At 31.9% G+C, this 72,089-nt stretch overlaps 2 protein-coding genes across 4 annotated transcripts; one reads left to right on the top strand and one right to left on the bottom strand.

Moving 5' to 3' along the window:
* The first annotated feature begins 16,963 nt into the window (after positions 1 to 16,963).
* Positions 16,964 to 26,605, top strand: LOC127708549 (uncharacterized). The gene is made up of 2 exons (XM_052213456.1): positions 16,964 to 20,239; positions 26,148 to 26,605. Exons 1-2 carry the CDS (start codon positions 19,847 to 19,849, stop codon positions 26,460 to 26,462), a joined length of 708 nt encoding a protein of 235 aa, XP_052069416.1. The 5' UTR covers positions 16,964 to 19,846; the 3' UTR covers positions 26,463 to 26,605.
* A 6,701-nt stretch (positions 26,606 to 33,306) lies between these two features.
* LOC127708543 (acetylcholinesterase-like) lies at positions 33,307 to 53,804 on the bottom strand. 3 transcript variants are annotated; one of them, XM_052213446.1, is made up of 3 exons: positions 53,642 to 53,804; positions 35,666 to 37,224; positions 33,307 to 33,954 (listed from the first exon to the last, which is right to left on the bottom strand). In XM_052213446.1, exons 1-3 carry the CDS (start codon positions 53,642 to 53,644, stop codon positions 33,771 to 33,773), a joined length of 1,746 nt encoding a protein of 581 aa, XP_052069406.1. In that variant the 5' UTR covers positions 53,645 to 53,804; the 3' UTR covers positions 33,307 to 33,770. The 3 variants fall into 3 exon arrangements, with proteins under 3 accessions (XP_052069406.1, XP_052069408.1, XP_052069409.1); XM_052213448.1 differs by lacking the exon at positions 53,642 to 53,804 and adding an exon at positions 46,089 to 46,142; XM_052213449.1 differs by lacking the exon at positions 53,642 to 53,804 and adding an exon at positions 43,165 to 43,454.
* Between the last annotated feature and the right edge of the window lie 18,285 nt (positions 53,805 to 72,089).

Here is a 72,089-nt window from a genome sequence, read left to right as displayed (position 1 = left end):
CAGAGCTTACATCAATAGATATAAACAATTCACCAAAGTTTTATAAGAACTGCTGAAAGCATTTTTTATTTTTTGTCCGAAAACTGGAAAATCCCCCTTTTTTTAATGAATAAAACCCTGTTACTCGGAAACGTAAAATTTAAAATATATAAAAGTCGAAAGGGAGCTCATGTCAATAGATATAAACAATTCACCACAATTTCTTGCAAATTAGTTAAACGTTTTTGAGTTAATGTCCGACATGTTGACGACGGACGGACAGACGGACAGACGGACAACGGTATACCATAATACGTCTCGTAAACGGGCGTATAAAAATGATAATCTCGTAATTACGAGCCAAAAAAATGATTATCTCGTAATTACGCGATAGTTTTCTCGTAATTACGCGATGATGATCTCGTAATTACGAGATAATTATCTCGTAATTACATTATAGTTATCTCGTAATTTTTACGCGATAATTATCTCGTAATCACGCGATAGTTTTCTCGTAATTACGCGATAATTATCTCGTAATTACGCGATAGTTTTCTCGTAATTACGAGATAATTATCTCGTAATTACGCGATAAATATTTTTTTTTGTGACCCTAATAGGCTTTCGTAGTTTCGTGCTTGCTTCTTGATGTTTTATTTATTTATAACTACCATGTTGGTTATATTAATATAGTAAATAGACAAAGACCTGCATTTTTTATACATGCGCTATGTGCATTAACAGACATAAATGCAAACAATTAAGTGACATTTTTATCATTAAACTTTAAAAATTAAAATGCATAGATAACTTAAATAATTTGATTTCATTACCACCAATCCCCAAATGTAGTACAGTAGGTATATATTTTTTCTCACTTTTAATTGTTTGACTTATTAACTAGTTATATTTCTTTTACAGCTTCATAATTTACTGAAACATATTTAAAGGTTTTCAATGACAAAATTGGATTTTTTTCATTAACTTTTATTCACATCTGTCAAATTACAATTTTGCGATTACAATTAGTATATCCTTTAATATCAAAGGATGAAATGGAATAACTCTTTCCATAAGTACTGAAATGTTATTAAAGATATGTTTAAAAAGGCTAACATATTTGTTTATATTAAACGATGAATATGACAGAAATCTTCCTTTTTAGCTCACCGGGCCCGAAGGGCTCCATGTGAGCTTATGCCATCACTTTGCGTCCGTCGTCGTCCGTCGTCTGTCGTCGTCGTCTGTCGTCGTAAACTATTTCAAAAATCTTCTCCTCTGAAACTACTGGGCCAAATACCTTTAAACTTTAAATGAATGTTCCTTGGGGTATCTAGTTTATAAATTGTATCCGAAATTTTGATACATCAACAAACATGGCCGCCATGACTTAAAATAGAACATAGGGGTCAAATGCAATTTTTGGCTTATATCTCAAAAAGTAAAGCATTTAGAGCAAATCTGACATGGGGTAAAAATGTTAAACAGGTCAAGATCTACCAGCCCTGAAATTTTCAAACAAATCAAACAAACCATTGTTGGGTTGCTGCCACTAAATTGGTAATTTTCTGTCTTACTATTTCAAAAATCTTCTCTTCTGAAACTACTGGGCCAAATACCTTCAAACTTTAAATGAATGTTCCTTTGGGTATCTAGTTTATAAATTGTATCAGAAATTTTGATCCATCAACAAACATGGCCGACATGACTAAAAATAGAACATAGGGGTCAAATGCAGTTTTATGCTTATATATAAAAAAGTGAAGCATTTAGAGCAAATCTGACAGGGGGTAAAAATGTTAAACAGGTCAGGATCTACCAGCCCTGAAATTTTCAAACAAATCAAACAAACCATTGTTGGGTTGCTGCCACTAATTTGGTAATTTTCGTCGTCTCTCGTCGTAAACTATTTAAAAAATCTTCTTCTCTGAAACTACTGAGCCAAATACATTCAAACTTTAAATAAATGTTCCTTAGGGTATCTTGGTTAAAATTGTATCCGAAGTTTTGATCCATCAACAAACATGGCCGCCATGGCTAAAAATAAAACATAGGGGTCAATTGCAGTTTTTGGCTCACATCTCAAAAATTAAAGCAGTTAGAGCAAACGTGAAAGAGAGTTAGAGTGATGATTAGGTAAATACTTATCTATTATGAAATTTTCATGCCAATTGGAGAAATTGGAGAATTTATTGTTGGGTTACTGTTAGAAGTAGTTATTCATTAGGAAGTTTTAGATTTTGATTATTTTCTTGAAAATTATAGTAGATAAGAAGAAAGTGTAAATGAGAAAAATAGTATTGATCTATCTGCATGAACATGTTCAGAACAAATTGCCAATCTGTTGTTGGGTTACTGTAGGAAAATTTTTTTTTGGGAGAAATTATAGTTTTGGTTATTTCCCTTGAAAGATTTATTTTTCACAATTTTCTTCTTGAATCATTACTTTTTCTCTGAAACTACAAGACTTAATTCAACTCCTTTTCACCAGGTTTACTTATAGATAATTTAGATAATTATATTCAGTAATTTAATGCATCTCTGATTCTAAACATGGGTCATCAGGGTGAAATGCAGTTTTTTATTTGTTTATATCTTTTTGTAAAAAAACAGTTAAATCAAAACTGACAAGGGGTTAAACCAAAACTGACAAGGGGTTAAACTGATTAACAGGACTAGATTGTCTAACAATAAAATTTTAAACATATGATACTGAATAATCAGAATTGAAACAATGTTAGGCATTCATTTACAATCAATGGACTATTAGGGGACGAATTGTAAAAGTGGCGAAATCACCAATGAATCATGGTGACCGTCTCAATTGCGTTTTAAAGAATGGAAACACGGAGTGTGTACATAGTTAAAGACTTTTTATCCATATCAGTTGAAGATTGAAATAAACAATTAATTTCCCCATAGGCGACAATGATAGCCTTTTTCGAGATACAGACTTCAGAAAGTTGATTTTTTTAACGAAACCTTGCTAGAATTAAAGAAAAGTTATTAGGACAGTATTTTTTGGTCCAAAAAATATAGGTTCGCGTTGCTTTTCTTAGCGTAATTTGTACTTATCTCCCATGCCTATCCATTTTGCACTTAAAAAAACGTGTCTCATCCTAGCGTTTAAAAGACATCTCAGTTCTGTTAGGGCCAAGGAAAATAATTTATTTGGCCTTTGGTATAATGCAGAATGCACGAAGTCTCTTATAACAAAAAATAAAGGGCGCACATATCAACCAATCAGGATTAGCTATACTCTTAATTCTGAATACCATGTTATGCTCATAAAATGACTGCGCCCATAAAATCTAATGGTGTATTGTAACCTATACGGTATTTAATACTTTCTAGAATCATGCAGTTCATAGTTCGTTAGATGCACAAATATATATGCCACACAAAAATCATCTTCAAAACGTTCTGGCATTACTCTCTGAATTTTCACAATTTTTTATCAGAGGTGACCCCAGTCAAAAAATGGGGAACAAATTTTTCTGATTTTTTGAGTAAATGCGGTACTGCTAAAAAGGGCCTGAAGATAATGTCCACTTTCTCCAATGATTCTTTGTATGTCATCAAGTACTGATTATATTGATACCAAAACCGATCCAATATGTAACTACGACGGTGAATTTTGAACAACAGTTTTAAATGAAACCATTTTCGTATAAAAGTACATTTTTGAAACAGACTATAGCATTTCAAAATATGAAAAATGTGTAAATATTTGTGTTTAAACATCGAAAATTATTTGTTAACTACAAAATGTCATGCCTATTCTATTTTTTATAGTCTGTCATTCGAGTGAACATTTCAATGTTCGAAGGGGATCATTTCTGTACATTTTCACTGAATTTGGAAATTTCGATAACAGCACTTGGATCGATATTGTCATGTTTAAAAATTGATTTGTATATCCAAACTCTAGACGTGTACGTGCTTTTTTCAAACAAATCAGCAGAAGTTCAGAAAATGACATATTCTCTCCACAGTAAGTCAAAAGTCGAACCCACCCTTGTTTCTACGGTAAAACGCAATACAAAAATGAAACAGACTATAGCTTAAAAACTAGTTAATCAATAATTCATTGGTCACCAAAAAATACGGTTTCACATCAAATATCAAGTAAAATTACTGTTTTTGACACTTTTTGAGCACTATGATAAAGAAATGTCGACGCTGTATAGATTGAAATAAACAATTAATTTCCCCATAGGCGACAATGATAGCCTTTTTCGAGATACAGACTTCAGAAAGTTGATTTTTTTAACGAAACCTTGCTAGAATTAAAGAAAAGTTATTAGGACAGTATTTTTTGGTCCAAAAAATATAGGTTCGCGTTGCTTTTCTTAGCGTAATTTGTACTTATCTCCCATGCCTATCCATTTTGCACTTAAAAAAACGTGTCTCATCCTAGCGTTTAAAAGACATCTCAGTTCTGTTAGGGCCAAGGAAAATAATTTATTTGGCCTTTGGTATAATGCAGAATGCACGAAGTCTCTTATAACAAAAAATAAAGGGCGCACATATCAACCAATCAGGATTAGCTATACTCTTAATTCTGAATACCATGTTATGCTCATAAAATGACTGCGCCCATAAAATCTAATGGTGTATTGTAACCTGAACGGCAAACGCTTTAATGGCGTCTAAGTTCAAGACATTGGTCACGTGATAAAAGGTCAGAGTTTACCGTTTTCTTGTGAACGTGTACACCTCTTGGTTTTTTACCTCGTATCGTCTAATTGTAACTCGTACATAAATAAAACTTGTAGGGTCCAAATCTTGAGTGAATAAGCTTCATTATTATGTATACTTATTTATGAAAGGTGTTATAAAAGTATTCTAAAACAACGATGGAAGTTGAAATTTTTTTTGGAAAATTTGCGTAGGTCTACGGAAAATCCCAAATCATTTCTTAAATGGGTTTGGTAACGTATGGAGGGGTATAAAATATGAAGTAAAACCATTTTCTGCATCTTATATATTAATTATAGATCATAAATTCCCCGGATACGCAATTGTGTCAGCTTATTCGTGGCGAAGCGGAGATCAACGGGAGATAACTCCGTACACGCGTCGTAGGAAACTGCAAGTTCACAACAGTAAATTCGAGTAAAATTAATGATTGTAGTTATATTTCGACACTTTCTTGAATAACCATTCAATATTTTATGTTCCTCTACTCTTGTAACATTAAAATAGTCATGGAATGTTTGAATATGGCATTTTTTCAAGTAACCTAAAACAGGTTTTTGAAAACTTCCAATGAAGAAAATTATAGATAACTGACTTTTCTCTGAAACTTGGACTTATTTGTATATTCTCAAACACCCTTTTGGTAGATGGAATGATACAAGTCTTTGTTTTACTTTCTTTGTATCAATATTCTAAGAAAGGATATGAAAATAAACTCAGTGTTTGTACATGTTGGTTGTTTAGAACAGTTTGTTTAAATATATTAAAATTTCACTCTAAAATTAGACTTGAATTTTTATATTTAAATAAGTATCTAACATAGAAAGTTGTTAATCTGGTGCACTGAAAATGTTCCATCAGAAATGAGATTTAATAAAGTTATTTAGACTGAAGAACTTGTCACTTTTTATGCTGATCATATGGAGAAAAAAGAGTGATATTATAAATTCTAACACAGCATCAATTGTGAAACAATAGTTCTTTCCTACAGACATTTTATTTTTCAAGATGTGAGGCTTGCCGATCAATTTACATATTTAAGATTTCACTGTTAAGAGTGGAAAAATAACTTATTGACAGAGATTCTGTATGGGAATGTTTCTCTTGATATTTTTAAATACATTTATGTTACCAACTACATTGTATCTTTGTTTTTCTACTATGATCTGCAAAGAGATGGGTTCTTTATGTGTGACCTCAATGATTGTCAAGCATGATTATTGGTAGCCTTTATTCCTGATGTAACAATGGAAAATTCTGAGAAAAGCAAGAACTTTTAAGCAGATCCAGGTCTTTTATAAAGAGAGGGTGGATTATTCCTAATTTCCATATACAGAAAAAACATATTTCATTTCATGCCAAATAATTACATACAAGAGGGGTTTATCAGCCATTTGTCAGCAGAACTTGTGTTACAATAGAATTTAACTTTGCATTACATTAAATTACAATATGGAAAAAAAGAAAATGTAGACAATACATGCCCCCCTCCTCTTTGAAAATTTGCTTGATCCACCCCGAGATAAGAAACTATATAAGATGTACAAGTTCCGTTGCTCGCTCTTAATCAAGAGAAAAAATCTGAACATCCAAAAAGCCAGAAAGGGATTTAAAACATTATAATCAACACAAAGAAAACTGAAAAAAAAGCTGTATTGCAATCTGATATCATGCAGTTCTCATAATTCCTATTGCATGTATTACTTCAAGTTTTGATTTTTTTCCCTTATATTTGAATTCATAAGTCCTACAAACAACTGTTGAGTCTTTTAATTAAATTATTGATTGAATAATGAATGATTAGCTAAGCTGGTCTGTAAATAAAGTCTGAAAATGCTTTGTTTAAATAAAAGAGTGTTATTATGTCATAAAATATACTGAATCAACTTCAAATTTAATCCAAATTCATATTTAACTGCTCTAAAATGCATAGTCAATTGAACTACAAAACAAAAACCTGAGACTACTATAACAATTAACATAGAGATTGGTCACTTCCCATGTTATAGTAGTCTCAGACAAAAACAAAGCTGACTTAAATACATGTACAGTATGTTCAGAAATTTTTTGAAGAATGGACAACAATGAGATATTTATTTTTCTGATATCAGAAAAAATCTCATAGTATCAAATCAGAATGAGAGTTCTTTTTATTGAGATAATCAATTTAATCGCATTATTTACTTTAATAAAAACCTCATGATAATATCTGAATTTACAGTCATGACTTGTCAACCTCTACACTTAAAAATTTAAGGTTCCTAGGCCTAAATGTGGTTGAAATACAGACAATTTTGGTAACTTTTACAAAAAATCTCTTTTTTATGACATACCTTACAATTTCAGAATAAGCTGCATTAAGTTATATATGTATCACATATAAGAATGCTAGTTTGTATTTTAATATCATGATTATCATGATTATTGCAATAAGTTGTTATTATTCAATTAATTAAAAAAATCATCAATTATTTTTGAATTGATAGATCTGGAACTAGTACATACATTTGTTTTTTTAAACATCTATATACTATTCATTAGGGAACTTATTCAAATATATTTTGTACAAGACAGTCATGGCAGTTCACAATTACAGTGGTCATTATAAACATAATGACACAATTTATACAACCAAATCTTATTGTTGATATATGTTAACTGAAATCATTACAGAATTTTTCTTTCAAATGATTTAATGTTTGTTAGTCACTTACTTTAAATACTTAACCTGTACTAAAATAAAGAGATGTGGTATGATTGCCAATGAGATAACAGTATAGAAACTATCCACCAGAGTCCAAATGTCTGTTAGCAGTTAAATTATAAGTCACTTTACAGACATCAACAATGAATACATTTCATTGTTATCAGGCAGATGAGGAAAAAGAGTAATGATAGCTTTTAGCTTACTACATGTACAAGAGAATATAAGAAATATAATAATATAAATAAGGAAATAATAGAGACAAAAAAGACAGGACTTAGCCACTGGACTATATGTAAAGTGTTCCCTTACTAATCCTTAAAGGAGCTGCTGTATACTTAGAAAAAAGGTTGTTGAGGACTTGGCCACATCAATCAGCATTTTTAGACACTACATTATGGTCGATTGCAATCTGCCCTATTTGCTCCAACCTCTAATGAGTATTAAAATTAATACCTAGGGTGGGAATTAAACCCATGTATGTTCATTTACTCTTTTGTTCTCTATGTACATACATGTACATATATATGAAATATATCAAATGCAAAAAAATGCTGGAATGTAAATATGGTAATTTACATCATGTACATTATTACAGCCTCTTTTTTTAAGGACCTAGTAAAGGAGGTCCATGGACCTAGCTAGACTTATTTCTTAGGCAAGGTGTATTATATAACTCTTGAAAGTAGTTAAATGCAATTGTAAAATTAATTTTATCTGCTGTTAAACAATAATAACACGATAATGGTTATTTCTAAGTATTTAGTAACAACAGCGTGCAATTTAGGTAAACAAACATCAATAATCTACCACGTGTTTGTCTGCTGTGCTTGAATATTCAAAACGACCCATCGGGTTTATTTACACGAATTTTTGCTAAAGCAGACAGTTAAACATGTCTGTTTACCTAGTAAGTTCTATAAAAAATGCATTTGCTGTTATGACTTGTGTATGCATGGAAATATAATGAACATTACATTGATTATTTACCGTAAATATTGAATACACATCATTCCTGAGCTATACACACAAAACACATGGCACTGTTGTAACGATGGCTGGTAACGTATAGCCACTTTATAACAGTAAATCCCATTGGATAAGCTACCCTACACAGTACATAATATGCAAATTAATGATTGGATACGAATTTGTGTCAGCTCTCAAATCGATGGAAAAATGTAAACATTGGAATCCGCCATTTTGACATAGGAAACAAACTAATTTTGAATCTTGGATTAAAGGACATTGCGCACATTGCCAGCGTATCATGCATAACCAGTCATGTGCAAATATATCTTTTAATTAGTTTTATACACTTACTTTTCTATGTTTTAGTTAATTTAATGCTTTAATTTACTACAGAACGGAACATCGTTCTCAAAGACGCCGTAGAAAAAATTATAGGTGGCGCTGTCTGTGGGCGTAAACATTTTACATACGGGTACTTTTTTTGTCGACAAATTGACCTCTATCTGTCAGATTCAGGCGTTTGCCGTTCAACTGATATTACCCTCAAGGAAGAGGAAGCTTATACGAAGAAAAGAAGAACAATTCAAGATGTCACATGATTATCATTGACTTTTATTATTGGAAGATTAGTAAGTTAACACTGTTGTTTAAATTTATAAAATAATTTGTGTCAGTACTGTCAACAAGTAATATACATAGTGTTGCATTTCTTTAAATTCATTGGATTTTCCCCAGATAAAAACACAGGCACTTGTTTTTGTCAATGTGAGGTTTACTATCCACACCTGTACGTGATTTTCGTACGGGTGTGGATAGTAAACCCCACATTGACAGAAACAAGTGACTGTGGATAAAAATGATAGTGTCATTAAATTAATAAGAAGACTTATCTTGTCCAGTCTTCAATTTTTCCCCTAATTTTCTTTTGCAGAGCTGTTCACTTTTATGAGAAATTATTAATGTCTATATTTTGATTTTTACTAGTAATAAAACATGAATAAATAATAAACTGGCATTCTTAGGGCAAACAAAAAAAAACAACATAATAAATTGATGAAATTTTTTTACACAATCATCAAGCAGGTGGATAAAAAAATGCTTTCTGTCAATATGTGTTTCGTAAAAGCAGACCACGGCAGGGAGCAAATTCTTAAGTATGATAATGATGATCAATTTATTGGGCATAGTTCTTGTGAAAGAAGCAAACCACCAAGGTGGTTATATAATACAATTTGATGGACTCGTGAAAGCAAATCACCTAGGTGGTTACATGTATATAATACAATTTGATGGAACTTTTTAGTTTTATAGATTATAACATGAGGCCTCTTCAGGGTACCCAAATTTCGCCTATTGTGACAGTTTTTTCACATACGTTTATTTATTATCCAGACAAAAGTTCTCATTCTGTGTTTATTTTGTAGATGTATCATTACTCACTGTATGGTTCCACTGATTAAATTTTGAATCCATACTGAATTATAAAAAAAAGGGTTTGAACCAACCTCCTAACGATCCATGATTCTGTAATGCAGAGTCACCAAATTGCTTCCATGCTTAAATTCACATCCTTTGAAATCGAAAATTACAGAAAATTTGTTTTATTTTTTTCAAAAATTTAGAACAATTTGACATTAATCTATGCTCACTATTCATTTCTGAATAAATGGAGGGTTGTATCATATTTTAATTGTTCATTTTTAAAAGATGACCTTTTGGTTGACGTCACATGGCGATGTTTCCGTACATTTTACCTTTTCCAGTGATACTTCATCTGTTGATGTATACTATGTACGTTTTGTGCATATTTGAATATATTTACTTAAGTTGAAAGATGTGCATAATGTCAATTAATAAAAATACAAATGGTTTAGTCTCTAAGAAAACATATAAGATTTCCCCTGCTACCTTTTCTAAATCGGTGCAATTTGGGTACTCAGTGCAATTTGGTTACTGTGATGTTAATTATTTTGCCTGGCTCTATTTCTTCAAGACAAAAAGCTCATTCCCTGTCTGAGTGTCTTTGAACACATTATTTATTTATTGTAATTCATCTTTCATGGGTGTTTGTAAAATCTGTATGGTATATAATTCATATACTTTGCCATTGATTTATAACATTTAGACTATTAAAAGTCCAGATTAAAAAGCAGGAAGGGATTCGCTGTTTAATGAAAATGATTGATTATCATGATTGTATTATTAAAAAATTATGCATGTGTTTTGATAACCTTGACACTCTGCAGAAAATAGAAATTCAGGGGTACACATGTATTTGTAATGCCAAGATCAACTTTCTTCACAGCTTCATTATGATGAACTGTACCGTGTCTAAAATTTTCACTTAAAAATTTTGTTGACTTTGATGAAAAGGAAATTTAATATTTGGCCTATAGCTAAATATTGACGATTTTATACTGCCTTGTATTTTCAGACTAAATGCAACCACTTCCTCAGTTTCCCAATTCTTACTAAAAAAAATTAAAGAAGTTTTTTTTTTACTTTTGTGAAAGAAATGATTTGAGGTTTGGTCAACAGCTTAATAGCGATAACTTGTATCACCTCTCTTATTTTAGATCTGTTTTGTGACTGCTTTTTGTTTACTGACAGTGAATCATCTCTCAATGAACTAGTATGGATTGAGATTTGTGTCATTGGCACTCATACCACATCTTGTTATTCCTTTAGTGTATACACTCATAGATAAGTGTGCATCTTACATCTTTAGGTGTTTTTTTTTTTATCAAATTTAAAAAAATTCAGGAATGAGAGAAAAGGAGATGGACTAAACTATCAAAAAGATACATTTGAACTGATACTAGTTAAAAAAAATCCCTTTTTGTTTTGGTGATTAGTTAGCATAAGTACTATTTTTCATATTAGAAAATGCCTAGAAAGAAGAACTGGAAGATTTCTGATGCAGAGAGAGGTGACGCCCATCCGAAGAATAAAGATAGTGCTAAAGACATTGACGTGAAAGAAGGGGAGCCTGTCCTCTGTAACAACAGGAAAACAAAAAATGCCCTTCATGGGAAAACAAATGAATTATCAAATGATGCTCTTTATGGGAAAACAAATGAATTATCAAATGATGCCCTTGATGGGAAAACAAACGAATTATCAAATGATGCCCTTGATGGGAAATCAAAAGAATTATCAAATGATGCCCTTGATGACAAAACAAAAGATGTTGCAAGTTATTTACTTAATGAATCTGATCATGATTTGCACCCTAGTTATGGTAATGATCTATCAGAAATCAAAGATACATTTGCTTCAAAAAGCTCTTATATGAGTCAAGATACATGCAAGATTTACAAAAGTTCTAACCCATTTCATTCCGCATTTTTCAAATTGGGATCAGTCGATCAATATCATATAAAGTATTCAGAAGGGAGTAGAGGTAATCAATGCACATGCAATTGTTTAATGTACTTAGCATTCAGTTTTCAATACTGCAATCAACAGTTCTTAGACATGGATCATATTTGAACATGGGTGATATTCTTTACAAGAAAACTGTTGACAAACTTAAGAATGAGGGTAAATTTCAAAGCATGGTTTTGAATTTGAAATTCCAAATATGTTAGAAATTAACGAATCAAAATTTAAGATTGACAAAAAAACCATTTTGTTTGGTCAAGCTATACAAACAGTTACATCAGCTGGATTTATGTCGTTACAGTATGCTATGATAGAAAGTTTTAAACAATCTCCTTCAGTTCTTGTAATGATTGGTGCAATTTGCTCTGCTGTTCATATTGAAAATGGCTTATTTTATTTTTTTGATTCACATTCACATTCTTATTCAGCTCTGTATGAACCAAAAGAGTCAACTGGAATGTCAATATTAATTGGTTTCACAAATATTAATGATCTTGTTAATTATATGTATTCATTTTATACCAGTATGCACATTGAATTAGTATCAGACTTTGAAATCCTTCCATTATGTTTTGCTGAAATGGCTACTGTATTTGTTTTTAATACACAGCTGCAAAATTACTTTGAAGACCAAAAAAGAAAACACAGTACACGTGATAGACCTCATAATAATTTAACAACTACGATTTGTAGAAAATCAAAATCCTACATGCAGCAGTACATGCAGACACGGAGAAAAACCCCTATTTTTCATGCCAAAGACATTGGTGCAAAACAGAAAGCAAGAAAAGATCCTAAATATAAGCAAAAAAGAGGTTGATGACAAAAAATTGAAAAGACAGGATCCTGTATTCAGACAAGATGAAAAAACGAAAGATCTTAAAGCTAAGAGAAAAGCAAGAAAATACCCTGAATATATGCAAAAAGAGGTTGATGCAAAAAAAAAGCAAGAAAAGACCCAGAATATAAGCAAAAAGAGGTTGATGAAAAAAAATTAAAACGACAGGATCCAAGGAAAGATTAGCAAAGCTGAGTTCTAGAATGATAAATCCAAAGAAAGACAAACAAGTCAATAAGGATAGTAAAAAGAGAAAAAGAGAAGACAAAGGATATTTACAGCATGAAACATTATTGAAAAAGAAAAAAATATATGGTTCTTCAATAGAAAATTGTGTGAAAACATTTGAAGAAAAAACAGCCAGTGTTCCATCCTATATATGCACATCATGTCATCAAACATGGTTTAAGGATTCTGTTGTGAATGCAGAAGTTATCAGAAAGTCTAGTACTGAGATTGCTTTGAAGTGCTTGACAAATTTAAGATCTTTTGACACTAAAGAGTGGATATGTCACACATGTTCTGTTGCAATAAAAAACAGAAAATTCCTCGTTTTTCTTTAGCTAACAAAATGGGGTTTCGTCAAAAGCCAAAAGAACTTCAGTTATATCCATTAGAAGAGAGGTTTGTTTCACCACGCATACCATTCATGCAAATTAGAGAATTACCAAGAGGTGGATAATTATCAGTCAAAGGAAATGTTGTCAATGTACCGGTTGATGTACAGCCAATAGTTAACTCATTACCAAGGACATTTGATGAATCTGGTACTATTCCAGTGAAATTAAAGAAAAACCTTGCTTATAAAAGTTCTGATTACAGTGAAAATGTAAGACCACACGCTGTAGTATCAGCATTACATTATTTAATGAATACAAGTGAATTGTATCAAAATTCTGGAATTGAAATAGACAAAAACTGGATTGATAAAATTACTAAATCAGCTGAATTGTCGTCAAATGAAAATATCGATGAACACATTGAAGAAGAAAACTCAGATTGTTTCAGTGAAGAAGATGAATCTGATAATCAGGTTGGGAATAAAGATACTTTATTGGATAAACAGCCTAATGAATCTGACCTAACACAAGACACTCAATACACATTTGCACCGGGAGAAGGACAAAAACCCTTAAGTTTGTATAATGATCCTAATGCTGAGTACTAATCATTTCCAACAATTTTCTGTGGACAGAAACGACCTGATAATAAAGAAAGAGATGTTGAAGTACACTATTCTGACATAGTTAAATGGGAACTGCGTGCTGCAGACAGACGAGTTGCACAATCTGTACCAAATATATTTTTCAAACTTAAAAAAATACAATTAAAAAACATCAATGATAAAGTTCACTTAGCGATAAGAAGGTGTAAATCTGACAACAAAAAATGGACTGCTAAAGATATTCTTAATCCTTGAACTGTTAATGATCTTGTCAGATTGGATGAAGGTTATTATATTTTTCGATCTCTCAGGAATTCACCCGTTTACCTAGAAAAAAGGAAAAAAGATGTGTTCAGCATGATACGCCAGTTAGGTTTGCCAAAATGGTTTGGATCTTTTTCATCAGCAGACACAAGTTGGAATGATTTACTGAGAATTCTGGGTAAATTGAACGATGGCAAAGACTATGGTGATGATGAGCTAGAGAATATGGACTTGGCACCAAAAGACTAAATTGGTTCAGAAAGATCCAGTAACTTGCTCTCGTTTTTTTTATTATCGTGTTCAACAGTTTATCAAGATTGTTTTGAAGAGTGATCACCACCCATTTGGAAAATTAACTGATTATTTTTACAGAGTTGAATTCCAACAAAGAGGCTCACCTCATATTCATATCTTATGTGGATTCAAGATGCCCCAACTTACAAAGTAAGTTCAAATGAAGATATTACAGAATACATTGACAAACATGTGTCATGCTCTATGTTGGAAGATGCTGAAGACTTGATCAATTTACAGGTTCACAAACATTCAAAAACATGTAGAAAAAAAGGACATGCTGTCTAGATTTAATTTTCCTTTACCTCCAATGAACAGTACCACTATCTTAGAACCACTTGATGAAGATATAGAAAAATACAAGGGCAAGTACAAAGAAGTTCAACAAAAAATAGACTCTTTACATAAACTTGAAAACATAGAGGAAATGACATGTGAACAGTTTTTGAATGATATTCTTGAAATTAGTGAGGAAGAGTACTTAAAGATTATAAGAAGTAGCCTAAATGGCACTAAAGTTTTTCTTAAAAGAAAACCATCAGAAGTGCGTATCAATCCATACATGAAAGTAGTCATATCTGCCTGGAAAGCTAACCATGATTTACAATTTGTATTAGATCCTTATGCATGTGCGATGTACATTGTATCCTATATTAGTTAATCTCAGAAAGGAATGAGTGCACTTCTTGCCCAAGCAGCTAAGGAAGCAAGAGAAGGCAATCTTGAATTAAAACGTCAAATCAGACATATAGGCAATTATTTCACTAATTCTGTAGAGACAAGTGCTCAAGAGGCAGTATATTTGAATTTACAAATACCTTTAACAAAAGCTACTAGACAAGTTGTTTTCATAAACACATCACCCCCAGAAAAAAGAATATTTTTGTTAAAACAGACTTCAGCTTTAGAAAAACTTTCACCAGACTCTGTAGACATAGAATCAGGAAATGATATAAAACGGTATTCAAAAAGACCACAAACTTTAGAGAATTTGTGTCTTGCTGACTATATATCTCAGCTGGAAGTTAAATTTCCAAAGAAAATGTCTGACAATCAAGGTGACAATGCAAATGACACAGACTTCGAAAGAGAAGCTTCTGACACTGAAAATGATGAAGATTCACCTGAAAGTAGCATAACTAACAAATTCAAAATAACACTGAAAAATGGCATTACTATAAGGCAACTTAAAACCTGCAAATTTATAAGGTATGTAAGATTTAACAAGAAAACTGATCCTGAAAACTATTACAGAGAAAAATTAATGCTTTTCTATCCCTGGAGAAATGAGTTAATTGACCTTAAAAATGGATGTGAAACATATCAGCAAATGTACCAGACTGTACAAAGAATTATTGAAAATAAAGCTAAGCAATATGAAAACAATGCAGAACAGTTGGACAAAGCTTTAGAATCAGCTGAAAATGAGTGTAACCAACATGATGTCATGACTTGGCACCAGGCACTCAACAAGTTGAAATAGATGATATGGAAGAAGGGGCAACAGATTCAGAACAGTATGTTCATTTTAACCCTAATCGCCCAATAGAACATAGGAATTATGACATTGGTCAAGATATTGGAGTAAATCAAACAGCAGTGGAATTGACCAGTCATGCAAAACGAATAAAAGATGATGACTTTCATGACTTGGTTAGTAGCTTAAATGTGAAGCAAAGAGAGTTCTTTCAGCATGTCGTAACTTGGATGAAAATTAAAGAAGAACCTTTATATGCATTTTTGACCGGTGGTGCTGGCGTTGGAAAATCAGTAGTTGTACGTGCAATTTTCCAAGCACTTCATAGACAATTGTGCTCCACTGAAGGTGAAGATCCAGATGATATAAGAATATTATTGTGCGCACCGACTGGTAAAGCAGCTTATGATATTAATGGTCTCACAATACACAATGCTTTTCATATCCAACCAAACAAAAGATTTAACCAACCTATTTCTTGTGATGTTCTTAATACATTAAGGATGAAATATAGAAATTTATCAGTAATTTTGATAGATAAAATTTCAATGGTAGGTAACAAGATGTTCTCAGAATTGGAATCTCGTCTACAACTAATTAAAGGTAACAAGCAAACATTTGGAGGTGTCAGTTTGATTGCAATTGGAGATTTTTTTCCAACTGAAACCAGTTTTGATGGTTGGATTTTTCAAGATTTAGACAAAGGAATTACATCTCTTGCTCCAAATTTATGGAAAGAGCTTTTTAATATGCATGAACTGACTCAGATTATGCGTCAAAAAGATGACCTTCATTTTGCTGAGCTTTTAAATCGGTTAAGAGAAAATGCACTTACAGATGATGATATGGCAATTTTACATACAAGAATTGTGTCCCCAAAAAACCTGAATTACCCAATCAATAAAATCAATTTGTTTGTCCAGAATGACCTTGTTGACAGATTCAACACAGAGGTGATATCAAAATTAAAGACAGAAAAAGTAGTTGTCACTGCAGTTGATACAGTTCAGGCAGACATTTCTGCAGACAGCAAGGCAAAGTTACTACAATACTTGCCAAACAATCAGTCTAAAACTGCTAATCTTGCAAAGATAGTAGAAATTGCAGTTGGAATGAAATATGACCTTACTGCCAATATAGGTGTCACCGATGGTTTAACAAATGGATCTTCTTGTGAAATTAAAATACAAAACTAAAACTTCAAGGCCAAGTATTGTATGGGTGCAATTTAATGATGACAACATTGGTAGAGATGCTAGAAAAAAATACTGTCATTTATATACAAAAACTATTATCCAATCATGGACGCCCATCTTTGATATTAAGAGGTCATTTACTTATAACACCAAATTGCATGAGAGAATTCAGTTTCCACTTCGCCCTGCTGCAGGAAAAACTATTCACAAATCTCAAGGTGATACTCTTGATGAAGTTGTAGTCAGTTTGGAATCAAAATGTAAAACTAAAATTCCACATATACATTATGTTGCGCTTAGTCGTGTCAGATCATTGAGTGGTTTGCATATTGTTGACCTTAATGAAGACAAAATTTCTGTTTCAGAAAGTGTTAGGGAAGAATTGCTTAGACTTAGATCAGATGCAACACTTCATTTATGTTTTACACCACTGTATTCATTGACCAGAGACAATATAATGATTGTATTCAACAATGCTAGATCACTTCATGCACATTTCAAAGATTTAAAAGCTGATCCCAACATTATTAATGCAGACATTGTTGGTATAGCTGAAACTAGGTTAATTGCAACATATTCAAATGAAGCTTACAGTTTACCAGGATTTCAACCTACTATAAGAAATGATCAAGAACAAACTGACATAACAGTCAGACCCCACATGGACTTGCTCTGTATCTTAAGAATGACTGTATATTACAGTCTATAAAAACATATTCTAATACCAATGTTGAATTTATATTAGCAGATGTCTTGTCTTGTAGTAAAGGACATATGCAGGTTGTTGTGATTTACAAAGCTCCAAGCTGTAAAATTGAAGATTTCAAAGGTACACTAATCACAGAGCTTGTTCCCAATCTTGATAGACGTTCAAACACTGTAATTATGGGAGACTTCAATTTTGACTTGCAAAAAGGAAACCAAAACTTTTTAGGTTTCATGAACCAAACATTTGGATGCACACAGATGATATCAAAACAAACAACAGACTATGGGTCAATACTGGATCTAATTTTTCTTAAAGTTTTTACTGATTCAGAAGTTCATACAGAAGCATTAGAAGCTTACTGGTCAGACCACAAAGTTGTGTATGTTGCTGTTGATTTGTCTTGAATACAAGAAGCAACCAAGTTCTGTATTTAAACATACCACACTGCAGTTTATTGCAGTGTGTTACGAGTTATTGGGTTGCCAATCACCCATTGATTACATAGTTGATTTCAGATTCAAATCATTCAAGTGTATTGGACGGTTTTGATTATATATAATTTTTTTTTTTGAAAGGGTTTGGGGGGGGGGCGAGAACAGGACTTAACAATGAAAAAGTGATGTCATATGCAGACTGTTATTGTCTTACATGAAGTAATATTATTAATGTCCTTAATTAAGGCAATACTTTAGACTATTTAAAATAAGAATAAAACTGCAGCTTTGATAAAAGCTCAGCAGAGCTAATAACATGAAATAAAAATCATGCTTATAATGCATTTGGTGAAACTAATTTATATTACATCACAAATTCCTGTGTTTAAAAGAATGCCTATTCATAAATTTTTTAGCTGTTTTTTTTTCAAATTGAATATGATTTAAATTTCCTAATATGAAATATTGCATAATATTTAACAAAATGATTATTTTAAAGCATTCATGAATAGATATTTTATAACTATGTGAACATATTTAATGAGTTTTAAATCATGTAAAATATGACTATGCCTTTTTGTAAAAAAACATTTTCCTTTAGTATTACTGTTGTAGCTTTTATTCGTATATACAGTGTCTCAAGTCTTTATAGGCTACATGTAGGTATTGATCTGTTTTGTAATTTTACTGTACATCAATAAGTAACACTTAAATACAGTGTAACACTATTATTTATCTAATGTTATCTTTAAGCATGTTTGACTTAATGAAAGTGTCTTGTGATGTAATTGCTCAACAAATACTTGTCCATTTAACAAAGCAATGAATACTGTCAATTCAGAAATTTTTGCCATGATACATGTATTGAGAAAAATGTGTCTACAATGTATTAGGTTCATGATTTAAACTTGCATTTATAACAATCTAATTAAAATTAGTTCTTTGCATTTGCTCCTCATTGTTAATATGTTGCGCATGGGTAAGACGTACAAACAACGAGGATCAAGTGCAGAGAATTTATTTTAATTAGATTTTATTTATAATTTCAGCATTAGTTGTTCCTCATAAAATATTTGCAATCCTATTTTAAATGACTAGTAATATCTCTCACTGTTTTTACAAGTAATTGATGATTCATAATAAATGTAACATTAATTTCTGAGGTTATCTTGAAAAATTTGAGTATATTTTTATTGGATACAAAAATATTAGATTGAATAGTCATGACAGTAGTATGTTGCAATGTAATAGAGATTCTTATACATGTATATATATACATATGTAGGTGAAAAAAGAGTTAAGTTTATATACTGTGTCATTTATGCATTCACCATTGCCAGTTTCCATTTTTTATTCTATATATTCAAATTGTATTTTATGTACTGGAGGGACTTGTATATATAAGTCCTTGTATACGGTCATTATATGATATAGCTATATACATTGAGGTGTTCCTGTCATCGGGAGGAATTTACCTAACAAAATGTTATCCGAAGATAGATTGTCGGCTCTCCGAACTTTCCCGAACACCTGATTTGCTTGGAATTTTATTGTATTGATCAATATTTTTGGCGAAAACTTTACATATATTTATATGTCAATTTTTCTACGAAAAGTGAATAAAAACAAAGTATAACTTTCAAATATTGCAAAAGATTCACGTACGAAAACAACTGACTTTGGAATCGGCATTCTTCGGACAAATTTCCCGCCATAATCAACGAACAAAATGGCTAGCAAAAGAACAGCGAGTGCTACTGATAGCGACGAATACCAAGGCTTCATCCATGGATTGTCCCCCATAAAAATTTCAAGAACAAATTCGAAGTACTTTGACTTTACTTTACAGACTAATACGTCTAATTACAAACGAGTGGTGTGCTTTGATGCAAACAAACGAACCATGATAGACTCCGCAGCAAAGTGCAAATCACCAGTGAAGATCTCAAACTATACAGAATCGCCATCCAGGACAACCACCGGTTCAGACATTACAGTAAACAAAAAAACAGTAGTACAGACTGCAAGAAATCTTCGATTTCTTATTCACCAACCAGAGGCAGAGTCTACAACGCCCATCAGAAAATTGACAGAAGTCCAGACCCTCCCTGCAAAATCTATTGTAAGTATCATACTGTTTAGTCTTACAAAATAACACTTATTTTTATTTATTTTCAAACTATTCTTACATTTGCATTAGAAGTAATCAAATGCACCTGAATGGTTATTACTAGCTGCGGAACCGTAACCCTTATAGTCCTTATTACAGTTCAGCAGCAAGACCACAGCAGGCCCTTCATTCTGAAACAAAACAAACATAGATAAAGCAACTTTGTCTTCTTACCTAGAACTACAACTTCATTCAACTGAAGATTATCAACTGTTAGCACACACAATGATAGTCCGAGAGAACTCTGATGTCCAACTGCTGTTTTGTGCAACAACCCTAGCATGTCTGGCAAAACAGCTGTTGAATGTTGGAGCATGGAAGTATTATATTGACAGGAACTCCAACAAGCGGACTTCAAACGTTTATAGTGCGATGCCGCAAAATCGTTAAGTATTTGTTAATTAACTCAACATGTCATATGGATGCATGGGTTCCGATCAAATTTTTGGAACCTCGTGATTGATCGTAATTACGGAACATACCGAAATAACAGGATGTGTACTTAATTGTCAAGGAAACGACATTAACCGACCATGTCAGTTAAAAATATGTCAGTTTTTCCGGTTTTGCTGCGTAAAAACAAATACAAAGAAACGAAATCCCCGCGACTGTTTTCACAAAAAAAAAAAAACAAAAAAAAAAACAAATTTCTTTAAATGCCGATCCAGAATTAATAAATGTCATTCGTAAAAAAAATCTGTCAGACGTCAGAGTAATCTCGGACTAGGTTGAATGTTTAAGGTTTGTTTACAAATTTGGACTTATTATAAAAGGTGTAACACTTCATCTGTCTCGTAACCTGATATTGCTATGTAGAGGTCATCACGTGCGTGTAATTATAAAGCTCTTTTAGTCTTTAAAACATATTTGTTAAATACGTTAGTAACATTTTTCAAATTGAGACGATACAGAAAACAATAAATTTTCTTGTAACATTCGATAAAAATTAACAACCTTAAAACTTAAATTTAAGTTATCCGGCACCATCCGGCACAGGGTGCGTCTAAACACTGCTAAGGAGTCCTTAGTGCACTAAGGACTTATGATATGCCACTAAGGACTAGATGGGGTGTGTTACATGTAATTTTTTTTCATATTATGGTAGATATTGATATTTAATGCATAAATTTCAAATTTTATAGAAAAATAATCACAAATAAATGAGTTATTTAACATTGTTTAGACACGTGTCTGTTTTTCTTTGATATGCCGAAAATCATTGAACCGTTAGACACGTCAAATTACATAACTGATAATACGGGAATCCTGCTATCTGTTGTGTTTAATCGACAAGATTGGAGAAGTTAGATACTAATAAATGAATTCTTTTTGAGATTATAATTCAGCTGGGACTATTAGTATAATAGTCCCAGATTTAAGTGATCAATTTTGATTTGACTTCACACTGTTGTTGAAATTCTTGTTTTTTTTTCAGATTCTCAAGAGTAATTTGTAATTATTTCTTGTAAATAATAGATTTGTTTCCAGAACAATATATCTAAATTCATTTTCATATATGAAGACGTTTAGCAATGTATTTCTGGACAAAACGAAATCAATAAGATAATAAATCTTTACTACATGCAACCACACTAATTTCATATATGAACTGTTTAGGCAGAGATTGTCTAACGCGTTTGCTATGGTTCATTTTCAAAATTTATTATCATATGAAGAACACGTTTGAGCAATATATTTCTGGACAAAAACTAATTCAATATGATAATAATTTTTTACTACATGTACATGCAACCAATATAAAAAATGAAGATGTGGTATGATTGGAGGTGAGACAACTCTTCACAAGAGACAAAATGACTAAGAAATTAACAGCTATAAGTCACCGTGCGGCCTTCAACAATGAGTAAAGCACATACCACATAGTAATTATTTCATAAATTGATTCATACAATATCTTAAACAGACAACTTGGTTAAAAAAATACAAATCGGATTTCCTTCTGACATACCTGTTCTTCTTAAAGAAAAAATAGATTCAAAGAAATTGTATTTGAAAATATTTCTGTTTTTTTTTCAAGGATTTGTATAGTAATATACTATACAAATCCTTGATTTTTTCTTTCATTTTTACACATGATAGATTAAGGTATGAAGTATTCAAATTATCTTGTATTACAAAAAAATGATTATTTTCACATCATGTGGTAAAAGTATATTTTCAAGGCATTCGTACATTTGTCGTACGAAGCATAACCTTTTAATGTCAAAATTATATCTATAGTTCTAAATTAACACATATGGGATAATTTTCGTAAATAATGTGCTAAAAACTGTGGAACATTTAAAAAAAAAACATTTTTCACCTTTATACATTTGAAAATGAAACTTTAAAGTTTGATAAATGATATTTAAACTTCTTATTCTTTTAGAAAAAAACAAATGTCGAACAATTACAAAAAAATAGGTACCGTATGAAGCCTTTGTAAACAGATATCAAACTGGTTGAAAACTAGTGGTTTTGATAAACCCCAAGGACGCCACATGATTTTTTTTTCAATTCAATCGTAATTCGTACTAAGTATGAAGCAGTAATAGAAAGTGGAAAGGCAAACATCAGGTTTTGATATTTTTATCAGAATTTACTCATATTTTTTAGTGAAACCATTTGTATTTACACGCATCTTCGTCGAATTAAAATTAAAACAAAAAACTTATAAATCTATCTATTCCTTTTGTCTTGGTATCTCTTACATAAATATTTAACGAGCTGACCACACACTAACTTATTAGTTGGTGCACACCTATGGCAAATAATTTTGTTGGGAAAGATATAAAACAAAAGCCAAATTATTTGTCCTTTTAATCATTGTAAATAAGAACAACACATTTAATTATAAATTATTAAGCATTAATCTTTTCGATACAATTGTTAATTACTTATAATAAAAAGATTATGATTGTTTATTCAGTTGCTATGTTATATGGCACGTGTCAATCGGTTCACTGATTTTCGGCATATCAAAGAAAAACCGGCACGTGCTTAAACAATGCTTAATAACTCGTTTATTTGTGATTATCATTCTATAAAATTTGAAATTTATGCATTAAATATCAATCTCTTACTTAATATGGAAAAATAATACATATAACTGCACCCCTTCTAGTCCTTAGTGGCATAGTTTACGTCCTTAGTGCACTAAGGACTCCTTAGCAGTGTTTAGACGTACCGTCCGGCACACTACACGTGCATCACATTGTTTTCCGCAAACACCCGACTTTAAGTACATGTAATTTTTAATATCGGATATTTCCCGATTTCCAAGTTTCAATGATTAAAACATATTAAACAAAACTAAAAATAAGCTTGCCCTCTTTCCGAATGCAGTTAATTTTCTTATGTCATTCTGTTAAATATTGACCGATTTTTTTCGATCTTTTCAGCTTTTGTCTTTATTTATTGAACGGAAACAGGTGTCGTTATTACTTTGGCGATTCACAAATAACCACGGGAGTTTCCGTGTTTATTTACATTGGTAGGTAGATAAGACACTCGATACCAAATCACGTGATAAGACCAGCTTCGGTTAACAGAACAGGCGAAGGCGGCATCGCAGATACCCCACAAAGGAGTTATCACGTACTTGACAAACTGAGTCGGAACCTTTTATTTTCTTAAAGAAATCAGTGGGATGGGAATGTGCTAATCTTTCGCTGGAGTTCCTGTCAATATAATACTTTCATGGTTGGAGTAATCTCAGTCTACCTCAATCATATATAGTTTTGTTACATGCATGTTCATGCTTTGCAATGTGTCGCCAGCCAATATATGAACCAGGTTGGGGACAATTGCATTTGTGAAAATTATTCTTGATTTCAGGGATTGTGTACAATTTGTTGCTTTTTAAATGCCGAAAAATTAATTGAGGACAAGGTGATACCAAAAATCTACACGAGTGTTTCTAGCTTTCTTCCATCATCAATCAAAAAAAAAATCGTTCATATAGGCTATAAGAATACATGCATAGGCTTCATTTATTTGCCTTTTCCTTCACTTTATTGTCCCCCATGGCATGCATGCTTTTGTGTGGGATATAGGTAGAATACCAGGGATGCGTAATTCAGTCTATCTGGCTTTTAAGGGCTCTCGTCGGTACAGTTCTTTCAAGGTTTATTTTCTAAAAACTTATACTATAGGTTGATATCAGCAATATCTCAGGCAACTTCTAAAAGAGTCTCGAGCAATTACAAAAAAGAGTTAGTATTGAAAATATTAAATTTATGGAAAATAAGCCTCGTTACCGCTCTCACAGATACAATTTTTGACAGATTTTCATAAAAGATTTACTTGGGATATCTTGGAGAAATTCTGAAATTGGTGTGTATCTACTTAAGAATTATATGCCAATGGAAATATCAAATTTATAATAAATGGCCTTCTTTGCACTCTTAATGGGACAATTCTGTCTAGAATTTAATAAAAACTTGTACTATAAGTTAATGTCACAGCAATATGTAAATTGGCGCCAATGGACTTTTAAAAAAAATATGTTATGCCCCTTCGAAATATAAATTTATGGAAAAGGCCTCTTATGCGCTCTCACAGGTACATTTCTTGCCAGAATTTTATGATACTGATATCCTGTTTAATTAATTTGAGTTATGCCTTTGGACTTTTTTTATATCAACTTCAACAGATGAAATATCATATGTGTAATGCAAGGGACATTAATAGGAACTCTATTATTTTTTTTTATGACTGCAAAAAAATTACATTTGTATGTTGCTTTAATGTCGTCGTCGGTGTCCGAAGACAGATTGGGTTTCCAGTTTAAGTGTATTGATCTCAATGAATTTTAACCTTGGACTTGGAAAATGAATGCAAAAAATCAGTTTTTTAGCACCTTTTTTTATCAGATTTGAAGATATTGATTAATATGTACGAGTAATAAATAGTTCAATCATGACAATTTACTGGTCTTATTCAATTTTTGTTCCAGTCAGATGATATCATGCAGACTTTATCATGGACCTTGGAAATTTGATGCAAATAATCAGTTTTTCGCTCTCTTTTTTTCATTGTGTTTGATGATGTTCATATTATAATTTCATATTACAAATATAACTACACATTTGAATAAACTAGTGCACAACTTCATTTGATACATAAACAGTTAACTCTCGTTGTCTCTAACTCGGTTGACTCGAAATTTCGGATAGTCAAAGTTTTCTCGTGGTCCCAAACTTTGTTCCATATAAATATATGTATTTTGACTCCTGATGATTCAAAGTTGGATGAGTTGAAAATTCAGTTGAGTCTTACTAAATTTACAGTCCCAAGGTTAACAAAAGCATTCAAAATTTATTATATATCTCGAACTAAACAAATACACATGTCAAAACATGACCTCCGGGATTCAAAAGTTAATCTGACAATACACATGTAATTAAAATTCCGGTCAATGACCACTGTATTGATTTATGACACCTTAATTACAAGAATATACAATTTTGTCAACTTTAAATGATAAATAACGCTAAGATTGATTAAAATTACTCTATCGGATAAAAGCCAAATTGAAAAATTAATCAAATAACTAAAAACAATGTTATTATAATAATAAAAGACCAAAAAATACAAATACATTGATCTGAGACCAGAATACTGATCCCCTTTCCATATTCATCTGAATTTATTTTAGCATTACCAAGCTAAGCAAGAGCTGTGTCCCTTGGTCTGTCAAACTTCCAGGTTTCGTTTGAGTCGAACGATGGGTATCTCAAAATTATTTTCTGGTCCGACTGTCAGACTTAGACATAACGAGAGTCAATTGTATATAAATGATACCAAATACATGTTACACACTTTATTGTACATTTTTGTTTTTTTCCTATCTTTTCAGCTTTCAACAAAAGCCGAAGTAGTCAAAATGGAACATTCAAAAGTACAAATGCTTTATGGAAAACCTACAAATATGCAAGATATTATCGTTGTGGACAGCACATGCCAGATAAGAATAACACTATGTGATTCAATAGTATCATCTGTTCAGGTAGATGATACCTATACATTTGAAAACTTATCTGTGAGAAATTTCAAGAACGAAACATACTTAACAACCACAAAGTCAACCAAGATTACCAGAACTGACAGTATTGATGATCCTGTTGAATTTGAAAATACAGTTGCTGTACCAACAACTATGTTGGTACTGTAGCAGAAGTCAAAATAACACAAAGTTTCATATGTAAATCCTGTACTAGAAAATCACAAACTCTTTCAAAAGAAGAAAAGTACAATAGATGTCCTTATTGTAAGATGTTGCAGAAAACAGAAAACTTTGTTTCTTGCCTAACCGCTACATTAAATGTAACATCAGAAGATGAAAATGAGGACAATCAAACATCTAAACTCACAATTTTCAACACCCAAATCAACAATTTCTGTACGCTTCATGACCAGGAAGAACTCCTTCAAGATCCTTTAAAGATGGAAGAATTCTTCCTGGAAGACACTTTTGCTTTTAACCATTTTGATAATGTTGTTGATTCCTTTGCGATTATGTAGCTACATGTGTAAACAAGAATAATGCTTTACTGGAAAAATACACTTTATCATAATCAATGAATATATATGATAATCCTATTACATGTACTATCATTTTCATGTATACATGTACATGTACACAAGTCGGCATAAGAGAGCTGAATGTTGTTTTCTTTTCTTTTCTATGTTTATGATTTGTTTAAAGTTTACCTTGTTATTATATAACAACCATTTTTTTGAAACAACAATTACTACATATACTTCTTTAGTAAAAATGGAAAAGCATTTAACTGTTTTGAATGTTGTAATTATAATAGTAGCGCCCCATTTGCATTGATGCTGACCCCTAGAGTTTTTAGTGTATGTCCTATTATTAATTGTTGTTAGAACTCTTTATTTCTATTTAATAAAAAAAAAATTAAATTTAAAAAAGAAGCACGAGTACTTACCTCTAAACCTTTTTAGAAATATTAATAAACCATCCTTTTACCTGTAAATGTAATTTATTTAAATTTTATAAATTTAATAGTATTGTCCATTAAAAAAATATTGAAGATACATAGCACAGGCTTGTGCATTTAACCTTTCTTTAAAAGGAGTATTTACATTATCTAACAACAGTGTACAAGAAACTTATTTTAGGCTAGCACAGTACATTATAGTCTTTAGTCATCTGTCAGGAAGACAAAACTACTTTTTTATATTGTTATTGTAATATTAATGTTCAACATCTTAAGTTTGTAATTTTGGTTATCTTAAATCACTACATAGATGTTAAATTGTTATACCAAATCAACAATTGCCACAAAGCTTAAAATACCTAAAAACCTTAAAAGAAATTAACCTTTGATGACAATTTGTGAACATATTCGAATTCAGTCAAAATCAATTAAAATCGAACTTTAAAATTTACATACTTATTCATTAATATTTACATATTTGACCAACCATTTCTTTAACTGTCCTGTTAGAAATTATTTTTGAATATATACTATTTACATATTTCAAATGTAATAAAACCATTGATAATTTTTATGCATTTGCTTGAGGGTGTTAGCTGCAAAAGTTTTTGAATGTTTATCGAGTTATAGAATGTTCTGTTTCTTTCTATTTTAATCGCATATGCCCAGAAATCCTCAATTCTCTTTTCTTAAATCTTCATATCTACATGTAATACAAAATGCAATTTTGTTAAATATCTCATGAATCCTTTATGTTAAATTTTATTTCCTTTTGTATCATATAACTTGTCATTAATATATCTTCAACATATCAAAATATACTTTCCAACTAAAATTCAATACATATGTATCTTGAAAAATAAGCACACATAGCTATCATCCTTTTATGTTCTTCTAGTCCCTTCAATTTATAAACTTGTTGTTTGAAAACTACACAGCTGACACACCCTGACTCGAAAACATTTTTTTTAATTAAATTTTCATTTTTTTTTGATAGATACTTTTGTTGCATGGATAATATCATTATATATGAAACAGATTATTATATAATGTTAAAGCATGAATATATGCTAATATCATGTTTTTCATTCCTTTGTTAGTAAGTGTTTTTGGGGTTTTTTTTTTGTATATACGTTTTAGTGCATGCTTCTGTTCTGAATTTTGCTGACAACAAACAAATTAACCTTTGATATTTAATTTAAAATTAATAAGCATTTTATTTTGGTCTCCTTGATTTGCAACATTTAAGTTGCATAAATCTTTTATTTTTCAAAAAAGTTGCACTATATATTTATTGCATTCTTATTTTTCTTTTAAGACATGCTTCACAAAACCAAATTTTAAAATTACAAATAAATTCAGTTTTTTATCAGTTGATATGTAATACTGAATATTGTCCTCCATTTCTTAACTCATTTTTATGCCATTGCAGTATATTATAATAAAAGAATTATTGGTTACCTATCATTGTCAATTTATATTTATTATACCTATACTTTTAAAGTGCACGCTATATTGCATTTAACATATATGTATATATACATCCATTCAATTGTTTGTAGAACAAATATTTCGTTCCCACTTTTCTCAAAAAATAAATCAACAGAAAAACAATATCATCATAAATAACCTTGACCGCAAAGAGTTATAACTTGTGAACAAACAGTGCATACAATCTTTTTGGTCTAATGTTGATAAAAATATTAATAGCCTCATTTATAACCATACTAGTTACTTGCTGTGTATAATGATGAATGATTGGCTACTATAACAATAAAAGGATAACAGTTGACATTTAAAAAAACCCTTTATTATCAGAAAATAGAAGACCTGGATGCTTCATGTATTGTATGCAGATACCTTATGTTATGAAATTTCTGTCAATCATATGTTCAATGTCCTTTACCTTATTTTTAAACTTCATCGACTGGTTAAAACAAAACAAAAATGATTTTGTGAATTCTCACTTATAATGAGTTATACGACAACTATATTTGGTATATGGATTGTTTGCAACCTGCAATTGCAAGGTCTACATATAAAAAATGATGATGTTGTATGATTGCCAATGAGATAACTCTCCACAAGAGACAAATACAGTTGACAGTAGGAATCATATCTGTCAGACAAAGTTCACCTGACCTTGACCTCATTTCATGGATAATTAATCCAGGTTAAAACTATGTGATTAGGTCCCTTTTCTCAAATACTACAAGCAGATAGTCAACTATATGTGGAATATGGAATGAAAGTAATAATTCACTAAAACAATCAATTTGCAACACTTTTTGTCTCGCCTTGACAAAGTCAAAAAGCGGACATATATAGGTATGCTGTTTCCAGCGGCAGCGTCACCAATGTATTAGTTTGTGATTAGGTCTAGTTTATGGTGAACCACATGTGGTAGGTCAATCATATTTGGTATGCAGTTGTATAAGCATTGGCACATCTCATTTCCATGGAGATTGATTGATTGTTGTTTACTTTATGCCGCATTAGAACAGAAAGGCTATAGAGATTATTTAGCCCTGCCCCCTCAGTCATGGTCTATTGACTTCAAAACGTTTGCTTCAACAATGTATTAGTTTGTGATTAGGTCTAGTTAATGGTGAACCACAAGTGGTTGGTCAATCATATTTGGTATGCAGTTGTATAAGCATTATCACATCTCATTTCCATGGAGATCATTTGGCCCTGCCCCCTCAGTCATGGTCTATTGACTTTGAAACTTTTGCTTATTTTACATGTTTTAGTTTGTGATTAGGTCAGTTTATGCGGAACCACAAGTGGTAGGTCAATAATATTTGGTATGCAGTTGTATAAGCATTGGCATACATGTATCTCATTTCCATGGAGAATATTTGGCCTCACCCCTCAGTCACAGTCTTATGACTGAAACTTATCTTGGGTTACATGTAATTGTTTGTGATTAGATCAGTTTAGATGAACTGCTTATGTTAGATCAATGATATTTGGTATGCAAATTTATTTACATTTGCAAATAGATTATATATAGCCCCACCCCCTCTTCATGCTTCATTGACTTTGAAACTTTTTCATAGTTTACAACTTAATATTTGTATTTAGATTTGGGAATGACTTATAATAAGTCAATGGTATTTGGTATGCAGTTGTATTAGCATTGGCACATATCATTTACATGGAGATTGTTTAGCCATGTAACTCAGACATGGTTCAGTGACTATCAATATTTGCATAACTTGTCACGGTAAGATGTTAAAGTATTGCTATTTTGATTTCAACATTTGCATAATCAAAATTACAAAAAGGCCAAACATATCTCTGTGATAACAGTTTATTTTTCATACTTGAGGATATTGATTTGATAATTGGTATATAGTTTTATCTTAACAAGTTACAGTTCAAGTTTGAATTTTGTTCCAGTCTGTTGATTGTGTGCAGACTTATGGACCTTGGACTTAGAAAATTCACTCAAATAACAAGTTTCCTGCACTTTTTTTCATCATACTTGAGGATATTGTTTTATCCTGAGAAGTTACAGATGAAGTTCAAATTTTGTTTCAGTGTGAAGATTTTGTGCACAGTTATGGTCCTTGAACTTAGAAAATTCACTCAAATAATAAGTTGTCCAACTTGAAATTAGTATATAGTATATATCATGACTAATTGCAGATCCAAGTTCAAATTTTGTTTAAGTCTGATGTATTTCTACAGAGTTGTGGTCCTCAGTTTTCAACACTTTCATTTGTCATTCTTGAAAATATTGACTTGATTTAGTTTTACACCATGACAAGTTATAGATCAACATAGAATTTGTTCCAATACAATGATTTTTAACCAAAAGGGGATTATGTATTGCCATGCAATACTCACAGAATTCTTGTTATATTTCATCTCTTAAGCACTAAGAACATACCGGTAACTTAGATATTTATTTTGATGCATATATGACCCTGTTAACACCAATAAAATTGAGAATGGACTAATGGCCATTTCTCTGTGAATCATTAAATGCCATTCCTAATCGAAGCCATCCACTGTTATCATTGATTTTAGAATAATATTTAATAAATAGATATTGAAAAGTGGATGGCAAATCTCGATATTTTATATTTATTTACAAGAATTTTTCGTTTAGTTATCCTCTATTCGATTTTGCAAATAGCGACACAAGAATAAGTACTCGTAAAATACGGGCTTTTTATGAACCCCTGGACAACGGGATTATTTTTTTTTCAAAACAATACAGGTTCAACAGTTTAGTTGTAAACTCGAAAAAAGAAATGAAATAATCGTAGATGTTTCAAAAAGTGGACGAGACCACGATGTCAGAGAAAGGGTAAAACTGTCCATGTATACTTTTGGTATGATTAAATGAGCACTGTCTACTTTCATAAAGTTTCTGCATCTTTTAATTCTGTTTAAAGTGAAAAAATCCAGAAAGTAAAAGTCTTTTTGACAGAAAAACTTCTGCAAAAGCCACTTTTTGTTCTTTGCCCATCCGATACTTGACCTATATCTGCATTGTTAACAAAATACATACGCACCGCATGGATATAACCGTATTACTAACTTTTGATTCTTAAAAACTTCTTAAGTCTGAATAAAGAGCATTATCTTTCGTAAGGTTATCAAGATGATTCCGATTATTATTTTTTTAATGATTTTAAAGTTCAGCAGACAAGTGCGGTTGACATTCTTTCAAGAACTATTTTGTCTAGCAATTGGTTATTATTGGTATGTAAAAAGTCCAAAACCATAACAAAACGGATCTATGTATATTCTGATTTTTTACGGATTGTAAAGACATGCACATAAAAGCGAAAGCTCGTATAAATATGAAAAATATACTAAGGGGATAGCTCAAAATACCATTCAAAAACAATGAACATATGGGCAGATTAAGAATGAACATTCTGTATAGTACATGAGTATGTAAAATACGGAGTCGAGTTCGGAAAGCGGATTGGAAGCTGGTAAATGGTATTGTAAAATTGACTGCGTCATTTTCCAAAAACAACCTTTCGACTGTACCGGTAATGTAAGGTTTTGTCTTAGCACTTCTGACCGCCCAATACACAATAAATGATGCCATTACACAAACTTGATGGAGTCATACAATGAAAAAACTTATAATACATATAAAATATATCTTACCACGCTTATTCATATCTATTTGAAACTAGTAAATGCATACGAATGTAACTAGTGTATGCATAAGACACCCAACGCCCCAACTTTTAATTACAGTCTCCGAAACCCCACATTCTACTAAATTGCGATGCCTCGTCTATTCTAAAAACATCTGATGTGTTCTTTAACGCCACAGAAATAAAGGGGTTTCTTATGTAAAGAAATGACCCGAAAACAAATCAAAGGAGATCAAGTAAAATGTAAAAACAGAGGTTTTTCAAACCCGTAAACGGGCGTATAAAAATGTTAAAATCTCATCTGGTGAAACGGGTTTTCTCCTCTGCAAACAACTAGAAACGTAAATAAATGCGAGACCACGAAAGGATTTGTATAGTAGAAATTTCTCAAAATCCTTAGTTAAACTGTCTCTGGTTAGATCAATAAAATGCCATCAGAACTTGCAAACCAATACGCATATTTCTGCGACCAAATATGCTGGTAGCAGGCTGATATCAAGTTGAAATTGAACAAAAGAAATGAAACTCTTTATTATAGGAAATGAAACTCTTTATTAGAGTAGGTAAAAATGGCCAAGTTGGTATCTTCAAATTGTTTATTATGTTTCTATGGGCTTTAACAGTTTATTGTATGTGCTCAATTTATGACTTTTTGCATCTTATTTACGTGCTTATACTTATATAGTATGGAGCTTCGCGGATTCTTTTTTTGGATAAGCATAAATTCCGCCGACCAAAGTCGTCTGAAAGATAAAAAAATACTTTTTCAAAGCATTAATTTGCATCATTGCTTCCGGCAATAGTTATTTGGGGAAAAATCATACAAATAGGCAATATTTTCATCGAACAGATAAAGTGGCGTACATCTTTTTATATTCAGGCGTGCTTGAAAACGTGCAAAGCAACACTATTTGATACACCATCTCGGTTCAAATTTTATTTCCATAAATTTAGGCTACATTTTGATATAATAACATTAAAAATTCACAGTATCAAAAAATATATATATATAGGTCAAGCGAAATACCTTTCTAATGAGTCATGACAATAGAGTAGTGTTTGAATGACACATTTTTAATACAAAATAACAAAAAGCAGTTGACGACAGGCTTTACAAGTGGATCTAAAAAATGCAGATCTTTAAAAAAAAATCTAATGTTATGACGAGAAAACAAAACACTTTAAAAAATGGAATGAATACAAATCAATATTCAGGTATTCGTGAATATCTAATGATTTAACTTTTTTCTCAACTTGTTATAACGACTAAGCTTATCTAACTCGTTATAACAACCTAGCTTACTTGTTTTAACGACTTAGCTAACTCGTTTAAACGACTTAGTTAACTCGTTAGATATAAAAAAGAAGAAAAAAAAAGGAAACAAATTATAATTCGTCGTGTACATTTATATCATCAACTGGATCTAATTCTATTGATGGCATGTCCTTCAACCAAAAATTCATCACTTCCGGTCTTAAATCACTCTTCAGTGTTGTGACTGTATCCAGGTCCAAATAATACTTCGACGTTGTGTCAAACGGTTTCCATTCGACTGCTCCCTCAGGTTCACTACAAAAAAAAATCATTATCATTTAATTTGGCCAATAAAATACTTGTTTGCTTGTTTTTGCGTTTAAACGTACTTTTTCATCCATGACTTTCAAATGCTAAGTTTTGAGCGTTCTTGATTATTGTAAATCCAAACTAGAGGCTCTAAAGAGCCTGTGTCGATCACCTGCATCTTTAACAATTGACACTTTTCGGTAGAAATCTTCATTCAAGGGGAATAACAGTATTAAGAGTTAACTGACAATTTAAGTCCTGTTGACATATTTGTAGATCTTATCATGCTGATCATTTTTCTTTTTTTATAGTTTATGTTTTATCTATTATAGTTTTCAAGATAATAGGGAAAAACCGCAAAAAAAAGGTAAATTATCATTAAAGGGCAATAAATCAATACTGAGGTGACTGAAGATTTCCGCCATGATGGCTTATGTGTAAAGTTTCTATCTATCTATAATAGTAAAGATATAGTGAAGATAAGAGGCAAAAATTAAAAAAAAATGAGAAAAATCGTCACTAAAGGGCAATAATTTCAATAAGGTTTGGTCAAACCGACTTCTTTGTAGATCTTGATTTGCTTATCATTTTTGCTATTTGAAATTTCTATTTTTCTATTACAGTTTTGAAGATAAAAGGCAAATAGCAGAAAAATGGGAAAAAATCGTCACTAAAGTCCAATAACTTCAATCAGATGTTTACTAACAATTTCGGCCTTGTTGATTAGGTTGTAGATCTTGTCTTGATGATAATTTTTTTGAAAAATTGGAAAAAAAAATCGTCGATTTAGGGCAAATACTCCTATAAGTCATCTGGTAGTTTTGACTTCAGAAGACAGTAGGTAGATCTCATCATTTTGAACATTTTTGCACATGTCTGATTTTCTCTATCTTAAACGGTTTTCAAGACAAAGGGCCAAACATTGCATTTTATCCATATGATCTATTTTTTAGCCATGTTAGTCATGTTGGTTTGGAGGGGGGAGGAGGGGTCATCGGACAAACTTTTTAAAGTATTAATACCCAAGCGTTGACGTTTGGTTGGATTTGGCCCAATAGTTTCAGAAGAAAAGGTTTTGTAAAAGTTAACGGACGCAGACGGACGACGACGACGGACGCCAAGTGGTGGGCTTAAAAGCGCTTCAAAAGCAAGAAATTTACAAAGTTTTATTTTCATTTGCTTCTGTTTTCATATAGAGGAAATAGTCTGAACTGGAATATGCCCTGAACTCAGTTAAAAGTCTGAACAGTGCGAATTTATTGTAGTTGTTACAAATTCGCTGGCCTTGACATATAAGTGTAACTTAGGCATCACAAATGGACATAAATGCTTTTTACACATTGTGACTAGGATGGGGAGTTGTCTCATTGGCACTCATACCACATCTTCTTATTTATATAAATTGATCTTTTTAAGGACTTCTAGATATGCATGTCATTTTTGTGTTCTCTGGGAGAAATTGTGTCAAATCTTTAAACATATTTCATTGACATTTAAAGAATTTTTCATATATATAATCTGTTACATGTAATATCATTTGAATTTTAGTTGGGAAGAAACGGAGTCATGCAATATATATTCGAAATATATAATTAGACAATTCAGTGGTCGTCGTTGGTTGTTTTCTATCATTACGGTTTTTCGTTTATTGTTTTGCACACACTATAAAATGACGAAGACGAAACACTATTCAGACCATAAGGCGTAACAATCTTACCCTTTTCTGGCAAAGGATGTCCAATATCCAATTATCACATTAGCGAAATGTTGTTCTTCTGGAGTATCTAAACTAATATTTAAAGACGGCAATAATACTTTGGCATCAAACATGAACTGTAATTCTTCTCCATGGCCAGATCCTTTACCCCACTTCGGCGCATAACCCATAAGGGGTTTTTCTTTCGAAAAGAGATACTGGTATGTCCTTCCTCCAAAAGATGAATGATAATCAAGCATTCTTTTGACGTTATATCCAAACATGGAATCAGCAATAAAATCAGTTGCCCTCATACTCTGTTCATCAAGAGAGTTCTCCGTTGTGTAAAATTTACAAAGTTTTTCTTTTACATCAGAATCGTTCTTGTAAAATTTTTCTGCATAAGGATCAATCATTCCCTTACAAATAAATCTTAGTGGGATACTTTCAGTAGTATTGAAATCAAAGTTTTCTTGGACTTTTGGGAGTATTCCCAATGCCATCATAAGACCTTCGTTTGATGTAAAACCTGCCATTAAGTCCAAAGAGCCGAAGAATTGGGCAACATCCGACTTTTTATCCTTTAAACTTCGCAGGGGGTGATCTTGAAATAATTCACCGTCTACAACTGGAATATATTGCGGTTGAAAAACTTCTATTCTGTCTTCGGGCATAAAACTAAACATATCGGTGGCCTTCAAAAGCTCACTTATATCTTTGTCACGAAGACAGTCCGTAAATTTATACATGTCGTTGATCGGACAGGAGGTTTTCTTTGCAAGATCAATGGTCCTTTCATTTATTTGCTTCTTAGTTAACATAGTTAACTCATTGACTACACCACTTTGTGCTATTGCTCTCTGGAAAAGCCCTTTATTCTGCGGTATCAATGATTGAAAAGATACACTCCAACCCCCGGCTGATTCTCCAAATATTGTAACAGACCCAGGATCACCTCCAAATGACGCAATGTTGTCGTGTACCCATTGTAGTGCAAGCTTTTGGTCCCATAAACCATAGTTTCCCTTGGAAGCTGGGTGGTCAACTGTAAAGAAACCAAATATATCCAATCTATAATTTATAGTCACTACTATCACATCTCCTTGCGTGGCAATCCATCCTCCATCATACTGGTTGGAAAAGCCAAAAACTAAACCACCACCATATATCCACACCATAACTGGCAATTTTCTGTTTTTGTCAACATGGGTTGGCACATATACGTTCAAGAATAAACAGTCCTCGGACATTTTAGACGGCTTAAAATCTAACATCATTGCTGGGGTGGACTGTGGACATGCAGCTCCAAATTCTGTTGCATCCAATGTATCCGTCCATTTATCAGCCGGTTCTGGTTTTTTGAATCTTAATGGACCTATGGGGGGTTTCCCAAATGGAATGCCACGGAATTCATATACATCCTTTCCTGTTTGTTTATTCTGTGTCTTAAGTCCTTTCATAGGACCGGAAACAGAGTTGACGACTGTAAGATCACCTGTTGCAAAATTCACACACACCAGTGTCATTAAAACAGCAAATATAAAAGCGTTCATTTTGTTCTTTTGGCACCTTTTCATAACCTGAAATTAAATATGGTTGTTCTGATTAAAAACTGTCATTTATATTTTATATATGAAAATATCCTAAAATTCTCATATTCTTTATTTTTACACCAATTGGTCCGAAACACCCTATTAAATTTCTGAAGTTTAAGACTTAGTTAGTGGGACATCATATTTGTTTTAATACTTTGGCTTTTCCAATGAAAACTAAAATTGTCAAAATTAATGAAACTCAATTCGAAATCAAAGTCACTAAAAACAAAAACAAATAAAATTAAAAACCAATTGTTCAAAGAACAATTGAAGGTTTTCCATCCTATGATATGGAAAATATTAAAATTGGGTTTGAAATGTCACTTCTAGTGACAAATGATAGCTTATTGTAAGCTGATATTAAAAATATATGGTTTCTATACACTTTTGTTTGAAACAAAGGGAGATAATTTGTTACTTCATGTTTGAAAAATGTGACTTTCAGTATTATCTGATAGTTAACTTGACACTGATTCCAAAATATATGATTCTATATACTTTCACATTAAATAAGTACAAAAAATAGCTACTTCAGGTTTACACAAGGTCATTTCCGGCTGGCTTTTTTCAAGAACATATGGCTAGCAACCTAATGCAAAAGTCCTATAGCTTTATCATGTATACATATGAAGTTAAAGAAAAGGTCAAAATCTAGAACGTCAAAATTATATATGACCTTGACCTCAATTTCAAGATCACAAACCTAGGACCTCTAATCAAAAGACCCTAGGTCTTTATTATATATGTTAATGAGTTATATCACCATTCGCATAATTTAAAATATAAGAGGGGAGAAAACTGCCATTTACTGTCAACGTAGCCTTTCAACCAAAATTTATGTGTTACGACATGTCGCAACTAACAATTTAGCAAAGTATGTTGTTGGTATCTTATAAGATTTTGAAAGTGAAAATAAGCCAAAATCAAAATTAAGAACATGACCTTGACCTTTGACATTGACTTGCTTTCTTTAAATTGGACCAAAGACCTCAAATCAAGAGACCCTAGGTCTCTATCACGTATGGGTTACCAGTTACAATTACATTTCACTTATTTTAAATACAAAAGGGGGAATAACTCTCATATGGAGGCTCCGGACCGCTTCAGTCAAAATTATTCTAAAGATCCTGAGGATATAACGAGCAAATTAGTGAAATAATTTTGTCGTAATCTTTTACGGTGGCGAAGGAGATGCGCACACAAGAAAAACAGTGTTTGGGGAGATAACTCTTACAATAAAAAAGTTCGGTTAAACAGGGTCAGTTTCAAAGTCGCAATAACTGTTCGATATCATATGCAAAAAATCTAAGCGACATCTTACGAAACCACCAAACACCGGCGGAAGAAGAAAAAAAAAATAATCAGAACAAAACCAATAGGTCTTTCCACAGAAAAGTAGAAAGACCTAATAATAGTTTATAAAATATCGTTGTAAAGTATGATAGTGCATTGTACACTTTCTTAAAATAAGTAACCTTATAATAATAAGTTATATCAGATTTTTTGGTTTCAGAAAACTTTTAATACATTTGTATTAACTAAAAACATTGTTTCAATTTTAGAGGATAATGTTCCTGTTCTTCAAAATGTCAATTTCCCTGTCTTTAAAAAAAAACCCAAACTTTTGGGAAAATAATCTAACCAATCCCCAAATAATTCTCTGGATTCCGTATGAAAAAATCTAATGATTTCAGGTTAATATTAGTATTCAGTTTTACAAACAACTTTTTTATTCAATCTGCTGACTTGACTGCCTGTATGCTTAAAAAACACATACACACAGACGTTTAATTTTTGTTATACAAAGCACGTACGCCCACAATTAACTTGCAACATCATTATTTAAGCCATAAATTATATTTAAATAAGTTTTGGTAATACAATTTAGCTATCATACTTTTGTTTTTGGAGTTTGATCATCACTGAATACCACATGTTGACATCTTTGGGTGAGTACGAGGATATTTTGGGGGACACGTCAATGAAACAGCTACTCCCCTCCCCCAAGAAGTATAAAACCCCCATCACCATCCGAACATCGATCAACGGAGTAAATGCAACAAAAAGGACAAACAATAAATGTCTACAGTTTCCAAAAAATCGTTTAACTTCTCAAAATCGATATTACAAATGTATATTATTAGTACATGGTGTGTTAGTGACCTAATACGATATATATGGTGTCAGTAATACTCGAATCCCCATATGGAATTTACTGACCCCATATATATCGTATTAGGTCACTAGTACACCGTGCAACGAATTTATCTTACCGACAATCTTCACATGTGGTACATGTATTAAGACTAGCGGCCTATCAAAGTGATTAAGTCTGCAATACTTAGTATTAAGAACCTACTTCCATTTGTCTATACAAAAAACAAATGCCAACAATAACAACTTGTTAGCTTTAAATTTGTTTTGTGAATTTATTTCAATCGTTCATTATCAATTTCTTCGTCTGTTGAAACCTTTCAGATATCATTTTTGCTTTGAAAGGGAAGTAACTCCTTACTAACCCCATATGGTATTATCCCCATATGGTAAATAACCCCATATTTTTTAGGACACCTTATATCAAATATATGTAGTCACCACGAGTAGTCCTTTAACCAATCATATCCCCAGATATCTATAGGAGGTAAGATAAAATATACATACATGTACAGTGGCGGGAAATATCAATATTTTTATTTTGTACGAGCTTTAAAAACTGGGAGAAAAGCTAACTCACCAGGTATTCTCGTTGCTTCGTATAGCGAGGACAAATATATTTTAAATCTTCCGACATTGTAAGTATACTGTTTTAAATTGCAAGTTAACTTTATTATTCAACCAAATGCCTAGTTTTAAACATTTCAAATCGTTAAAGAAATCGATTTTGCTTACTGATATATGGACTGAAAGGTATACACAAAAACAATCTGATTATAACTCTGATCCATATTAACTCGCGTGCTCGTATATACTCATATGAGTATAAAGAAATCGGAGAACTATATTCAGTCTAACTAGATTAACAAAAAAAGGAACTATACTTTATAGGATATCTTATAAACTTTAGAAAATATCTTATAAAGTATAGACGATATCTTATAAAGTATATGAGATATCTTATAAAGTTTATAAGATAAGATATCTTACAAAAACTAGATTATATAAGATATGTTATATATTATATGAGATATCTTAAAGTTCAAATAAATAGTAAAACGGCTTGCCATACAGTTCGCTCGAAAACACGATTGTTGACTGATTGATTGATGAATTTGGTTGCCTGATACGAACGCAGTGGTCGAACCCTGAACAGTTTGGGCAAATTTGGACATAATATTCAAGCTTGATACTATCTGAATTTGGATTGTGATCAAATTTTTGACATAATATAGGTTTCTGACACAAAATAAATGTGGTCACAGATCTTACAAATCTAATGCGCATTACTGTGCAATTGAAGATTTCTTCTTGAAACTTTTCAAAAATTTGGGAAAAAAAATATGACTGACCCTTTGAAAAAAAAATTGGGAAACCCCCCTTCCCCCAAACTTTTTGAATCCCCCCTTTAGCATTAACCATCAAACTCAATTGCAGTATTTCCCTTGAAGGATGGAACCTTGTAGTACAATTTTAGAGAGATCCATACACTTAATCACAAGTTACTGTCTGGAAACTAGAAAAATGCTTTTTTTTAACCATAAAAGCCCATTTAAACACATCATAAAAGTATTAAAATAGAAAATGACATCATAGTCATGGCTAACATTAAAAAACCTTCATCAGCAACTTTTAATAGTAATATCTAAAAATAATATTCCTTCATCAGCATTTAAAAGTAACTTCTAAAAATAAATTGACAGCTAGGACTTTGCAACCATAAAAACCCATTTAAATACATCATAAAAGTATTATAATAGAAAATGACATCATGAATGTGCCTTAAATTGAAACACTTTCATTAGCAACATTAAATAGTAATATCTAAAAATAAATTTCCTTCACATACATAATCATGGCTAAAATTAAATAATGTTTAAAATAGAAAATGATATCATAATCATGCCTAAAATTAATAAACTGTTAACACAGAGATATGTCTTGCCTATTTGTTATTTTGATAATGCAAATGTTGAAATTAAAATAGCAATACTTTAACATGTAAGTTATGCAAATACTCAAAGTCAATGAACCATGACTGAAGGTACAGGGCTAAACAATCTCCATGGAAATGAGATAAACGATCTCCATGGAAATGAGATGTGCCAATGCTAATACAACTGCAAACCAAATACCATTGACTTTTCATAAGTCGTTCCCTTTAAACAAACCTAAACACAAACATTAACTTGTAAACTATGTAAAAGTTTCAAAGTCAATGAACCATAATTAGGGGGTGGGGTTAAATAATCTCCATGGAAATGAAACTTACGAATATCATTGACTTAACATTAGTGGTTTATCTTAAACTGACATAATCACAAACTAATACATGTAAACTAAGTAAAAGTTTCAAAGTCAATAGACCATGACTGAGGGGTAAGGACCAAAAATTCTCCATGGAAATGAGATGTGCTAATGCTTATACAACTGTATTCCAATTATCATTGACCTACCACTTACAGTTCCCCTTAAACTGACCTAATCACAAACTAATACATGAAAACTAAGCAAAAGTTTCAAAGTTAATAGACCATGAATGAGGGGGCGGGGCCAAATAATCTCCATGGAAATGAGATATGCCAATGCTTATACAACTGCATACCAAATATCATTGACCTACCACTAGTGGTTCCCCATAAACTGACCTAATCACAAACTAATACATGTAAACTAAGCAAAGTTTCAAAGTCATTAGACCTTGACTGAGGGGGCGGGGCCAAACAATCTCAATAGTAATGAGATGTGCCAATGCTAAAACAACTGCAGACCAAATATCACTGACCTACCACTAGTGGTTCACCATGAACTAGACCTAATCACAAACTAATACATTGTTGACGCCGCCGCCGGAAACAGCATACCTATATCTCGCTTTTTGACTCCGTCAAGGTGAGACAAAAAGCCTCCATCAGCAACATTAAATAGTAATATCTAAAAATAAAATTCCTTCACATACATAATCATGGCTATAATTAAATTATCTTTATTAAACATTTTTAAAATAGTAACTTCTAAAAATAAATTGACAGCTAATCACTTAAAGACAATACATTTCTTTAAAAATATTTTACAAGCAGTGTAAGGGAGGTAATTTGACAATATGTGTTTGAATTATCTCCATTACAATCTTTAAAATTATGTTTTGTACTTAAGTAATTGTCCATTAACCTGGAAACCCTTGTTTTCCCCCTTTTTTGCCCCTAATTCCTAAACAGTTTGAGCCATAACCCCCCAAAGCAAATTCTTACCATCCCTTTGTGATATGGTAACTTGTGGTATAATTTCAGAGAGATCCATACACCATTTCACAAGTTATTGTCTGGAAACCAGAAAAATGCTTATTTGGGCCCCATTTTGGCCCCTAATTCCTGAACTGTTAGGACCATAACCCCCAAAATCAATCCCAACCTTCCTTTTGTGGTCATAAACCTTATGGTAAAATTTCATAGAAATCCATACACTTAAACAAAAGTTATTGTACGGAAACCAATGTGTCTTCAGACGACGACGACGACGACGACGTGATTCCAATATACGACCGCAAAATTTTTGCGGTCGTATAATAAATACAAAAGGTAGGTCCTGTAATAGAAGCCGTCCGGGATGAAGGTTGGGGAAATTTGGTCTGCCACTGGAAAAATGAAGGTACAGAATATTGGATAGGGACAGAAACTTTGCCTTGCAACTACTAACCACATTAAGAGTTGTTACAAGGGTTCTTAACATGCAGAGAGCGTGGAACTCTCTTAACACGAGGCAACGACTTACCAGACGTGGCTGCGTACTTGTAAATCCCACACAGCCAAACGGTTGTAAATTAATCCATTATCGAATTAAAAGTGGAATCGAACTTTTACAATTATACCTATGTTTTTCGCCGTATTTTAATCATTGAAATCTGATGCCATATTAAGTCACTTCAACACGTTATTGTACGACATTGCCCACTGCAGAGCTATAGAAAAACAGTACATTAACGGGTGTTACACGGACACTTTTTAGATGATACACGGACACTTTTTAGTTGTTACACGGACACTTTTTATGAATAGAATCACTCGTGCATAATCAGTGAGTTCATGGGCACTTTACATTTCAATTAGATTTGAACTTTTTCTTTCATCGACATATTTCCTGTCTTTTTTTATTAAAATATTTACGCTGGCATCAATAACTTTATTTTTTTTCAAACAATTCGAGTATATTACTATTCATGTCAGTACACTAAGATTGACCATTTAACTTCAAAAGGGGGGGTTATGGTTTTTTCCCAAAAATATTCTGATCCCCAATTTTATGAGAAAAAAATATATTGGCAAAATAATGTTCTGATTCCTGATTTTCTGATTTTTTTTCTTCAATTTATGGACATGAATAGTATTCTGGACAATGCTGAAAGTAAAGAAATGCTGGTACCGACGTTTATATTTCAATAAAAAAGACAGGAAATATATATAAAAAATCAAATTTAATCAAAAGATAAAATTCCTATCAACTCACCAATGCACGATTGATCCTATAGATAAAAAGTGTCCGTGTAATACATGTTCAAATAGGCAGCAAATCTTGAAGAAAATCATTCAACTTGTACGACTTTGCCCCCCGCAGAGCTATAGAAAAACAGTACATTAACGGGTGTTACACGGACACTTTTTAGATGATACACGGACACTTTTTAGTTGTTACACGGACACTTTTTTATGAATAGAATCACTCGTGCATGATCAGTGAGTTCATGGGCACTTTAAATTTCAATTAGATTTGAACCTTTTTGTTTCACCGACATATTTTCTGTCTTTTTAATTAAAATATTTACGTTAGCATCAATAACTATATCTTTTTTTCAAACAATTCCAAAAACTATTCATATTAGTACACTAAGGGATTGACCATTTAACTTCAAAAGGTGGGTTATGGTTTTTTCCTAAAAAAAACATTTTGATCCCCAATTTTATGAGAAAAAATATATAATATATTATATATTTGAAAAACTAAATAATGTTCTTACTCAGAAAAGAACACACCCCTTTTGAAGCTAAATGGTCGGTCCGTAAATGATTTTTTTTTCATATATAGACATGAATAGTATTCTGGACAATGCTGATAGAAAAGAAATGCTGGTACCAACGTTTATATTTCAATAAAAAAGACAGGAAATATATATATAAAAATCAAATCTAATCAAAAGATAAAATCCCTATCAACTCACCAATGCACGATTGATCCTATAAATAAAAAGTGTCCGTGTAATACATGTTAAAATAGACAGCAAATCTTGAAGAAAATCATTCAACTTATGTCATCAATTTTGGACGGTAAGCTCTGATTGGATCATATAATGACACGTGTTTAATCCTGATCAACACTATCAGAGACATATAAAAACCTATAAGCATGAACATTTTTTTTAATCCAAAATATATGCCTATATATATCTAATAACAAGACAAAATCCATTTTTCATAACATTTCATTCACTAATGAGATAAGAAATTCATTCTTTTGATACATTTATATTGTTATTGAATTATTGAATTCATATATTTGGCGGCAAACGTACGATTTTTACGAATTTTTTAGGGGGAATGGGGGCTGGAATGGCACATCCTGCATTCTTTCAACAAAAAAAGGATGAAGCCTGTTTATTTTAAATCTATTTTAAACCCCCCCTTTTTCCCAATAAAAATCAAATGGTAGCTTGCTTACCTCTGAAATCTTTTTTTATACATTACTTACTTGCGAAGTTGCATTTCAAAAAGTCTCAAATGTGTATAACATTCACCTTTAACTTGAAATGGTTCTTTTTATAAAGTTATTAGATTCTTGAATTTTTTGAGAAAAATACTCTCGGCTGAAGGGAAGTGAGAAAAAAAATGAGTTTAAACAAACTGGTATATGGCCATTTAAGTTTCTAATATTTTTTAGTTTTGCTACCTCTTCTAAATGAAAATGTACTTCTTCCTTCTTGAAACGTCGTACAAGTCAGATATAAAACAAAGGTAACTAAAAACAGGCCGGAAACAACCTGCCGTATAGTTTTTCTGCACTGCCTCGGACATTGACCTGACTACTCGTGCAGAAAAACTATCCGGCAGGTTGTTTCCGACCTGTTTCTTTGTTACCTTTGTATTGTATCTAATACATATTCTTCTTCTTCCAATAATTTGCATACCACCTCTGGTGTATTATCGCAAATGAATTGCTACACATTCGAGAATATCGAGTTGTTCTGTATATCGTTGAATATGGTTTAATATTCGATATCTTGAATTAGTTATTCTACAAATAATGTTTGAAACCAAATTTTAATGTTGACTCACAAAAAAAAAAGAACCAAAAGACCTTGGGTTCAATTCGACGGACTTGCATTTCAAATATCTTTGTAGATCTTTTGCAACTACTGTAAATTCAGAAATTATTGCGTGCATTTATTATTGCGATTTTGTCATTTCAGAATAAAATGCGATTTTAAGTTTTTTGATATTGATAAAAATCCTGTTTAATTCATATAAAAAATTTCAAAATGCGAGTTTAAATTATTGCGATTATTATCCTGTCGCATTTTTCGCAATAATAAAAACATCACAATAATTTCTGAATTTACAGTATCAGAACCAGATCATCAAAAAGTTTTGACTGAACTAGTTACATATAACAATCAAAATTTTCTACTTGCTAAAATTTATTCTTACCTTCCTTCTAAATAATCACCCGACAGTCTGAATCGATATGAATATTGTCCTCGAATTTGAACTCATCTTTATTTACATTGGCCGTTGCTAAAATACGGATGTGGTAATAGAAATGGATAAAACTGTCGTGTTCAACGTTCAAGAAGTTGCTCTATTAGTGATTAACATTATGGAAAAATAAACGTAGTGTGTACTTCATTTTATTGTCACCTAATTCAATCTGTTTTACATTTTAGTCTAATTGGATAGGTGTAGATTCAGTAGAAAATGTGTCTTGTTTTTTAACCTAAAAAATGAGAATATCTTTTCGAAAAAGTGATTCTACGATGTTTTTTTTCTACAATATTAGAAAGCAATTAGTTTTTCAGCAACTAGTTGATATATATACATTTTGTACTAACAAATATTCGGTAAATGTGCATCTTACTTACTTGACCAACATCATTTACAATGTATATTCCTTTTATGTTTATGTTTTATTCAAAATGAAAATGAAGACTCAAGATACATCATGCATCGTCCTATTGACATACGGGCCATGATGTATCATTGCCATCTAGGGGTATCTCGTTCGTAAATTTAATTTTCAATCATAACTTCTTCAATTTTAGTTTCGAGTTATTTTGAAAATATTCATTAAATTGAACAAATTCACAGCTTATTTCATCCAGGAGGTGAAGAAATAAAAATGAAAATGTTAAAATTCTATCCTTGTGCTGTATATGACAACAGCGGTGCTAAGTCGTATCCGTCGAGTTTTCATTATACGATAATTCTATCCTAGCAGAAAAAAATATAGCAATGTCGGTTTGAAAATGATTGCAGTTACTGAAAGTGGCTGAAATCATTCTGCACATAATACACTATATGCACATTGATGTCTTTTTTTATTTTGTGAATTTGGTGTCGATGCAGCTAGATAGTCAGCTTAGTTTACTTTCCGAGTTTGCATACACAAAGACGAAACCTAGAATACTTTAATGTCTCGTGTACATATATAAGACATCAGATTACTTAAAATATCTTATTTATGTACTTCTAAATTACTTTTAAGTGGTATTAAAGATGTAGTTGTAAATCACTTTAGAATTGTAGATTTATCTGCACAAATCAAGCAGTCATATTTCCACAGGATATGACTACGTATTTACACGTTCCACACAGCCAAACGGACGCGATTATCATATTTCTTTACCCTCGTCAAACCTTGTGGTGAAGAAAATAAGAACGACTGCCCCCTATTTTGCTATTAGAAAGTTGATTTGAAGATCCTAATCCAAGTAAAAACTGTTTTTATAACATCCAGTAATTTGATTACAACTTCTATTGACGAGTTTATGTTCAATTTTTTAATCACTCTTAAGTAAAGTGATTTTCCCTTAAATAATTCTGAAAGAGCATTATAAATGTATAAATTATTATTAGGTTGTTAGCAATTGATATTACACATAATTCTGTAACAGCGTTTTTTTAAATTAATAATTTGTCCAATTTTCTGTTTTTAGTAACCGGAAGAGTTGACAGGGATGTACACATTTTGTCACCAGGACATCTCCTGTCTTGAAGACAAGCACATGCTAAAGGGGTGTCCGTTTTGCTGTTCAAGGTGTAAAAGGAAATGTTCCTTGTCCGACAGAAAGGCCCTTATTGAAGGGGTGTCTGTTTTACTGTTTAAGGTGTATAAGGACATTTGATCATTCTGTCCGACAGAAATACCAATGTTGAAGGGGTGTCCGTTTTGCTGTTTTGTGCGAATACGGCGACATGTTCGTTAATTAGGAGATGAAACCCCATCTCTCGTTATTGGAGAAGACCACTTCCATGTATGTTCAAGAACCTTTGGATATCCTCTTGAATGGGTATTAATATTGTTTACCTCTATCCAACACACCCCCTTTTTAAAGTGGTGGTCCGAATTTTTAGACCCTCATCTCCGATTCACTTTTTTTGCACTACCTATACTTTTTTGTGTTTAAAATGTTCTTGGTTTGGAAAACGCGTGAAACATTTCCCAAATGGACGTTAGCTAACCTAACAACAATCGATTTATTTATCTTAATAAAGACATGATTCATTGATGTGACGACATTGTTGAGGCTATAAAAGCTGCAGACTTTGTCAAGCAGTTGATGCCATATATTGTCTTAATGATGAAAATCTTATAATTGATTTAACATCATTTCTTGGTAATTTTTATTTTTGAAGATATTTTTTATTTTACTATTTTACTATCATGAAACATGATTATTAAAACCAATCTATATAAACTTTCAGATTTAGATGTTATAACATATAAACAAGTAAATCAAAACTCGGTAGTATTTTAAATTGCGATTATTACAGGCAGATTGATGCTCTAATCGTTGTCAAAAACTATATTGTTACACACATTTTAGAGTATGCCGCTTAAAGGTAAAATGTAAATAATTTTAGGTAAACATTTAGTCATCACTATGTGTAATACAAATGTATGTTAATACATGAAGTTTGTAGCGGGAAAATTGCACCGAGTACACTCGAAAACAACCGAGGTGTTTCTATGCTTGTTCGGTTTCTTTTCGGTGTTTTGCATGTAGATGTTCACCATACTCTTCTCTATTTTTTTGATTATCATTTTTGCCAATTTTTCTCTATTCTTTATTTATTCTGCACCTTTTTTTTACCATTATTCTCTTTTCTGTAAACCCCATCCAGACTCTCATTCATCAGTGCCAAACAGAACATAAATTTATGTGTCTTTAACAGAGAAAGATATTTAAATGTTGCCATTCAATTCGTGCATTTTTTTTATTATCAGTTCAGCAGTTTAATGATGTCCATTGATAATTGTGTAGAAAGTGTGTTTATATCATCTACTTAATTTGATAATAAGTCCTGTATCGTGACAGTTCACATTATCTTTTGGGTAGATATATATGTCTATTAGTAGGCTATAACGCATGTGTAACATATGGTTCTATTTTCACTTCCGGCTCTTAATTGACATAGGTTCTGTTTTCACACACGCTGATGGGTACTGTTGTGTAGATCTAACCATTTTCAAACACCGTATTATTTATGACAAGGACATTGTGGTTGATAGTCCTGGTACCTCTAAGCCCTTCTCTTTATCCCTTCCAGTGGGAATTTTCCAGTGAAGCATTTCTGATTTTTTTAGTTTATCATGAGTATTGAACTTTTTGATTTGACATATTTATCTGATAAAGCAAAGATGCATGTTAAATTTCGCAAATAACGGTATCGCTAAAACCTGGAAATAAATTTAGAACTTAATTGTTTGTCTATTAAAGCCTGTCACATTACAGTCTATGCAACAGTGGTTTAATGGTCTTTGCATCAGAAATAAACACATTTATTCTAAAACCAGTTGTTGGCATGATGCGGGTTATGTTCTTCTCGTATATTTTATATATTTTATGATGGTATGATACTAAACCCCTAATGGGAGGGATTGTGCTTGATTTTCATATGATGAAGACATAACCTTTCAATCAGTTTAATTGAGGTCTGGAGCTGGCATGTCGGTAACTGCTAGTAGTCCTTTGTTAATTTATGTTGATCATTGCTTAGTTTCTTCTGTTACCTATTCTAATATCGGACTCGAACTTCTTTAAAACGAGATTTTATACTGTGCGTATTGCTGTGTGTTTATTTATTCTACATTTGCTAGAGGTATAGGGGGAGGGTTGAGATCTAACAAAACATGTTATTTCGGGGCCTTTTATAGCTGACTATGCGATGTGGGTTTTATTCATTGTTGAAGGCCGTACGGTGACCTATAGTTGTTAATGTCTTATCATTTGGTCTCTTGTGGAGAGTTGTCTCATTGGCAATCATACCACATCTTATTATTTTTATATAAATATCCCCGCCGCATTTTAGCGCCTGTCCTATGTCAGGAACCTCTGCGCTGATATGCATAAAACTACTTTAAGTTAAGATGTCCAATAGTAGTACTTATTTATCGTAGATCGGATAACTGCAAAAATGCGTAACATTTAAAAATAAAAATTCTACAGTTGACAATCCAAGTACATGTTTCAAATGTTTCAAGAAAAAAAATATGAAAATATCAGCATAAAAACGTTAAATAATGAAAAGATAATGCGAAGGCATATATTATAGGAATATATAAAAGACATAGAGGAGGGACGATTGATTGGTCGCAGTGATAATGGGTCATTTGTATCAAGCACGTCGTGGTGTGAAAATCAACGGGACACTCGAAATTTGTTGAATGAGATTATAAACATAAGCAGTAATATCCAGTTGTGATTATTATACAATATTCCTACATGTATATATAATAAACGAATTTGGTAATTGTCATTATTTGATGGGAATATACATATCTATCCCTTTATTAAACTGCTAATTCCCGTCAACTTATTTCGTACGGCATATACAAAAAAGAACATGTGGTATGATTGCCAATGAGACAACTCTCCACAAGTGACCAAATGACACAGAAATTAACAATATAGGTCACCATACCGCCTTCAACAATGTGCAAAGCCCATACCGCATAGTCAGCTATAAAAGTTCCCGAAATGACAAATGTAAAACACGTGACTTGAAAAACCTTGCACACAGCACCTAGGCTGTCGTCCCTCCTCTGATAAAGCAAGGAATTGTATATTTAAATATACAATTCCTTGGATAAAGACAGATGCTTTAACCGTTTATAAATCGGAAGTAAAATTCTGAATTGTCAAAAACAGATTTAACATGAATTATATTCACGACTTTTGCTATTCCGATTTAATAAATGTACAAACAAGCTGTTATAGTGCCTTTATTCATCACGATTTTGCATTATCATAGTTTTAACTTGAACATAAACATAGTACGTGCATTGTGTAAGAAAAGTTAAAACACACCTCATTACATTGTCAAGCATTAATTTTTCAAATTCTTAGAGGAAAACAAAACTTTTCCTTTTCTGGCAATTAATATCCGTTCCACATTTAACAGAAAGCCTTTTTAACACATTTTACAGAAGGCCGATTCAAAGGTAAAATGTAAATCGGGTTATGTAAACATTACTAACACTTATATGTGTAATACAAAATGTATGTTAATACATGAAGTTTTTAGCGGGATATTGCACTGAGTATTATACTTAGTCGAAAACAACCGAAACACTGATAATTATTTCTATGCCTGTATCCTCCTAGTTTTTAGTTTCTTTTAGGTGTTTTGCAGGTAGATCTCACCAATTTCAAACACCGTGTTATTTAAGACAAGGACATTGAAGCTGACAGCCCAGGACTTCCTAGCCCTTCTCTTTATCCCTTCCAGTAGGAATTTTCCGGTGAAGCGTTTTCATTTTTTTTTAGTTTATTAATAAATAGTGAATAAACTTTATGATTTGACATAGCTATTTATCTGATAAAGCAAAGATGCATGTTAAATTTTGCAGATAACGGTATCACTGAAACCTTGAAATAAACTTATTTGTTGGTCTTAACCAACTGCAAATCCTGTAATATGATTAGGGTTAGATATGTTGGGATTGAATTGAAAGTATAGGAGGGCAAATACAAATATAACGTTCTACGTCATTCGAGTCAAGTAGGTTCACCCGAGCCGTGCAGATTAAATGACCAATTTGCTTGTTCAATAACTATATATAATATATATTTATCAAAATCTTTAAGAATAAAATGCTATAATAGAACTAAATTCAAAATTGTAAACGATGTCTATACAGGCAAGTAATTTTAATAAATATTTTTATAAAGACGAAGGAAACCCTTAATTTGTGGAAATTTACATTTTCCTAACCCCTTTGGGAACCCCTGCATTACGATCTTTTGGCTGGATGACCATCGGTCAGTTTCTGCACAATGTATCATAGAAAACATTCTTGCTGATCTACAGATCGATATTTTTTAAACAAGATTTTTATTTCTGATTTTATAAATTTTCCCTCCCTCCATCCCACTTTCACCAACTTCATCTCGATGTTTGATAGGTGTTCATCTCTATACTTGTGGTCCATTACATATGTATTTTTTGTAGATATACCAATTTTAGGTTGTGATCATCTTCATTTCTGAATGCTTATATTTCAGGCGTTATACTTTAATAGCATTTCAATATTTTTATATGACTTAGTTGACCCCTTCCTAGGCCAAGCTATTTTATTCTGTATTATTGCACTATCGTTTCATGTTTTTCATTCATTATAATATTGTTGTACAAATGTATATGTGCAATGTGCATATTGTTTATTTTTATATGAGAAAATTTTTTAAAATTTAGCAATTCACCTTCTTGTTTCTCTTTTCATTTATGCATTGCCCAATAGAATGCAAAATGCATGAGCTTCTTGCTGACTCATGAATGCTAAACCTCGGGTGGCTTGTTTGGGTTGTAGGGGGAAGCATAAAAAAATCAAAATTGATGGATTATTTCTCATGCATACCAAGAAGCATAATAAAACCCCCGTACATGTGAAAAATATTTTACTTTCTTACGACATTTTGTTTTATAACTGTAAAATGATTAACTGATGAAAAAAAGGGTATTTTTAATTGTGTATTGTGCACGAAATACTCACATATTCTGACGTCAGGATTAATCAATTGTAAATGAATAAACGAAGCTATTATGTTGATGTATCAAATACTTTATATATTTCAGCTCATTTTGTGAACACGTTTACTATGTATACTTCCCGTCAAATTAAAGGTTGGCTTGCTTAAACTCAATTCTGGTTCTTTAGGGAACATGAATTCCCTGATAAAAGTAAAAAAAAAAACTGTTGCATAGACTGTAATGTGACTTTTCTAGATATTGGTTGGTGGTTCTCTTCGGGTATTCCGACTTCCTTCGCCAATGATAAATTCCAACCATCATATAGCTATGTGTGCTGAAACACCAACAATCAATCAATCCCTCTTATACGTGAAAAAGTCAACATTCATACGCTTGAATTCGATTTTCCTCGCATGAGCAATTTGTTTCGTTTTGTATTTGCCAAAAATAAAAGAATTACAGTATGCTTGTATCAAACGATATAATATATGGACAAAGGGGAATAACTAAGCAGGAAATTGTAATCAAGATGAAACTTTAATATCAAAACATCTTCATATGAATTTTGTATCATCATGATCAATTATCTTGTAACTCTAAAACCTCTCGTTTTTTTGTTTAATCATTTATAAATATAACTTATGTGTCAAAGTCAAAAGTTTTATTTTAAGTCGATGTGCATCATTTACAAATACCATGTTTATTTTCGCTGAAGAGCTTTTGAATCGACTACATAAAATATTAGCAATACACATAACATAAGGAAATACACACATACAAAACATGATCCTACACATGCATGGTCAAATATTAAATAAACAAATAAAAGAAAAGACACATTAATACAGTAAAGCAGATTAGAATAGCAAGCAGCATTCTGCCACAAAATTAAAGCATAACAAATAAGCTCTTAAACTTAATGTGGTAAGCAAATTAGCATATCAACATGATATCACAAATTAAACATTTATATAAAATGTCACAAAAACTTCACTCACACGAATTCTTACCATATCAAAGTACAGGAAATACAGTGTCTGTTATCATTTATCCGTCGGTTTTTCACTAACCGTACAAAATGTCTCTAGAAATTCATTTTTTTTTTTCGACTATTGTCTGTATTATATATATTTTTTTAATTCTCTTCAATGCAAAAAGGGAATGTATTTTTTCACAACGGATCGATTTAATTACTATCAGCATGCGCTACGTCCATGTACTTTCGCCTTTAAAGATATATCTAGACACCAAAAATTTAATCATTGAAGTAACGTTCTATTTCACGATTAAATTTGAGCAATAAGAAATAACGATTTTCCTTTAATTCTAAAAAAAAAGTTAATAAAACACACAAAAAATGTATGAAAGTCCACCTTGTTGATACTGATATACAATGTAATAGTAAAGATTATTACCTATGCTATTACGATAACGAGTTGTTATAGGATAAATATATCATATATTTTTTTTGAAGGGAAAGATGGAGCGTGTAAAACAGTTATTGCCATGTCTTTAACCGATTTCTTTATGTCTTGTCCACGATTTTTGAACTTGGGCCTATAAAAGTTATCCTTTTCTGCCCGTATATACAACCTGATTTTAGGGAAGTTTCCATTTAAGATTATGTAGGTCTTTTTTATATACTAAATCAGTGTGGAGGGGTGATAGGAGGATTTTTGGCGAACAGTTTATTCATTTTCACCTGTTGCTAGTCTGGCTTATTTGTTTTACAAGGCAACGACACAAACAAATGTATTTCAATTTTGAACTCAATTATTTCCTGTATATAGTTAAACAAAATATTCTTTTTCTCCGGCAACAAAACGACATGGTATAATACATATCACAGATATATGACATGGTATTGCAATGAGATTTGATCAATAGAAAAACCTTAGTCTATAAACTCCATCACAAATATTGTGACTTTTACCCATGTTTTGTCTTGCGTGACCTGGATCTAAGTTTTTTTTTGTAGTTGGGAACTGTTTTTTTTTGGCTGAAACTCAAGAAAACTCATTGGATGTTATGCTGAGTCTGCTAAGGGGAAGCCATGATAAATTTAATGCTTAATGTTAATGCACAACCATTGGTCTGGCACGTCTTTGCATTGTAGAGCTATTGTATTATTTGAATACATTAAAGCCCTGGATGTTTCTTTTTCAAAGATTTGGGAGCAAATCAAATGATAAAGCTATAACATTTCACAAGAAGTTGCAAAATACTTCAAATTAACTTCCATGTACACTTTATTAAAAATAGGCAAAATATACCAAAGGCCCACTCCAAACTCATAAGTCGTAGAGAAACTGCCTAAGCCATGGCAAGAATGAAAGATGACAAAGGAGTAGGTCCGGTAAGGGCCGATTTTGGCCTCAAAATTCAGGTTCATCTGATGAAAGATTTTTGACACTTTTTAAACACTTAAGTGTCTACTTCATTCGTTTCAATTAATTTGTGTGAAAGATTTGAACTACTCAAATTCAAGCTTAAATATGAAAAATCTATCAAATATGCCATAATATGTCACTTTTCAGATGGTTTTTGTCAAAAATGAAAGTGGCCGCATCCGTGTTCATTCTCAAACTTTATATATGTTATGTATTATCATCAAATACAACTTACATTTAAATATTAAGAATGAACACAAATGCGGCCACTTCCATTTCAGACGGAAACCGTCTAAAAATTAACCAAAATGCTAAAATTTCGAAGATTTCAGTAATTTAGCATGACTTAATGATGCTAGTATCCGATACATGTGCATTGTATTGTCAAAAACAGCCCATATTTATGTAACAGAAATATTCTTCTTTTCAATAAATAGCTAAAAAATTACATTTAAACAATGTTGTAAAACTGCTATATTTTGGGGCCAAAAAGGGGTCTTACTGGGCCTACTCCTTTGCTAAAAAAAACCGGAGAAAATTTCAATGTAGAGGACATCATCTTTGATTTTCACATTGTTAACAATCTAAGTTTATGTAAAAAAAGATGAATTGATTGAGATATCAAATTATTATCTATCCTTAAATTTGGCTCTGTATGGTTATTGTTTAAAGCACTAGCTCTCAGAATGTTGTACCAAATTTATTTTAATTTGGAACTTGTAACACTGCCATCTAGAGTTTATTAACGAGAGTTAACTATGAGTATCTATGGCCAAATTTGACCTGAATTTGTAATGAATACTTTATGATTCTAGTAAGGTACATAATTTGACTGTTGATACACCTGATCTCACATTCTTGTAAGTTTGCTGAATTATACACTTTTGATGCACTCTCTGCTTCATATTCCCATGTTTTGTTACTTCAATATTTTGTTTTCTCGGCCAATTATGGGACACACACACTCAACAGTCTTTATGTCGTTACATACTTTTTTTGTCTTTTTTAAAAAAATTTTTTTGTTTGTTACCTTAAAGTTTATTTTGATTTTCTATTTTTCTTTTTCTCAAAAAAGGAGGGAGAGAGGGCAGATGACACATTGATATGCTTTCTTAATAACTACATTGAATATCCTCCGAACATGTTTATGTACGAAAAAAAAACAGATAAATTGAAATTTTTGATTATAGAAGCGAAAAAAAGGTGATTTGCTTCATCGAATCCCATCCCTAAATGTATCAACACATAAATAATTTTAAATTTTAAATCTAGCAGCAAACAACTATAAAGAGTGTCCAACTTCTAAATTCACGAAGAGTGAATTCATAAATGTCACTTACATTATATTGTTAGTAAATGTCACTGACAAAAAGGGGAGTGGTTCTATCCGCTTGTTCCGTAAATGCATTTATAAAAGTAAGCACACCATTGGATGCTTTATGCAAGCTGGACTAATGAACTGTGGAAATAAGGGCTGTTTTGCATGCAAACACAATACATGTATATTACTACAAATGTTCACTTATTCGTACTATGAACATCAAAATTATTTCATTTTTCCTTAGATGCTGTTCTTGGACCTGTACAGGAAGTTTTATCTAGCACTAATTGTATATTTTTATTGTTGATATTCACCCCATATGTACCAAGTGTTAGATTAGTTTTATTGATATTAAAGAAATTTCTTGGTATTCCTAAACGGAAGATTTTATACACACAGAAGAAGAAGTATACTTAACAACAAAATTATTTTCATTTACCTGTGTATAATTTGACGCAGGTTTCTTCAAAAGTGATGATTTTCTATAAATTGTTTGAAATTTAACAGTGATATCATACTTTAGCTTTGTTTAAACCTGTTTATTTACTATTGACTTTAATTATTTATCCCTTGTAATTTTTTATTAACTGTGTATTTGCATTCAGGTGTCACAGGTCAAATTTATTCGTTCATTGTGTGTTAATTTACGTTTTTTGATTGAGTTAAGCCTTCCAATTGATATTTTATAGCGTGTTTTTCTATGTTGTGATGTTATACTATTGATTCAGAAAAGGGAGAAGGTTTGGTACCATTAAAACGTTTAATCCCGCTGCAAATGTTTGCACCTGTCCTAAGTCAGTAATCTGATTACAGTAGTTGTCGTCTGTTTATGTAGTTCATACGTGTTTCTCGTTTCTCGTTTTTATATAGATTAGACGGTTGGTTCTTCCGTTTGAATGGTTTTACACTAGTAATTTTTTGGGGCCCTTTATAGCTTGCTGTTCGGTGTGAGCCAATGCTCCGTGTTGAAGGCCGTACCTTGACCTATAATGGTTTACTTTTATAAATTGTAACTTGGATGGAGAGTTGTCTCATTGGCACTCATACCACATCTTCCTATATCTATATATCAGTTAAGTTTCAATGAAAGACCTACTAAATGTGCATCGATTTACGCTTTTGCATGCAGATAACCTTTAAAAATTGAAACTTGACAGGTCCATTTTCATGTACACAGAAACTCCCTCCTTTTAGTTTATCTTGTAAGTTTAATCATAACAGTAATGTACTTTTTAATCAGCATAATAAAAGCAATAATTCCTTAATAACTATATATATACCCAACATTGCGAGTGTTTGGTCTTAACACATTTGATATAAGACATTTGTTCTTTTGTTTTAGTGACCATTAAAAAAGTCTTCCGGAACGGTATGGGTTTTGCTCCTTGTTGAAGGCCGTACGGTGATCTATAGTTGTTAACTTCTATGTCATTTGGTCTCTGGTGGAGAGTTGTCTCATTGGCAATCATACCACATCTTCTTATTTTTAGCTCATCTGGCCCAAAGGGCCAAGTGAACTTTTCTCATCACTTGTCGTCCGTCGTCGTCTGTTAACTTTTACAAAAATCTTTTCCTCTGAAACTACTGGGCCAAATTCAACCAAACTTGGCCGCAATCATCATTGGGGAATGTGTCCGATGACCCCGCCTGCCAACCAAGATGGCCGACATGGCTAAAATAGAACATAGTGTTAAAATGCAAGTTTTGTCTATTGTTTTGAAAACCGTTATAAATAGAGAAAATCTGACATCAGCAGAAATGTTCAGAATGTTGAGCTCTACCATTTGTCCGCATACGTCAAAACTGTCGGACGACTTCTTATAGGAGTTATTGCCCTTAAATGACAAATTTTACCATTTTTTTTTTCATTTTTGCCTATTATCTTGAAAACTATAATAGATAGAGAGAAACTTCAAAATGCAAAAATGATCAGCAAGACAAGTTTTACAAATAAATCTGCATAGTTGAAATGGTCAGTCGACTCCTTATTAGAGTTATTGCCCTTTCATGACGATTTTTACCATTTTTTTGGCGTTTTTGACTTATATCTTAAATATTATAATAGATAGATAGAAACTTAGATAGCAAAAATGATCGGCAAGACAAGATGTACAACTAAGACAATATGGAGGATATCGTCCGACAATTCCTTATTGGAGTTATTGCCCTTTAATGACGTTTTTTACCATTTTTATGCGTTTTGTCTTATATGATAAAAATTATAATAGATAAATAGACACTTTAAATATAAAAAACGATCAGCAAGAGAAGATCTATTAACAAGTCTAATTTATCTGGTATAATTGTTAGTAGACTGTCACTCTTTATAGGAGTGATTGCCCTTAAATGAGGATTTTTTTACCCTCTATTGTGTTTTGAGCAAAAACTAAAGAAGATAGAGAGAAACTAAACAGACTAAATGACCAGCATTACAAGATCAACAAAAACGAGATTTTTGTCATCAATTCTATTCTTGTCTACAGTGTTGGAAAGTGTCCTAAGTTTGTTGAATATGCACATAGACCAAGGTGAGCGACACAGGCTATTTAGAGCCTCTAGTTATATAAGTCAATGCATATATTTAATTGATGACAAATTCGGTAACCATACAGTCAAGTAAGTGACATATTTAATGGTTATTATAAATACATGCTGGGACTATTATACTAGTTAGTATAATAGTCCCAGATACATGTATATGTTAATAAATTCTATCAAACGATTTGTTTTATTCACTCCTTTCCATGTCTTGCCGTAAATGATAGCCCCATTGGAAATTAAATATAAAAGGTATTTATCAAAACAACTTCTGGATACTTTTTTAAATTTCATTTTGCAGCTGCCATATTTATTTTTGAAATTTTAGTTTAATTTATTTATACAATCCACATGCGTACTTAAAGGAGTTGAAGACATAATTGAAACACAAAAATGATGTATACATGTATTTTATATAATAATAAAGTATTACATGTGTGCTGAAAATCGATAACACTTATAAAGCATCCGATGCGCTTTATTCCGTTTTAATTTAATTTAATAAGTAAAGGGGCTAACTCCCATGAGAAAATGACAACATTCAATAATCATTTATTATATGACCTGTGAAACTATAAACCTTTTCGGTAAATTCAACTAACTTTCAAAGTGATAGTCTTCGTCCTTTTTAAAACATAGATGTTGGAATTATTATGTAAGTCGCTAAAATTCTTTCTTATGGTTAATTTTGTTCTTTCCTTGATGGCAACGTTCCAATATTTCTTAATTGAGTTGAAAGCATGCATTGTGCTTCAGGTTTCATGATATATTTCCCCTAGATTCTGGACATATCATACATACAAAATCACAATCCGGTGAGGTAGATTACATTACAATCGTGTAAATAACATTGGTGATAGTGAAAGTTTATTTAGAGTAATATAGTCACTTAGTAAATGTAACTTCGTTATCGGGTAATAAATTTTATGCAGATTGTATATATTGTACCAATATAAAAAACATTGACGGATATTGACCTCAAAGGTCTTTTTTTTAATTTGACGATTTTGTTTCCAGCTGAAAATATTTGGTAAAGAAAAAACAAAATGTTTTGGGATAACATGAATAACCATTCATTCAATTTCTGCATAAGTCGTTGACTCCGTCAGAGGTATGGAATTATAATTGTCAATAGACTCGTACAACTTTGACGCAATACTGTCTCCAAAATTGTTTTGTGATTTAAAGTCTTTCGTTTGATCCGTTTCTGAATTTTCATATTTTAAACTTTCCTGTAGCTGGTTAGCCATATTTGAATTTAATTTCCGTTCCTTACCCGAATTTTCGTATTTGTGTGATGTACTTTCTTGCAATTTGTCATAGGCATTACCATCCCGGTCAGGTCCTAATTTATCATAGTCATTATCTTTGTTCAGTTCAATGATAAATGAGGGATTTCCATGCTGTGAGACATCTACGTCATACACTGTTTCATAATCTTCGTTTTTCTGTTGAGGACTCTTTTGCGTAGACATTGTTAAATTTGTATCAGTCTTTGAATGCCATGTCGGATTATATTTCCTGAAATTGTTACAATAAAATTTCAAAATTACGACAACATTATGCCAAATTTGTATCATACAGTTACCCAATATTTCGTTTCTCTTTGATTTGTAGTTAGAGATTCAATGAGCAGTATGCCAAATTTATTCATCAACATTGACTACTGTAAAGTAACGTATTTTCGCGGATACTTTATCTTGAAGTACAAATGTAGTTGAATAAGGAACGATCCAAGTTTTACATATTGTCGACGATTTATATTTGCGTTATTTTCTACTCACGAAAGTCTAAAAAAAAAAAAAAGAATCGCTCGCGAAAATAAGTTGGTTTACAGTATTTATTAAGAAATAATTCGTCATTTACACGCATCGAAAGTCCTTCATCTTATGGTTTCTTATGACTCCTTTAACAGAATATTTCCTAAAAATGTTGCTCTCTTTAAAAACTTTGTTTAACTTAGCTCTCTATTTTAATAACATCTATTCATACAAATTCCAAAAGATGTATAAATGTACATACCTTTTGTATAAATAGACTGACCCACCGATACAAAGGATGACGATAATACTCGCTACGACTGCTACAAATGAAAATGATATATACGGTAGCGGAAAAATGGAAGTTTGTTTGGGAAATGTTCATGTTGCAAAGGACGCGGATTACCTAACATGCTGGTTTTTGGAAGATTTAAAAAAAAAAATATTTTGAGCAATATAAACTGTCTTGTTCTCTACGCTTTAACTACATCATTGACCGGTTCCCCAAATCGCTTTCGAAATGCATCTTCCTGTATTTCATTATATTTAGTGGATATATGTTGTGTTACAATTCTCATCTTATCGTCCATTACATTAAAATAATTATTGTTAATGTATATTTAACTGTCTTATGTAAATATCAAATAAAAATTCCTTAATAGCTGTAATAAAGTTTTGCAAAAACATTCAGAAATATTTACCATGTAGCAACCTATGTGCTTGTTTTACTTGTTCAATTTATAATAACATTAATATTGTGAACTGCCTATTGTAGACATACCTGTTATCAAAGTTGACTGTTTTTTATTTGGCGAATCAGTAGTTTCATTATGATGTGCGAAAGATCTGTTTGAGACATGAACGGACGAATTGTTGATGCCAGTTTCAGGTTGGTATTGATAAATTGTTACAGAAGGATCATTGGAAGGTGCGTTCCTGGAGGTTAAAATATGGAACATGTTTGTGTTCTTGGTGTTTTCCAAAGGAAAGATCAGTGCTTTGTCTGTCCTTGAGACGATTGTTGATATTTGATTTGTGGACGTTTCTTCATATTCTGAAAAGAAATGTTACATATCATATTGCGTTATACTACACAAGACAATGTTCGATAATAGCGGTTTTCATAATCTTAACCCGGTCCCCCTTCAATGCAATTCTTTACTCATATAAAACATACAAAATACTATGAGGCTTCGACACATCACATGAGTGTACCACAATGAATCAAATGAATTATATGACCGTCGCAACGGCAATTATTGACCCCATAACAGCTGTTAGTAACTTCAACTTACGTCACAGCTGATTATAAACATGTATCCTGGAATTATCGGGAACTGTTGCATACTGTCTTTTTAAACATTTATTCCTGGTCACCATACAGCCTTCAACAGTAAGCAAACCCATACCATATAATATGCTATAGAAAGCCTCAGTATGAAAAAACTTGTAAAAGATGAAAAAAAAAAAAAAAAAAAAAACAATAACAACGGCCTTATTTATACTTTAAAAATTAACAAAATACAAAAAAATTGCAGACAACCACTAGAATACAGGTGATAGTATGTTGATACATGTATATACATTTTTTAAAACGCAAAAACTCCCTTTTAGAACAGTGAGGTTTTTTTTTGTATTTTTGTATTCAATTGTTATACATCTCAAAATTAAATTCATCTCTTGAACGATGTTGTGTGATAGGTAGACTGTTCCGGACTGATATATTTTACTGAAAACATTCGTTCGTAATTTTCGTTCATTTTGTTTTACTTAGTTTTAAGGTTCATTCCAATTCAGTATTGAGTAATAGGAATTTCTAAGTTCTCAGTTGTCAATTTTACGAATAAGGTTTTATGTTTGAATTCCTACACTTTTGTTTTGGTCGTTCCCGAAGAAACGAATGTTAACGCCTATAACATATATTCAATAAGACAACAGAAATGAAACATTAAAACCGAACAAAATAAATATGTGAACCCGATAATAAACGATAGGGCATGATATTTTATTCCGACTTTCAAGTTTTGAAATATTCAATTTAACAATGAATAGTGGCAGAAAAATTGCATGTAGAACTTAGTGTATACTGATAACGTCAATATCATATACGTATACATACAATTAAAACGTTCTGCAAAAATGTCCCTTTTACATGTATATGAATTAAACTTGTCAGCGGTTGTCTTGTGTCTTACGATTGATCGTTATTTGGAGATTTTGGTGCTGATGGAGAATCTTTGTTTTTTCTTTCTGTTTAATGTAACTATTTACAGTTTTTTAGACTTACAACTTTATATAGCTTGTAATAATGTATAGACACAAGTCAGGTTTATGTCATTAAGTTGCTATCTATCAGACCTATACCTCGTCTTATTTTAGTCGTATACACATAAATCTGCCTTTAAAAGTTAGGATATATCAAAGGGGAACAAAAATTACTAGTCGAAGAAAAACGATCAACACAACGGCCAAAATTTAAAAAAAAGAACAGCCCCAAAACATTATACCACAAAAACATAATTTAACCATTCCAACCCTACCAACAACTAAGGATGCACTCTGAAGTGTAAGCAGTCCATGCTCGACTACGTGCGTCTAGTTGTGTTTCAATTTATTTTATCTTGTATTTATATATCATTTAATTTGTACTTTATCGAGAAAGTGCGGCATTACATATGTTTTTATTTAGTGTATGTACTATCAACTACAAACTCTGTATTGTTGGCTTCTTTGTCAGATTTACTATCAACTGGAATTACTTTTTTGTTGGCGTCTTTGTCATATTTATTTGTATAATTGTTTGATTTTTCTAGTCAGTTGTGTTGTAAGTCTGTGACGTGTGTTTACTCAGTTTTTGCTGCTTTTTCCTAATTATTGTCACATTAACCAATTATGTCTGTTTTGGGTTGCTCTCCTTGTTTTATGAATATAACGGAAGTATATACAACTGCCATGCAAGTGGGAAGTTTAGCTAGCTATACAACCAGGTTTAATCCACCATTTTCTTTTTAAAAATGCCTGTTCCAAGTCGGGCATATGACAGTTGTTCTCCATTTGTTCCATTGGTTGATATAGAATAACGTTTGATTTTGTAAGCTTTATTGACCTCCCCCTTTTTGAATTTACCTTGGAGTTCGGTATTTTTGTTAATACTTTTATACCCATGTCCATTATGATTGAAACTCGGCCAGTGCATCAATAATGCTTTTGTGATGTTTTTAATATACTGGTTTCCCACAACAAGGTCTATCATCAGGTGGAAAAGGTCCCATTAACCTTATTCTTTTACCTTTTAACTTGATGAAGATCTAAGGTCTCATTGACATACAGTTTTCCAGTTATGATGATTAACGGAGTCGGTTCAGATTTCGCGTGGAATAAAGATTAGTCGATCTTTTTTCCTGTCAAAATGACGTATCGCCATGAAAAAAAGATTTCCCATCCATTGGTTTCCGCAACCTGTTACGTGTTTATCCCATACAATTGTTTCGGTTTTCGAGGAGATAATTCCGTAAGGAATAATAGTTCGGTATGTCAGGGTCGAATCCGAATGGTTGATGTGTGCCAAATAGTTGATACCGAAGTTAATTTTGATATAACACTATTTTTTTATTAAAGAGATTTCGATATGTGTCGGAAAATAAACAAAAAATACTGTGAAATCTTCCTTAATCCAGGAGAGATTAGTTAGAGGTAAAGACATGAACATACCGTATATAGAAGCAGAATGAAGGTTTATCAAAATATACAATGCAACGAATCTTAAATACATCCTTGTATCCACAGTAGTATTACTATTTATGTGGAATGTAGCCGGTTGCAATTTCCTATTTTTATAATGATAATATTTACAATTTTAGTAATCTAATCATATTCTTCCTATTAGATAAAACGTATGATTGATAGATGTTGGATAAAATGTAATAACAATAGAGGTCTATTGGAATTGAGTCCAAATCGATAATAGAGATTTACTATATCATGATGATAAAAATATTTTGGTAACGCGTGATAAACAGGGGAAAAACCATCCACCATAGAAAAATACATTATGCAGAATACACACATTATTAATAATATAATATTAAAATACAGTCACATTACAAGAGATTCAAAAGAGACTACTCACAGCATTATTTTGACATATAAATCAACACATACACCAACAGAGCAAGAAGTAGACACCCACTTGATTTCATGTTTCTGTGAACGGGAGAACCCGAATAGTGTTGCAACAACTAAACCAAGCAAAACCAAATGAAATTTACTTCACGTATCAGAGTGGTATTAAGAAGAAGCAATAGCAACAGCGAAGCAAATGTTGTTAAACTTAGTGGACATGAAAAACTTATTTAAAATCTTAAGGGTATTTGTTTTAAAGTTTTAAAGACCATGTTTTCTCAGACTACCAAACATATGAACTATTGTGGCTCAACCAAAAAAGTGATCAAACTTAAGGAAGATCCGTTTTAATTTCATTTACTAGTATTAGAAGAATGTAGTAACATCTATCATCTGGATAAAATTATTTTGTTTGAATAACCACCAACTGAATATTTAAGAATTAACCTTGTGATTTGAAATTTAATAATCAAAAACGGACAGAAAGCATTATACATGTAGTCAAACGAAATATACTCTTTTAATATCTCAGTGAATGAGTCTATTTAAAAAAAAATGCAATGCATTCGCAGTCTTTTGATGTATATGTACACATAACAAATAATTGTTAATATTTTATACATAAAGATGGGTGAAATGTGTGAAATGTGTCAGTTTAAAAAATCATTACGATTTTTTTTTATAGTTAATCAAATGAATTTGATCAAAATATCAATCCAAGGAAATTATTTAATTTCAAGAAAGTGTTGAATCGATGGTTACATCTATTTATCTTGTGATACTCTCGATGAATTCACTTGGTCAGTATCACCGTGCTCATAATGTTAAATCTAAATTTACATTTTTCCAATTGTTATTTCTTTTTAATGTTATGCCGTTTGATTCATTCGTAAAAGGCTAAAGGAAAGATACGGATATTGTTTGATTTAAATTTGTTGTAGTAAAATTTCAAAACCATTTAAAATTAAGGAATGTATCCCGTCAGGCATAGCTCTTATTCCGTGTGCGTGTTTGGCTTTTTTTTATCTGGTATTCAACGTTCGTATTAGGTTTAGGAATTTCAAATACTTTGGCCTCGATCATCTGGTGCAATCAAGTAGATACCGTTAATGTTATTACTACCACTGGGTCGATACCTTAAATGGTGGACTGTTAGTCCCCGAGAATACCCCAAGGCCAGTAGCAAATACTTCGGTACTGGCATGTAAATAGGCGTATTGTTTGATTTAAATTTGCTGTAACAGTTGTAAAATTGCGAAATCAATTTAAATTAGGGAATGTATCACCCTCATGTACAGCTCTGATTCCTTTTCCGGGTTTGGATTTTAGATTTTATCAGCTATTCAATGTTTGTATCAGGTGTTGAACTTACAGATAGTTTTGCCTCGAGCATCACTGAAAAGACATCGATTGTCAAAATCCGTTTCAGTAAAATTGGTACGTTAATGTTGTGACATAGATTATTTAAGACATGAAAGTTTTTAAATAAAACGATTGATTCTTTATTTCTTGTCTTTCTTCCAACAATAACAGCAATGTTCCAATTGTAAAAATATGCTTTCTGTGAGCATCTTAGCACAAAAATAAACTTGAATTATACAAGAAATGAGATGTGGGGTAAACTTCAATGAAATAGCAACCTTATGACCAAAAACTTCACAAAACATCATGAATGGTTTTTAGTTTACACAGGTTTCCAATTTACACAAGATTTATTGAGACAGGTTTTACTGTATAAAATTTCTTATAGTCTTCAATATATACGAGCCTATTGACACTATAGCCGACATGTACCACTAAATTTATATGTACCCATGTGAGCAATCTTTGCACAAGGTTTCCTCATAATATTTTTTATATAAAATAAAACAAAAAATAAAAGTTAGCCATTTTGTTGGCGTCTTTGTTAGATTTATTTATATGTTTGTTTGAATTTTTAATTCAATTGGGTTGTATGTATGAGACATTTACACAGTTCTGTCTACTGGATCCCGATAATTATCACTTGATAAAACGTATCAATGTATTTCATAGGAGTAAAACGACAGGTACCGCATGTGGAGCAGGATCTGCTTACCCTTCCGAAGCACCTGAGATCACTCGGGAGTGGGGGGGGGGGGGGGGGGTCGTGTTGCTCAGTCTTCAGTTTTCTATGTTGTGTTTTGTGTACTGTTGTCTTTTGGTCTTTTTTTTTTTTTTTGGCGTTGTCAATTTATTTTCGACCTATGAGTTTGAATGTCCTTTTAGAATCTTTAGCCTCTCTTTTATCACGTTAACACATAACATTGTGTGTCTGTTTGGGTTGCGCACCTAATTTTGTCAGTATAACGGAGCTATAAATAACTGTCATACAAATGGGAGGTTAAGCTAGCTATGAAACCCGTTTAACTCACAATTTTCTTCGAAAAATGCCTGCACCAAGTCAGAAATATGACAGATGTTTTCCTTTAGTTCCATTGGTTGATATAGTCTAGCGTTTGATTTTGGAAAGCTTTATGGATTTCTCCTTTTGTATTAACCTTGTAGTTCGGTACTTTTTTTTTAGATCTACAGTAGGTGAAAATTCATTAAAGAAAGAATGGTTCTATTGGTAATAATTTTAAAGAAGTAACAAGTTGTAAACAACAAAGCAATGCATAATACTATTAATACTAATCTGACGTTAATCGTAAATCAAAGTTTAATTCATTTCGGTTTTAAATGTCGGAAATGAAAAGAAAATAAACAGTTAAAAGATGAACAGACAAAGAAATCAGAGTTTAAAGTCAGTCTAGTGGATTATTCCACCATAATGTAGTATAAATCCGCTATAGAAAAATTTAGGAAATAACATCAGGATGATTGAATGCAGATTTGTTAGGTAGAGATTGTTTAGAACGACAATTCTTTTTTTTAATTAATGAACTATAATTGTTGACCATGACAATGTCATTGATGAGATTAAGATTTAAAAACATTTCTGGGAATTAATAAAGATCACACAATGCAGAAGAATTAACAAGTTTATTACATGCGTATATCATATGCAAATGGAATTCTTTGAAATGTATGGAAAGTAAAGAATAATTAAAATAGATCTGCCTTTTATTGTTTATATATATTATATATATAGGATCAATCGTAAATGGATGTTCCCTGGTAACTGCGCAGAGATTCATTGAAGTTACCAGAAATATCATAATCGTCTTCTGTTTTCTGATACGTTGTCAGAGAATACACCATCTCGACATCTGCTCTACGTTCAAGTCTTTCAATATGGTCATAATCTTCATTCTGGGCATTGAATTCACAGGCCTCCATATATCCAATGTTTGAAATAGATCTAGACTGAGGCATTGTTTTACCCATTTCGCTTTGTCCTAGTTTGTTAACACAGCTGTACAATGGAATATTATTCTGGCCTTCAAGTGAGTTCGAACACTTTCGAGATTGGGTGTTTGAATTGGACTTTGTTGTTCGTTCTCTACCTTTACTGGTGTCCCTTTTCATTATGTGCCGTCTGGAAAGTAAACAAATAAACATTTGATAAATGTTGTGCGACCGCAGTGCTTTTATGGATTGATCTTCATCAGGAATGCTCATACCTAAACATTTGAATTCCAGGGATGTATAAATACATAGATTCATTAGGAGCTATCCTATAATTGAGAAAGATTTCTATTTTCTTTTTTTTTTATTATTAATTTAACAGACCTCAAAGTCCGGTGATAAGAATAAGTCGTTTATACGTAACCATATTTTAATGCATAATGGGTCTATATGAAAATATGGAGATGTGGTATCTTTGCCTAAACTATCCACCGAGACCTGCATTTAACGAAATATATTGATACCCTATTTTAGATATGCATTTGTTTTCATAAGACATCTATGTTTTACATTCTTCATTCGGATAGTTTCCATGCTTGTAAGGCCAGGTTACTTAATAAGGTCTGTTTATAATTGAATACAATTCACGATGACAATACAGACGAGAACGGGATGAGTTGTGATAAGATTTGGGTTTGATCTTTTAAAAAAATCAAGTTCAACTAATAAATGAACAGGGGGTGGGGGTTGACTTTGTAATCTGAACACTTCAGTTCAGATAATCTTTTTTTCATTTCACTATGACGTTTTAAACAAGTTGAAATTGACGGGATTTTTGTTTACCTAAAAAGGCCCTTTGACATATAGTCCTCGTTAATTTTTTTTTTTTATTAATATTTGTACGATACCGTCTCCTTAAAGTTTGTAATTTCTATTGTTTTATTTGACATATATAAAAGACAAAATATAATTAGAAAGTTCATACCTAACAGCAACAAATAAAAGAACAAGACATATAACAAACATCACGCCAGTTACACTTCCTGCAATAGGTGCTACTGAAATAAAATATAATTCTGCATGAACAATGCTATTATGAATTGAACTAACTATAGCTTATAAATCTCTTCACCGATCCCTTTTATCACTTCTTATCTACATATGCATCGTTTATTATAGTTTTGCACAGATTTTCGTCAATTGTGTACCTCCGCGAGAAGAGATACAAAATATTTTTTTTTTAATTTTTGAATCTATGTAATTAAAATGTATATAATTTTAGCTTCTTTGTAACTACATATATTTTTAAATGAATCCTGTTCAATTCATGTTTTTAGTTGTATTCCGAATTAGTCATTTATAGTTTAAAATACGAAAAATAACCCCAGAATATAAAAGACAGATTTGTGGAATTTTCCCGTTAAATATAAGGATACAAAACATGTACAAAACTAAAGTATCAGGGTTCCATCTCAAGTGTGGAAGAACCGCGACTCCGATTTTTTAGCGGTTTTAGTTAAGACTACAGGACAAGCCACTGAAATCCCATGGCAATCACCATTTCTGTAATCCAGTTGTCGTCGTTTGTTGCTGTTGACATTGATTTCTTTTTGTTTATTGTTGGTATGTAAATTTGGATGCTGGTTTTCTCTTTTGAATTGTTTCCCATTGTATACTTTTAATGCCTTTTATTACCTACCGTATGGTATGGGTTTTGCTCATTTTGGGGACCAAGGGTGACCAAGTAAAGCTGTAAATCTTGTTGCATTTGTCTTATAGATAGTTGTGTCATTGAAAATATTACAACATCTCCATAATTTCATATCAATATCAATATCTAGTGAAGTGGAGGTTGTCAATGAAACGAATTTGTACTAAACAAGATACTAGTATTCAATAAGTCATCGTAAATTTACTAACCTTGAGATTTCTGTTTTCGCTTATCAGTTTTCGAATCATGTTTCATGAATGTCTTGTTGATGTGCGTCACATGTGTAGGTAAATGATTTTTGTTAACAGTCGGAATCGGATCCTCAGTCACGGTTTTTGAAACTCCAAAAGGATTATTAATAGCACTACAATTGCATTTGTCTATTGTCTTATGTATTTGATTGTGTGTGGTACTAAATGTATGCTTCGAAAATTTAGTATTGTTTATCTTGACATTATACTTTGGTGTTGTTTGTACATGTCTCTTTATTGAAGTTGCATATTCCATTGAAGAACTTGATGTTGCGGGAAGTTTTGATACATTTTCATTGGCTACTTTCCCATGAACATGTGATTGCGTCGAAACTATTGTTGTCGCTTTTGGGGATCGATTATTATTATTTGTTTTCGTTGACTTTGCTTTTGGAACCATTGGACTGGACCAGGTAGTCCTATGTAACACTGACGTTTGTTTAGTTCTCTCGACATCTTTATCTATAAGATTGATTATTCCATAAATAAAGCTTGAAAAATACATATGCTCATATAATGCTAATTTCGATATTATCTTGAAACGTTTCACAGAGTAGATGTACGCCAGTCTGGGAAATACTCAAGTTTATGTAGCATTATTCATGTACATTTAAACATTGGTAAATTTCTTTGATAATGAAATTCAAATTCAATAGAAAAAATATGAGGTGAGGTATGTTGGCCAATGAGACAACTACCCATAGACAATTAAACGCTACGAACAATTACAGATCACCGGACGGCCTTCAACAATAAGCAAAAGCCATACAATATAATAAGCGCTAAAAAGCCCGGTAGGACAAAATATAATGTAATTTATAATAAAAAATCAAATGCCTGATTAAATGTACAAAATGAAAAAACAATATGGCAGAAAGCAACTAACAACCACTGAATCAAAGGTGCCTAGCCCGAGATAGATACACTATTATACAGAATGTGGAGAAGTTTAACATGCATGTATGTGAGAGCTCCAACTCTTTTACCTAGAACAGGGGTGTAGCAACACGACATTCAAGTTTTGATATGTATATATATATATATATATATAAAAGTCTAAATTGAAAACAACGTTCAAACCTATGATTGCGTTGGATAAAAACCGCACTTTTTATACGTGTGCATGTAAAACAAATTTCTTGGTAGAGGGGTCTAAATACAGCACAAACAACAATTTCCAAAAAGACCAAAAAAAATGAAAAAGTCTATTTTAACAAAACACATTTGACTAACAGGTCGAACAACTGATGTTCTTAAACCCTGCTGACTGCCATTGGCGATTGCCAAATAAATTGATCACCAGATCTAACAAAATGGATCTAAATATTAATTTAATACCAAACAGAAAACAATAAACTTGTGGAAAAGATGGTATACCACAAACATGAGGTGCACAAATTTGTACACCATATCCGGATTTCGACAATTAATGTCTCTTCAGTGATGTTAGGGATCGAAACGGTATTGTATATATATACAAGTCTAAATTGAAAACAACTTTCAAACCTATGATTGCGTTGGATAAAAACCGCAATTTTTAAACGGGTGCATGCAAAACAAATTTCTTGGTAGAGGGGTCTAAATACAACACAAACATCATTTTCCAAAAGACCAAAGAAAGTGAAAAAGTATATTTAAACAAAACGCATTGGACTAGCAGGTCGAACAACGGATGTTCTTAACCCCTGCTGACTGCCATTGGCGATTGCCAAATAGACGGATCACCAGATGTAACAAAATGGATCTTAACTATTTATTTAATACCAAAAAGAAAACAATAAACTAGCGGAAAAGATGGTATACCGCAAACAAAAGGTGCAAAAATTAGTACACCATATCCGGATTTCGACAATTAATGTCTCTTCAGTGATGTTAGGAATCGAAACGGTATGTGGAAGGCCATATAATTTACCTCAATTTAGGATAGAGTCTTGAATTTTGAAGAGTCAAAATAGGATGAACGGATCATATAATCCCGAAGGCAAATATAATACATTACCAAACGAAAAAATATAAACAAGTCTAAATTGAAAACAACGTTCAAACCTATGATTGC

Source organism: Mytilus californianus, unplaced genomic scaffold (assembly GCF_021869535.1).
Source record: "Mytilus californianus isolate M0D057914Y unplaced genomic scaffold, xbMytCali1.0.p SCAF_7, whole genome shotgun sequence".
Lineage (NCBI taxonomy): Eukaryota > Metazoa > Mollusca > Bivalvia > Mytilida > Mytilidae > Mytilus > Mytilus californianus.
This window is presented reverse-complemented; position numbering and strand designations above follow the sequence as displayed.

Coding starts and splice junctions, on each gene's coding strand:
- LOC127708549 (XM_052213456.1), top strand. CDS start 19,847: ATGGCTAGCAAAAGAACAGCGAGTGCTACTGATAGCGACGAATACCAA. Junction 20,240..26,147: donor CCCTCCCTGCAAAATCTATT/GTAAGTATCATA, acceptor CTATCTTTTCAG/CTTTCAACAAAAGCCGAAGT.
- LOC127708543 (XM_052213446.1), bottom strand. Junction 33,955..35,665: donor ACATCCTTTGCCAGAAAAGG/GTAAGATTGTTA, acceptor TTTTTTTTGTAG/TGAACCTGAGGGAGCAGTCG.